Source organism: Blennius ocellaris (assembly GCF_963422515.1).
Source record: "Blennius ocellaris genome assembly, chromosome: 21".
Taxonomy (NCBI): domain Eukaryota; kingdom Metazoa; phylum Chordata; class Actinopteri; order Blenniiformes; family Blenniidae; genus Blennius; species Blennius ocellaris.
Window position 1 is genome coordinate 16,051,359 of NC_137670.1, and position 57,610 is coordinate 16,108,968.

Here is a 57,610-nt window from a genome sequence, read left to right on the forward strand (position 1 = left end):
CACTGTTGCTCTGCAATCAAAAAACTCCCAATTATGTTTTCTTAAAGAGGTCCTATTATATAACTTTTTAACAATTTTCACATGGTCTCGTTGGTCCAGAAACGTTGTAATTCAAAGTATTTTGTGCCAAATCCAGTTTTTCCTTTGTTTTCCTCCATTTGAATATTGGATCATAGGAGCTACATTCAGAATCTGCTGTGTCTGTGGAGCTGGACTAGCTCCACCCACACATGCCCATCTTGGGAAGAGGAGGAAGTACTTCCTCTCATGGTGCCTAATTGTGGGAGGAGTCAAAGGGGAGGAGCCTACCTTGATTGTGTTTGGCGAAACCCCCAATGACACTATATAGGGTTTGATTTCTGATTGGCTGGTTGGAGCAACACACTTTTTAGATATGGAGATGATTATTCCTGTTGGAAAACCATTAGAAAGTAAATTTAGCACAATATGACTCCTTTAGTATTTGCAAATTTTAATTTTGAAAACCTTAAAGCCAGCTCAGCTTTATACGACGATGTGTAGCTGCATGTTTCAAACCACCCTTTATGTTTATTGGGAAAGAACATTGAGCTTAAACATGCAATAATAATTCTTGAAAATTGACCAAATCCCAGCAATGACATCTGGTTGATAACCTGATTCTTCATATGTTATATAGAAATGTTTTTTATTTGAGAATGGTCATACAGATTGTGAATAATAGGCGTGTTTTTATTTTTACGTTTTATTCCAAAACGTAAAAATAAACCAAACTAAATTACTTCATCAATGCGATAGTGCAGAATGTACGGTCATATAATACTGGAATGATTAATAATCAAGACTATTGTGAGCAATTGAATGCAGCCTCTTGTTGTTACACAAGACTGCTTGTTAGTTGCTACCGCCTTCAGCGGGTTCTGGTTGGTTTTGGTCTAATCGTCAATCATATTTCTCTTCACCAAACCGCATTTTTGGCTTAAACTATCACAAAATCAAGATACACACCCACACGAAGCCAGACTCTCCGAAGTGCAGCTGTAAAATGCATCTTGTTATGATCAGTGCTGTGAAGAGGTTTGGGTGCAGCGGCGACACGTTCCCTGACACTCATGTCAGTCATTATAAAATGATATATCCTCTCAAACAAACAAACAAACACACCCACTGTCAACTATCTTTGACTGAAGAGCCATGATGTTGACTGACACTTATTTTTCAAAGGCTTACACAAACTTTAAGAAAATCCCTATTTGGCTGAAGCTGAACTGTAACGTTGACTCAATCTTAAATTCTCTGTCTTCTACGGTGAAACTGAAGCTTCTTCTCATTGTGTGACTGTGCAAGAGACAGATTCAGGACCTCACAGCATTATTAACTGGACCCTCCTCATACACACGCTAATTATTGAGTCACCCAGACACCAGTTTCCTGCAAAATGGAAGAAAAAAAAACAAACAAAAACCCGACACCCCCACAAACAGTGTTAAATGTCCACCATGTACAGCCCCAATTGTAATCTGCCAGCCAGTTGCTAGGCAACACTGGAACCTGTTATAGCAGTCGGGTATCATGGCCCGCTGCGTATGGGGTGGTGCCGAGGGTGTGGACAGCGGGGTGAGGAGGTTGCAAGGGTTTTTCTTTCTTCTTTTTTTTTTTTTTTCTTCCAGTGGGAGCGAGTGAGGGAGGGGAAAGGCGACGGTCGATCCAACCGAAGCGGAGACTTGTTAGCTCCTCCTGCGACAACTCAACCATCTCATGAAGCGTCAGGGGACCCGGCAGCCTGCATTAATGCAATTTCTGACAAGAGCAGGTCGACGGGAAGGGTTACAGTGTGAGCAGGAGGGCGACGCAGTGGGGAGCGCTTCCCTTTCCATTCTCGTATGCTGACAGTCGCGTGGACGGGCGGAAAGGAAGGAGTTTCCCCCGGAGCGTCATCTACAAACTGATGTGCGCCAAGATTCCATCTCCCATGTCAACGTTTACTTTCCCATAATCGAAGTGTCCGGCTTCCTGTTTATCGTTTAATAATTTATTGAAATATCACTTCACAAAGTCATTATCAATATTTCAGTACTCTGAAGTCTAAAGCAGGGAAATGTATACGATATGCAGAAAGGCATCATGCACATCAACAGGTTGAGTTCAGAAAGTCTCGAGATTGGATTGAATACATGGGACTTTCGTTTAATACGATGTACCTGCACTGTGACTCACTAAAAGCTTTGAATATATTGCATTTGAAAGCTTGCACTAGTTTCATTTGGTGAATCACACCAGTAACTACTTCCAGCTTAATGTTTAGCATAATGATTTGATCATGTACAACAATGAAATGGAACATGTTACATTATGCAGTTTTTTTTAGATATATATTTGAGTGGAAATGGACAAAATGTAGAAGTTACTAGCTATTGTTAAGCACCTGATGATATACACAGAATAGAAGCTTTGACATAATTCATTACAAACTTACTTGAAATGAATGGAAAAGATCTACAGGAAAACAAACATGTTGGTGCTCTCATGGCCAAGGGATTTATTTAAATGCATTGCTTGTTCTCTTGCTACATCTTCAGGTTTTTTTTTTCTTTTTCGTACTCTGGTTTCCTTGATTGTGTCTAAATTATCCCAACCAATGTTGTAAATGTCTTTGAAAGTCTTCAACCGTAAACTAATGTGACTTTTCCTGTGACAACAGCCTGAAATCCTCATTTGGCAAGTCAATGAAATAAGACTTTCAAGCAGTTTTACTTAAAATGCTTGCAGCCAAAGTTTCATCTTGAAGATGAAAATGGAGTTGGACTTGGCTGCAAACCTGAATGTCCCATCCTTTTCCTCTTCTTCTTCTTCTTTTTTTTTCCGCCCACGGAGCCCATGAAGTCAACACTTCAGTCCAACACCAGCGCGTTCACTCCGTCTCTTCACTCCATCCATCATCCCTAAGAGGCGGCCTGGGAGCCGGCTTGTCGAGCTCAGTCAAGCTGACTGTCGCCGAGCAGAACCCGGCTCGCCGCCCCAGTGGGGACGCGGCGCTGCTCACTGGAGCTCAACGGCGCCAAAGGGGGCAATTTAAAAAACATTATAATCACACGAGGAAGAAATGTCTTTGGCTCGATAATTAGCAGTGGCGAGTGGGGGAGATCTTGATGCTTTTTGGGTTTGGCTGCAGCGCCGCAGCATTAATGGGTTTCTTCATTATCTCGTGCCCAGCTGTCGCCCTGCCGCTCTCAACGCTACGCAAATACATACATCCATAAATTTTACTTTAATGGTCTGTTGCTGGTGCGTAACCACAAGCTCCGCGATTCATCACTTTGAAATTAATAAAAAAGAGCGCATGTAAGAAAATTACTTTTTTTTCTTCTTCTATTTACTTGAAGACATTGGAGTGAGGAAAATCAAACACGATTTCCTATTTGGTCGGTAAGTATGAAACCACAGCCGCCAGCGTGTGTCGGCGCAATATCCTGGACGACTCGGCTGGAGAACAGCTGGTTCGGTTGCCTTCCGGTCCCCCTGAAACTAATGAAGACAGCCATTATATGTTTGTTTAGTTGGTACAAAAGTGTAAAACCAACAAGTCCATCGTGTGCCAAACCATTTCTTGGCGAGGAGCAGTGATTTCATCCTGTTATTTTTTTTTTTATTGTTGTCTTTTTTTTCTTTCCTGTTTACCAAGTCACCATGCTGGCAAAGTATTAAAACCCACTGTCAATGAAGCGACCAGTTTTACAGAACTGATTAAACCAAGGGCTGTGTACTTTAGGATTCAGGGATTCATGTGAAGTCAAACAAACAAATAAAAATGTTTAAAGATAGAATAAACTGTTCTGGTATCAATACATGACTTGGGGATTTTTTCCCCCCATCAAAATAAATGCTGAGGCATTGTGGGGAAGTCATTGGTGTGAAAGACCTGCAGGGTCGGTGTGACCAGTGAGGAGGGTTCTCTGTCATCTGTCCACCATTTATCAGTGATCTGTCCACCATAGAGTCGATAACGCAGAGTTGGACAGTGTAAAGTGCACTGATCTAATAAATCCTTTGTGCCTGCAGCAGCTGGTATTTTCAACAGCAGCATGAAATAAGAGAAGGGTTTAACCCCCCCCCCCCCCTCAACTGCATCGTTGCCATAGCCGATTATTTACTTAGGATTTGCTTTATGATCCGTGTATTTAGTTAGTTTTGTAGAGACTTAATATTTCGCAGTGAGCTGTCAGGTATTTTCGACATTACAGGCTTCCTTAAACACACACACACACACACACACACACACACACACACACACACACACACACACACACACACACACACACACACACCGCGGCCCACAACAGCTGTGATAAAGTATAGGCGCCGTCACCCTCCATGCATATCTGCACATGGGTCATCTGCTGTTATTTTCCCACCGTGACTCTCCGTGGCTGTGCTCGCCGGAGTCCTTTATAGCTTGTGACAATCCATGTGACAAATCGCCCGCAGGCCTTTCTCCCTCCCGATACCTGCAGTCTTCAGCGCACACTCTGCTCTGGACGGTAATCGTCTCTGGCCGTGTGCAGCAGCCACGGGGAATCACCGTCCAAACGCGGGGATCCACCAGCTGCCAGTGTCAATCCACACATCTGTTTATAGGCCCGGGCGTCGCGGTGGTGAAACCACGCCACCGTGTGGCGGGAGGGGCTGCAGAGCCGACACGAGCTGTCCAACCCTGGAGCTGGATTTATTCACAAGAAACCTAATGGCGCTGTAAGATTTGAGTAATGGCTGGAGGCTGCAGGTCGGACACAACACGACGCCGCTCGACTAGGAGACCTGGAGCAAGATGCATGGCAGTCTGTGGTGCAGCAGGTACAATTTATGCTACATGAATGCAGATTTGAGCTAAATACGTCTATAAATGATCGAAGTGATATAACAAGTGTGTCATGTCTGGGGGATTTTTGGGGGTTTGCATGATTCTTTACATTCTTAGGTTGGGTTTTTTTTTCAGCTCAAAAACATTTGATTTAAACTAGTGACACAAAAAACTGCCTTTAAGTGAGAATGTGTATTATGTTAGCTGGTGGCGTGCTGGAATGAAAGGTTTGGTATCGATCCGATACCAAGTAAATACAGAACCAGTATCGCTGATGCCGATACTTCCTAATATTCAATGTTAAAGCATCATGAAATTGCGAAAGCCAGATGAATTTTCATCACTTTTTAGAGGGTTTTTTTTTGCCATAGTTTTCCTTTGGTTTATTAATTTGTTAAACCGAGAAAAGAATTTGGGAAAAGTTCATCGGCAAACAAAAATACACGTCATTACCATATTAAAAAAATTGGTTCAAACAGTAAGAAATCTGTTTTTGCCATACATTGTGATGTCTGGAGTTTGTTCCTAAACAAACTGTACAAAACTGTCACTCCAGAACAAATTTGAAATTTCAATTTGTATCGGTCTCATTGCACTGGTATCATTTCGATATCAACACCAACGTCGGTATCGATATTATCGATGTTTGCGCTGGCAACGTCTCCAGAGGGCTGCTTTCACCTTTACTTAGCTGGGATTGTCGTGTTTATCCCTGCAACCAACTAACAATCCATCAATCCTTCCATCCATCCATCCATCTGTCAGAATCCCACGCACAAACAAGGAGAACATGCAAACTCCACCAGTAACAAAGATATCGCTGTAATATAAGATATCTCATTTCATTTTCCATCTAAAAGAGGCACAAAAAATGTGCTAGGTTTCTGGTCAGCATATAGAAAAAAGCTCAAATGTGACATGTGAGTCTATTTTTCTTTCTCCCCCAACATCCATCTAATGCTCTGTGGGGGTTTTTTGTTGTTGTTTTTGTTAAACATTTGTTAATGTAAGCGCTGGTGAACTGGGCTGAACTCTCTCCACACACCCCGTCTGTCTAAATGTTTGGTGTGCAGGACCTTATTGAACTCACTGAAATTAATAACCTCTTTTTCCCTGCTGGAGAACCAGTGGGTCAATCAATACATGTAACCATGACTGACCTTCCCATTGAGGGGACTTTTTCTTTTTTTTTTACATCCGTCCTAATCATAATCCTTAGAAGCAGATATATGGGCTGAAATTATAAAGGTGTTTCACATAAATGTGTATGTTAACACTTGTTAATTCAGTATTTGAAAAGGTGGCCAGACTTACACTTGAATATAGATGTTTTATGAATGAGTTTATTCTTTTCCACTCGCAATTGACAAACCAGCATGTTGAGTGTGTCTGTTGAGGTGGTTGTGTGTCTGTCCATGTCAGTCCTGTGATGCACTGACGAACACCACCTTTCAGCCTCCGTCAGTCGATGTAAAACACCAGAGTATTGGGGCTCTTGTCAGGATGATAATCAGGAAGGCAAATCACCTTTTTAAAAATAAATAAATAAAACAAATAATAAACACTTGAAATGATTAAAGCACTTCCAGATGGCAAAAGGTAAAAAAAAAAAAAAAACCCACTTGTAAACAATTATGGGGTTTAATTTGTACCTCTTCAATCTGCTTTTCATATTCATGAGGAAATTCACCAAAAAAACAGATAAACTGTATGAAAGGATGATTTATTCAAAACTGTGAGGAAATAGTTTACAAATGATCAATTAATCCATCACGGGTTAAGTTTAGAGTTATTTTTTGAGTTGCTGAGTGAAATAATAAGCAATAAGCACAAGCTGGAAGTCAATAGAGATCACTAGGACTGGTTGAGGGTTCAATAGCCAATGGGGAATTGGCATGTGCATGAGTTTCTCCCTCTATATGTGTGATTTGTGATGGTGAGTGTCCCGGATCAGAATAAAACTACGAGAGACGCTCCTGCGATCATAACTACACAGTTTAACTATCCACCCATGAGTTGTACATTTCATTTAAGGATTGATTTCAGTGCTTTATAGGGTGGGTTTAATGTTGCACGTGTCTGCCAGTGCTCTGTTCATCTTTTTTTATTATTACTTTTAATTCTAAGCTTTTTTTTTAGGAGGTTTCAAAATGTGCAGGACTCACCACCAAGCAGCACTCTGGTGAACACAGACACGCATGTGTTGCACTTTAAAAAACGCAGAGGGAGTCTGGAGTGTTGTTGTCCAGAGACTTTGGCCTCTCGTGTTGCTGCGGCGCGTCCATCTGTCCGTCTGGAGCCTCGTCCTGCAGCTGCGGCTGTTTTTTTTTTTAGGCCGCACGTGTGAAGAGGAATCCGAAAGAAGCGCTGAATAACTCTGCCGAACGCAGTGTGCGGGTCTTTCTTTCTTTTTTCCCCCCGGATCTGCTTGAGCGCAGAGACCCGCGCGCCCGGCAGCACCGGTGTGACGTGCACGTGTCTGACCGCCTCGCGACGCCTGATTCCCGGCCAGCCACGCCGCCATGTCTCGGTGAGGCTGCAGCAGCATGGGGGAAGAATTAACAACTCGTTTGTTCACCGGATCGTTCATATCTGTTGAGTTTGACGTGTATCATTTCCTTCCAGAGTAAAATGCTAAACGCCTGTTTGGTTGATCTGCGTGAAATAATACAAAAACACTGTATTTTATTGACAAAACATTAAATATCAACACAGAAAACCAATTTGTACTTATAGGTTTATATACGTTGTATAAGTGCAAACACAGTGCATGCGTCTGTTTAAAGAATTCATTCAAGTAAAGAAGGCAAATCCAGTGAAATGCTTTAAGATTAGGTTTGACCTTTTTCCAATACTTCTTGTCCTCCATCTAATTGAGAAGACATTTGTTTTTGCTCCTTTTTTTTTTTAAATCAATTATATGATTACTTCAAGTGATGTAAGGTCTCAATAGACAAATCATGCATAAAGCCCTCAGGCTATAGCAAACAACAATAATAAAGTTCTCTCTATACATTTCGAAGGTACATTTGTGTGAGAATACATACGTTTCCTTGTAAGTGTCTAACAAACACAGTTTAATCCATATAACAAGGCCACATATACAGAAGTACAACCAACCAGAACCTGCTGCCTCCAGCTCACAGAGGCTGTGAGGTTGAAGCCGGTCTGACAAGTGTAGTTTGTTTTTGTTCTTTCAATGCAGTTTACACAGTTTTGGATACTGAGCAGTGGAGCAGAGTGCCAACACTGTTTATCCCTGCAGATCTGCTACACTGGAGCACTACAAGGCCGCCATGTTGCTGAGTGGTGTTGGAGACGCTCTGGGCTACAGGAACCAGCTCTGGGAGTACAACCAATCAGGACCAACTATCCACAAGGTCAGTGGGAGATTTAAAAAACAAAAAACAAATACCGAGTGAAGTGATGCCACAATATCACAAGGAGTTGGAATTACAAATTCGACTCTGGAGTTCCTGACAGTGTCCATCTCCGTCCTTCCTGTCCTTGCAGGAGCTGCAGGAGCTGGGCGGTCTGACAAACATCAAGGCCGAACTCCCCGACTGGCCCGTGAGCGACGACACCGTTCTGCATCTGGCAACCGCTGAAGGACTGGCAACCGGTGAGGTCCAAACCACAATCAACCCGTCTGCTCTCGGGTCCCTGCCTCAAACGAGGAGCTGATTGAATCGATCTGTTCGTCATTGTTGGTTTTTTTTTTTTTTTCTCGTACCCTCCCTCTTTAAGAGTCCCGACGAAAGGTCAGATCTAATTTCCACTCATCGCCTTGATTTGCTGCTCCATTACAGCTCTACAGGAGGACGAGCAGAACCGGCAGAAATTCAGCGTGACCTTTTTAGCGTGACGAGGCAGATAACCCGCCTCGTTCGCAGATTAGTTGCGTCTTTTAACATCTGCAGTTCAAACCAAGTCGTTCCTCGTGCGCAGGGAAGGGCGGCGAGGAGCTGCTGCACGAGGTGGCTGCTCGCTACGTGGAGGGGATGAAGGACATGGAGGGGAGGAAACCAGGGCCATCGAGCATCCTGGGTAAAACAAAGTGTTCATTTCTGTTTCTTTTTAAAAATTGCTTTTATGCACACAGGAAATACAACACACACAAAACAAAGCCCTCCACACCAACCCATCAGTTATACATTCAAACAAGACGAAATGCAAACTGTAATCCAATTAACCAGAGTAGTAATATAACAAAATAACAAAAAGTACTGTATGAGTTCTACTATTTTCATTATTTTTATTAAACGTAGAGAGATTAAGTTAAAAAAAAAAAAAACTAGATTAATAAAAGTAGATTGAGTGACATAAAAATATAAAGGATAACAAAAATAACCGTTGTAATTTGTCTCCAATCATAAGTACAGAGGAAAGGTGTCCAAACTATTACAAATAACTGACCTTTACTTTTTATCGCAGCTTGTCGCCTTTCATGAGGATATTAAACATCTCGGTAAACCAGAGAGTGACACTCTGTGGCGGCGTTTTGACCCACTTATTGCAGTATTACACTTCTGGACAACGAGTAGGGAGTTTTTCAAACGGCCTCTAATGTGATGTTGCAGAGATGTACGTCTCTGGGCAGAAGGTGTAGGAGGAAAAAACCCCACAGGGTCTTTATTAATTTTATTTTAAAATATCCCCCCCTGGCTTCATTTGAATCTCTTACTGAATTTTCATTCCCAGAAGTAGTGGAAAAGCGCTCATGTGTAAGTCTTAATCACGTAGTTTGGTAGCGAGACGTGACGCGTAGATGTCGTTCGACCTTTTCAGGAGTTTCCCAACTGAGGCCTGGAGAGGACGGGGGCTTCAGAGTGCCGTACAACCCCGAGGGGACTGGCTGTGGTGCAGCCATGAGGTCCATGTGCATTGGCCTGAGGTGAGAGAAACCACGAAACATGTCGGTGAGGAACTTCGTATATGTTCTTCTCTTTGCTTGAACCTGCAGTGGGATCATTTGTGACACCATTATATAATAACACGTGTTAGAGGGGGTTTTTCTGAGGATTTTCACCTTCTTTTCTCAGGGTTCATATAACATGTTGGCTTCGAAAAAACAGAAAAGTAGTGAAATTAAGTTTTTGTGTTGATAAACCTCTTCAATAAAAAAAATTAAACAACATAGCGCGTATAAAATGGACAGAATAAAATGATTAAGAGAGAATAGGATTCCTTAAAAGAGATTCCTCTACTCAGAATAAATTCACCATAACATGTGACATTTGTAACTTGCACATTGAAAACTCACTGTAATATTGAATAACTTTTTAATCCGACTCCTCAAGTACTCAAGCATCTTTATCAATATGTTTTTCTTAATTTAGCATCAGCTATTGAACCATGCACAACAGTATTTACTGTGAATGCCACTACATTCATGCAAACGGACATCAATAATTCTACAATCTTCTACAGTTGGTAAAGTATATTCATCAATTTAACATTATCCACAAAACTAACAAGCCCCCAGTCATTATCAAGTATCAAGTATATCTGTTTTTAAACTGAATTACATTTGGATTTTTGCTTTATCTACAAACACAATGTGTTCCACAGTTTTACGCCAGATAATAGTTTGCACTTCATGAATCTTCACATTTAACTTTCCGCCAAAATCATATGCTCTCTCTTTCACAAAGCATTTTCTGAATATCACCTGGCAATAACTTCTTTGCTTTATACGTTAACATGAATAGTTTTGAACTTAAGGTCAATTGATTTTAAAGCTTCAGATCCAAGAAAAACTACCTTGTGAACCAGAAACACCATTAATGTGAACCTTAATGCTCTTTTTTGCAGAATATAAAGTATATATATACATACTGCACCTTCTCAGCGTTTAATGAAAACAATGTGGATTTGATGTATTTTACTGCTTTGTCCTGTTTTCATAAAGGAGGGAAACAACCTCAACAACGATTGTCAGACCTGAAGGGAAAACATAATGTACGACTGTGACTGAATGTAAATATAACATTTGTTAGAAAGAAAACTCAGCAGAGCTGCTTTAAGGTCAGAGTCTAAAATAGCTCCTGACATATTCGCTGTAGGTCAGAGCCTCTATATGTGATGTCGGCGTTACGTTCAGTTTGTTGTTGCTCACAACAGAAAAGGCTGCAACTTATGATTTTAATAGCGTCAGTTGCTGTTTAGATTGATCTGGCGTCAGGCCAGAATGGAAAAAGGAGTGAGATGATTCTACAACTTGAAAATGTCATTAATTTTCCTCCTTTTTTTTTTTTTTGTGGATTTTAAAAAACTTTTGTGACAGCTTACAAATGGATGAATCACATAATTAGTTCATTTGTCAACAGGCTGTATTTAGTTGAAGAGTTTGGTTCGTCTGTGCTCATCCACCGTCTTTGCTCTTTTTAAATCATGTGAAGCACTTTTCCGCAAATTGTTTTTGTTTGAAATGTGCTTCATGGGTCTGATTGAATAATTCATCACGAAACCGTTTAATGGCATAAATCAGTCAAAGTGTTTCCGTCCTTGTTGGTACTAAAGATATTTTGTAGATGTCGGTTCGCTCAGCCAAAGAAATAATGTGACGGCAAACATTCCTCTATTTTATTTTATTTTTTGCCGATTTCATCCTGAATAATTTTAAAAGAAATTGAAGGAGACATTCTTTGATCACTGAGCAGAAAGTAACTGAATAGCCAAGGTGCAGGATTGAACCATCACCGGGTAGGAACATGATGCAGAGTCCATTAAAGCTTAAAAAGAAGTAATTACGGAGGGTAAATTGTGTGCAAAACACAAAAAATATGTCCAGACATCTCCATTCAGCTGTCAAACCTCTTTCCCTTTGTGAACGAGAGCACGAATCCACATTGAACTGTTGATAAGAAGTGTCGCGTTTTCGTCTCCACCAGGTATCCTAAACCAGACCAGCTGCTGTCGCTGGTGGCGGTCGCCATAGAGACGGGCAGGATGACCCACCCTCACCCCACGGGCTTCCTGGGCGCCGTGGCGTCGGCCCTCTTCACGGCGTACGCCGTCCAGCGCCGGCCGATCACCACCTGGGGCATGGGCCTGCTCAACGAGGCCTGCCCCATCGCCAGGAGCTTCGTCCGGGGTCGGGACTTCGCCGTGGAGGAGACGGAGAGGGACTGGGGCTACTTCTGCGACAAGTGGCAGTGGTACGAGCGGCCGGAGGCGGGTCTTGTCGGCTCAGATTCACATGACCGACGTCGGCAGCCTCCATTAACCTATTTCAGTGCGGAGGTTAACGCGTCGTGACGTGAAAGCGCACGGAAAATGTCACGGCCCGGAATGACTTGACCTTCATTTACAGAAGAAAGAACAACTCCTGAGATATAGAGGACACTTGTTTTTTTTCTAGACAAACCTTATCGCCTCACCTCTGTCCGCAGGTACCTGGATTACAGGGGCATCTCTAACGGCGTGGGCCCGGTAATCTGGCCGGAGTCCTACGGCCCCGCGGAGAGAGACGAAGCCTACAAGGGCTTCAGTCTGTCGGGCTGGGCCGGACGCAGCGGACACGACGCCCCCATGATAGCGCTGGACGCCCTGCTGGCCGCAGGCTCCGACTGGGAGGAGCTGATGAGCAGAGCCGGCTTCCACGGAGGTGAGACTTGCGAATGGACGGGGGGAATAGACGGACAAAAAGCGAAAGAAAAACAGTATTTTCATCTCTATTCATTCAGACTTCAAACAGATAATGTTGGTGGTAGTTGTGCTACATCTTCACTTCATTTGTCAACACCCAAACCAGATAAATCAACAATTTTGACTACGTACGATCCACAAACTTCCATTTTCATGCAAAACTAAAGGTTGATCACTCAAATGCAGAAACATCTGCATATATTGGTTGGTCAAACACTGACTATTGTATTTAGCTACTCCTGGTTTATCCAAGTTGAATAATCCAACAGTTGTACCTTATCCAGCTCTGAGCCTCATCTCACCTTTCTGGAACTCAAGCAGCCACTTTGCAGCACAAATAAAGTATTAAGAGAATACTTTTTTTCCTCACACTGTTCAGTGAACAGCTTTTAAGTGAGTGTGCTCACGTTGAAACAAAGGCAGAATTAAGGTCAATACATCATCACAAGTGTGACTCAGCTCCGGCGCGTCAAGTGGAAATGCATCATCCTGTGATCACACTTCCAAGTGTAAAAGTTGGGTTTTGATGAACCCTTCAACGGAGGTGTGATAAACGACACTGAAGTGTTGCCGACACGATGGAAAGAAAGTCCAGGCTTTTAGCATTTTATAGCCGACAAAGTGTTCCGGTGTCTCGTTGAAAGCTTCCGGTGGAAATTCACCGGAGTGGCTTTTGAATTATTAAAAAGGCTTTTTAAGTCATTATATCTCCAGACTTTGCACTTTGTGCTTCATGTAAATACAGAATATCCACCCGAGTATTGAATCAAACTCGTGTCTCGTGCCTCTCAGGTGACAGCGACAGCACCGCCGTGATCGCCTGCTGCTGCTGGGGTCTCCTCTACGGCACCCAGGGGGTCCCCGAGGGCAACTACTCCAACCTGGAGTACCGGGACCGGCTGGAGCGTAGCGCCGAGCAGCTCTACGCCCTGTCGCACTAAGATGGCCGCTGCACTGACCCGAGGAGCCCCGGCACACTACAGGGAGGGGGGGGGGGGAACGAGGCCACGCGCTGAGGCACATTGACGTAGAAGTCGCTGGCGTGCTCGGTAGTACATCGATCTGGAGAACCGCCACCGAGCTATAGTGCCGTGTCACACCTGCCTGAGGGGGAATCCGAGTGTCCCACTAACCTAAAGAGCCACATCTGCCACAAACACCGAGCCTCACTTGCTGCCGCCGCCGTATAGAGGGCGCCCCCTAGTGACGGCTGCAAATTAACATGCAGCTCCACCTGGCAGAACCAATCCGACCTAATGAGAAGCAAAAGAAATGTCCCCCAGGAGGTAATTACTTTGTTTTGTCAACCTGACATAATAGCAATTGCTCAGCGAGCTTCAAATTAAAAGCTCTGCCGCTACTGTGCAATGAAAAAAAATAAATTCCTGTGTCTCATTAAAGCCATTATCTTCATGCGGCGGGGGAGCGAGGCAATCGGACAATAAATTAATCCAACAAGGCTTTTGTGGTTGAGTTGAAAACTTTATTTTTTGGTCATTGTTTTTTAAAATTTTTTTTGTCTTGTCCATTTTTTTTATTATTAATTTTATTCTTCTACAGGAGGGGGAGAGAAAAAAAAGGGGCAGAGGGGCCGTTTAAACTACTGGATCAAGTTAAAAAAAAAAAAAAAAAAAGGCTAAAAATCTTCCTCGCATCTTCAAATCCCTCCATTCATGCCGTATTCAAGAGAAGAATCCTGCGACAAGTCCGCGTTTCCCCGTTTGTGTCACAAAAAACCCCCCACAAGGCTAAAAACCACATTGCTGGAAGAATGAGTCTGCTGCTGCTGTTCCATCTGGTTTCCCCCTCTCCGACTGGTCCGCCCAGCAAGGTGCCTCGTGTCTCTAAAACAAGGGGGGGTGGTGGGGGAGGGGAGGGGGGAGGAGAGAGAAAGTGGACAGCAGCAGGGGTCGGACTCTGCTGCCTTTTTCCTTCAGCTTCGATTAAAAAAAAGCGGTCCTCCTGGTTCGGGGCCGACGCCGAGGTGTGTACTGATGGAAACTTTACAGCAGAAGAATAAGGTGCTGGGAGACGTTTTGTCTTCTCTGCTGCGGGATCCTTATAGTTTAACGAGTCGTATTCATCCTGGGAGGAGGAACGGGGGGAGGGAGGGTGGGGCATCTTGGGAAGGTCGGCGGGCGGTTTCAGTTTCCAGGCGGATGGAAGGACGCAGGGTGCGTCTGTACCTGCATCGCTGTGGGTGACGGAGAGAGAGTCGTTAGAAGCCACACTTGAAAACGGGCGAGTGGAGCCGGGGCGGCTGCTTCTCTTACCGTGTTGTCCTATGTAAAAGTGTTGGTGTGCTCCTTGCTGGGGGCCATGTTGGGGGTGCTGCGGCACGGCGCCGGGGCCTTGCTGGGGAGGCTGCAGCATCACCAGCTGGGGCTGACCGTGGCTCCCCGTGTGGTGGGGGCCAGACATGGCTCCCTGCACGTGGGCCTGCGGGTGAACGGCATGTGGCTCCAGTTACTTCCTACCTATACATGAACAGTTTGATCAAACTGAGAACGGTGCAACCATACCTGTGCAAGCTGTCCCAGCGGGTAGCTGGGGGGGATGCCCTGGTGGCTGTGGATGCTGTAACCCTGGATGGGGTAAGAACCCTGTGGAGATGTGTGGCCCGGGGGCATGTTGGGTGGGGTGGGTGCCGACAAGGGACCCGAGTGGTACAAGGACTGGGGCTGCGGACCCGACTGAGCGTTCTGCAGAGAGACCGCAAACTATTTAAATCACCGCTTAAAGTGCAATACGGTTATAGAAGCCAGATGACGGTGCAAATCCTTCCTCCAGGGGCCTCTTACCTGCCCGGGACTGGGGGCGGCGTGCTGTTGTGGGGGCTGGTTGCCTGTTGGGGTACTGGAAGGTTGAGGCTGATGAACTGCGCCCGTGTGATGAGAGAACGACGGCGGAGCTGCACGGGGCGGATACCAGTGACGTCAGCGTCGACACGCAGGTCAACTCTCCCCCCATATCGAGCGGATGTTAATCCAAACTCACCATAGATGCCCTGTTGCGGTCCTTGGGGTCCCTCACCTTGTGTTTGGAACTGGCCTCCCGGGGGACCGAGGGCTTGTGGGTGGGGGCCTCCACCTTGCCCTATCATCCTGGCTCCGCCCTGCAGCATCGAGTACATGGGCTGGGAAAGGAAAGAAATTGGAATGAATAGTGTGAAGGGACAAAAGGCCACGGCGGAATCCTCCAGAAAGATGGTTGTACCTGTCCAGGGTACGAGGCCATGGCCTGGATGACCTGCTGCTGGCTGTACTGCTGCGGGTTGTACTGCAGGTAGGACTGAGGGTAGGGGGAGGCCACCAGCGGCGCTCCAGCTGCTGAGGCTGCAGCCTGCAAGAGGGGAGGAGCTGAAGTCCCGTGGTCAGAGCGCTGAGCCACGACCGAACCTGAGGAGACGGGGAAAGGACAAGCGATTACAAGAAATCTGGAACACACACACAAGGATCGGGCGTCTCAGAGGCCTGCGGGAAATACGACGACAGGTTGGACTTTGCTCATCTTGTCAACACGCCTGTGAGCACATTTGGTGAAAATCGCACAAAACGCAGGGGGCGGAGAAACTAAACTTAGTGCCAGGTATTGATGTAACAAGATCACATTTAAAAAAATAAAAAAATGTCAGTCTCCTGCTAAAATGGAGACTTCTGACACTTTTTAAAAATCAATCTAGCTGCCTTAAGGCCTCATACTACAGATATGATGCCAGCAATCACAAAGAGTTAGTGTTGCATCAATAATCTGACATATCCAACATAGAAACACCGAGTCAGGAGAATTTATTTACCTTTTGTCCGGGGGTACTTTCCTTGGCTGACTGTGGACATGGTGTACTGGTACATCTGAGGCTGCTGAAACACAAGCAGGAGAAACTATAAAATATATACAGGTACGAAAAACGACAGGGAATTTGTAACTCTAAATAAGCATATTTGCATCTATAAACAATTCTCATTGAAAATAATGATAGATGCTGCACAGAATTTCTCTCATGGTTAAATCATAGCACAACACGGGCGATCGGGCCAGTTGTATCTTTAATGTTTTATGATTTGTTATTTTTCAAACCAAGGCAAATGTTTCCGTCACAGTTCCACAGTGAAAGAACAATGTTGGTACCTGCACAGGGTGGATCTGTGAGACGTAGGAGAGGTAGGGGGTATTGTAGAGCGGTCCTTGTCCACCTGGGTGCTGCAGGACCACTGGGCTCGGGGGAGTTGGCCGAGGTGGGGTGGGGGCTGTGTTGGGTTTTGTCTGCATATTGACACAGGCATAAATAAATCAAGCCCTGAGCAAAACGATATACGTTGCGTTCAGGGGAGAAACGCCGTCTCACCATAGTCATTTGAGGTTTGATGGGGTTGAACTCTTTAGCGTTGGGGTTTAAGGTGGATTTCTTCACTTGGCTAGGGGGGCGAGAGAAATTGTATAAATAGAAGAAAGTTAAGGTCAAGAGTTCACAGATCAGTTTGGCTCTAAAGACTGACTCTGCGACGCCATCTGTCAGCTCAGTCCCATCAGACCTGGCTTCATCACTTCCAGGGGTCCTGGCCGGCTGCGGGACGGCCGGCGACTGCCTGTCTGAGAGGGGAGCCGCGGCGCCGACCGATGCTGCGGCACCCGCTGTGGCCACGTTGTCCTTGGTGGGGTCCTCGGCGGGGGCCGGTGAGGGCTGCGGCTGGGGCTGAGACGGGCTGGGAGCTTGAGGCTGGGATTTGGGCTCGGCGTCCGACTGAGAGGCCTTGGCTGCGGTGGCCTGAGGAACGTCGCTCACAGCCGGAGGCGTCGCTGCTGCAGGAGAGCTGGGAGAGCTGGAGCCGCCTCCACTCGGCTGGAGCTGAAGGGAGGAGGACATGAAGGTGAAAGACGTGAATATATATCTATGCAACAAACAATCCACCATTTCCTTCAACAAATACAATGATTATTTGGGGCTTTTCTACCTTTGATTTTATAGTAAACAATTAAATAAAGCTTCAAGGAATCAACAGCAAAGCATGAGCACTGAGTTCTACTGGGCTGGATAAGCTGAATTTAAATAAGTGTGATCATCTCAATCAAATACATTTTTTAGAGCTAAATAAACCTTGTTTTTTCAGTAGGAAAACTCAAGACAAATCTACAGACAGCCCTTGGTAGCAGCATTCAGTACAAAATAGATAAAAGTATGTGTTTTGGCAAAAAGGGACATCAATTTAAAATTTTACTTTACATCAAGAAAAGGCAGATGGTCTTACAAGAAATGCTTTGAATACATCCCGTTTTAGACTTAATGACAAACCAAAAATATTAAGGTGCGTTTTCTATGTTTAGCGCATTTTCTTATTTGCAGTCTTGCTGTATTAGAGAAAGAAACGCATTCAAACATTACAGTAAAGAACCACATGTACATGCAGTCGATCATCAGTGCCACGTGATAAACCGTAGTGTGTAGTTGTGATGAGAAGCCTGACAGCAGTGGACAACTGAGACGACAGCCTCGCAGATTCTCTCATCTCACACTTCGCTGCTCCACGGCTGAACTCTTACCCTGAATTCCTTGCCAAATTTCCGCAGCTCCTCAATCTGTGATCTCTGCTGAACTGAAGGAGCTGGAGGAGAGAAGGGAGGCAACAGATATTAGAAGTTGTGCAGGCTGTCAGAGAACCAAAGACACAAGTGAGCACCAGTTGGGTTAGGTACACTTTGTGTTTGGTTAAAAATTATTTCTGGCATCGACTCGGCACCAACACTGAGTGATCGCACCTTTACTGCTCTTGTTTTCCTCTGTGCTGCACGGGCTCTCGGCAGAGCGCTCTTTAGCAGCGGCACCAAGGATTTCATTCACTAGAAAGTAGATACAAGTAATGAGTTGTCGCCGCTAATACATTAGGAGTTGGTATTTTATTTTAAATCAGGACTAGAAAAGAAGGAGCAGGCAGGATGAGACGTACCATCTACAGGGAAGAGAGGAGCAGGTCCTGATGTCTTCTGAGCAGGCAGAGAGACGGATGACGTGTCCAAATAAGGTGTGTCCTGGGAAGAGCCTGATTTAGGGGAGCGAGCTGCCGCCAAGACGAGAAGAAACAATTGCATTTAACATTTAAAGCAACATTCACCAGGGATTTAGGATCATGTGAAATAAAACGGTGCATCATGACTGTACCTGTGGACTGATTGTGCGAGTTTGGACCGCGGCCTGTCCTGCTTGACTGTGGGGGTCTTTGGGCTTTTGGAGATGTTCTGGCAGAAACTGGGGGAGAAGAAGGGGAGGGAGGGGGGGGGGGGTTAACATTTTTAACTGTTACAGCTGCAAAAACAACGTCTGCAGAAACGCTTACCTCCATTAACAGGCCTGCCAACGTCAGACAGTGAGTGTGGAAGGGAGTGGGAATGAGGAACTGCGTGTCCGTGCGGTGCAGGAGGGCTGGCCGGGGATGGAGCGGTTGAAGCAGAAGACGGGGTGGAGGCCGGCCCACCGGGAGAGGCAGGTGTGTATGGGCTGGCAGGACCAGAGCCTGGACCGGGACTGGGGCTGCCCTGCGGGTGGTGAGGAGCGTAGGCCCCGCCTCGAGCCGACAGGGGGCTGTTTCTTTCCGAGGGGGAGACTCCGGGCTGTGGTCCAGCAGCAGATGGCAGAGGGGGTCTGGGAGACGAGGATGAGGACGGAGGAGTGGAGCGGTAGCCCCCGCTCAGGCGGTTGTGTGGCGGAGGACCACCGGAGCCTCTCTCTGCACGCTCCCGCTCGCGGTTCATCTCTCTCTGTCGCTGAGGTAATGGAATGTATTTTCCCTCCCTGAGAGAGACGAACATCAGCACGAGATCGACATAGAAATCGATTCCCACAAAATCTGATCAGTTTAGATTCTATGGCGCGATTAAACTGCAGAGTTGAACACAACGTCTTGATGATCCCTGCAGTAAAGTTACCTTCTCTTTCTGAAGCCACAAAACTTCAGGGAAACAACCAAAAGTTGTTTTCTTCAGTTTCAAGCCCCCCCCCCCCCACCCCCCCCCCCCCTTTCAAAGGTTCCCTGCTCACCTGTTGTTGGCTCCAGGACTGTCCCGGCCCCTCTCGCGCTCTCTGTCACGGGGGCTCTCTCGACCCCTCTCTCGGTCGTTGCCGTCGCGCACCACGGAGCTGAACTTGTCCTCCTCGCTTTTGCCCTCGTCATTCTCCAGATTGACCCGGTGACGATACTGGGGGCTCGCCTCAATCTCGTTGGCCAAGCGAGCGGCGCGCGCTTCCCTTTGCCTGAACACCTCAGAGTTGCCCCTCTCTAAAGGTACGCTGGACGGTGAGAGAGAGAAGGAAAATACATCAAATAAAACTGCTAATGGTTTTATGTAGTTGTGCAAGCAGCACCATGAAAACACATTCCACTTTAGAGCAGCAATCGTCCTATTGAGTGCAGTCGTCTTTCAATAGTGCTTGATACCAAGCACCAATAGCATGTTGGTTTGCGCTTGTATTCACACATCAGCTGCCTGCTGGAGGCTTTACAAGGATATGCCTCTTCATGAAAAAATGTAATCTATGAACACTTTAAGCAGGCTTTTAGTCTAGTACCCCTGCTCCATATAAAAAAACAACCTGTGAAGAGTAAGCCATATTTAATTTTCTCCCACAGTCTGTCTTTTGATGTATTATTAAATTAGCAAACAAATAAAATCATGCAAATCACTTTACGTTGCACCTTTCCAGATATTTTTTGTATTTAGTTGAAGCCATGTGTTAACTTACGTGTACATGGACAGGCTGGCATCGTATGTAGATGTGACTCCATATTTCACTTCATTGTAACGAAACATCTCGTTTGCATCCCAGCCGTTGGACTGTGAAATGGAAGAAGATGAGTGAGAATCACGGTTCAAACGGCGTATTGCAAAGGTGCAGAGTTGACATTTCTCGTCTTTAAATACAAAGAGAAACCCACTGCATCATTTTCCAGGTCGTAACTCTCTCCATTGCTGTCTCCTCCTTCCCATCTCTGCAGAACTTTTTCTTTGTGTTCTCCATTGATGCGGGTGGAACTGATGGCCGAGTCTGTGAAGGTGTCTAACAATCATATGAAAGACGTCAGGATAATACCAAGTTATTCCTTCTTGCAGGTTTGTGCAAAACACACTTGAATCCAACTCAAACTATCAAATGATGCAATATTACATAAGCCTAATTTCTTTTGAAGATGCTGCAGAGAAATAGGAGCTTGTTCAGACAATATCTTTACCCCTGAGACACCAAGAGCAATTACAAAAGTCATGCTTAAAGCAACCTAGTCAAAGGTTTTGGTTTTTTTTTTTGAGATTGCGACAAGCTAAAATAAGAAACACTTCAACAATGATTACGCATTACTTCTGAAACAAACGTCTATTTATGCATCTCCACTTTAAATGCATCATAAAACTGGAATAAATGTAAACTCCGGCACCCCGACATGATTGGCTTTGTACCTCTAGTGGCAAAGTTGAGGTCAACATCCCTGCAGATCATCGTCACCAAGTCTGAGGGGCTGAAGATCATGGTGTCTGTAATGTCCTCTCTCCGTGGAGGAGGTGATGAGCTGTCCTCCCCACTGTGTTTGTGCACAGCGTCCACAGCCAGCTCGCACTAAGAGTGGAGACAGAGAATGCAGCTGAAATTTGAACTCTGTAGTGGCTTTAACAACATAAATTAGACAACTTAGGAGAAAGCCACATTTTTGCTTAATGGGAATCGACTTTCACACGGGGGATTGTTTGCTTCACAGCGCGACGTGAGCTTCTTACCCGAGAACTGAGAGTCTTAAATATGCCTTCAAAGACACTGCCGTTCTTCACTCGTATGTCACAAGTGGACCCCTGAAAGAGAGTATTCTTTTAAGAGAAATGGCCATTCAAATAATGTTTATACAAATATACACAGCTGCAGCTATGAAATGGGATGTACAGTAACCATTTTGCAGTCTGACATGATTAAACACAAAATTAAAAGCCAACATTGTAGCCGTAGTTTTTTTTTAATCCAATAAGAAAGGGTCAAAGGATATTTTTCTGAAATGATCACGGTTTATAATAAAAATAAGGCAAATAACTCACCACAACAGCTGTGAGGAAATGAAGCATTCTTGCATTGTTGTACACACCCTCGAACACCTATAGATAGAGAAAAGCGCTTCAACGTCTTATCAAGAAAGGTTAAATGAGGGCATGGGCGGGACGACATTAATATGTACCAGAGCCTTGTCTGGTTCAGAAACCGAATGTGAAACTGAATTATATATTAACCTCAAAGGTGATGGAAGGTGAGTGAAGTTGCACAGATTTGTGAAGGTTTATTTTATTTTATTTGCTCAAACAATTTTTTTTTTTTTATCGTAGAATGGTCATCAAAAAGTTAAGATCAAGTAAAAAAAAAAAAAAAAAAAGTCCTTTTCGGTTGGCTGATTTTTTTCATTTATGCATTCAATTGTGGAGAGTACACAAATTAACTAATGAAAAACATATTGTACTTTTAAACTGCATAATCTTTTTCACCTTTGAGAAATTGTCAACTTTCAGTATTTTTTTTTATTCGAGATCAAGACTGATAAACCTAAATGTATGAAACAAGATATTATGTTGCAGGTTCACCTGTGGATTTTATGTACAAGAGGAAAACAATGTAACCCAGATGAAGGGGAAAGAGTGCATTATTTAACTACAAAATGAAGTCAGACATGGCTGAAGGACTAATACCGAAAAGAAACACACCCTCTATCCATGGTTTTATTCAAGAGAAACATCTGAGCTGCCGACTCAAAAGAACAAAAATAGCCTTAAAGCTTCTTCAACAGCCAACCTTCTACTTTGAAAACACTACAGACACAATTTTTTTAATCATTTATATCTGTATAAATAAAAAGCAGCCCAAGTATTTGCAGCTAGAATCTGCAATTCCATTTAAGACAGTGTTTTTCACACATCCATTATCATTTAACAAAAGACTGGATTGTGCATTTCCTCTCAGACATTACTACAATAGTGCATTCTATGCTCCTATTTTAAGGTTTTGTTGACAAACTGTGGCATGCTACTTACAGGGGATGACTGGAATGATGGCTTCGCAGAAGCTCGATTCCTGTGAAAAACAAGAACACAACTATTTTCAAAGCCTGTTGGATCGGTGTCACTTTCCACATGGACGAAATAATCTGTGCCAATATTTGAGAGGTTGACCTGCTTACTTCAGTAGCAAGTCGCTAATATCCTCGAGAAATCTCGACTGAGAATTTAGTGTAGTGGCTACGATTATTTGGCTTTGGACCAAAAAAACGTGGCATCGAGACGGTGTCAAATGAGGTGAAGAATGGCCTTTTCTGTTCCAACAACCCCTCAACAATATGTGTCAGGCTGATTATTGCCGGCAAAATGGTTGACAAAGGATGTGAAAACACGACGTAAACATCAAATAATGACAACGTCAACGCTTACATCGCGTTATCATCCACTCCCAAACGTGAGGCAACAATTTACACCGACGAGGACACGGAAAAAATAATCTATATCGTCAAGACAACCCACGTGACGGTGTGTTATTGCCAGTTACAAAACAAAGACGAAGCCGACGAGACTTGAGTAAACACAATCGCTCATCTCCGATTTCGGCACACATGGGTCCACATCGGGGCGATTAAATCAACACAAGCCCCCTATGTCGTTTTCTTTTAGCATCGACCAATAGCAAACACGTCATTTTGTGGATTTGATTATTTTTTCGCTAAACGTTCACTCTCTCTCTCCAGCTCTCACGGGCCAGATAAACTTTGCATCGCCTCCATGCTGATTTGCGCCCAGCAACCTCGTCTCACCTAACCCTCTCCACTGGAACCCCCTTCACAAAATATGATTGGTCCGCGACATCTGCCACTCAAAAAAGAAGCCATCTCATTGGCTGGCGGAGCGTTCCATTTACCCAGTTCCGCCTTCTCGGCGTACAGCGCTTTAACCGGTAGGCCTTGGGAGTCACAGAACAATCCCCGGACTGTCCTGAGCGAACGCCCCAACATGCTTACCTCCCAGCTGGTGTCCTGTTGCCGCTGTTGATGCCGCTGACTGGTGAAGACATACCAGCGGGGCCCGATGTTCCGTTGGACGCCTTTCTCCCGCCTGAGCCGGGCTGCTGTTGTTTCAGCATTGCGAAGCACAAGGCTTAGAAAGTACCAAGTGTAAAACGAACTTATAAACACTGATGCCTCCCGATGTCAAGTTGCTTTGAAAAGCGAACTACGATTGGCAATATCCCCCGTCCCGAGGAGCGCAGAGCCGGTGTAACCTCAATAAGACCGGCCACTCGTGCTAATCTTGCTAAAGTGAATGCCAGGCGCTTGTGGCCTACAATGCAAAGGCAAAAACACCACAATAATTAAATTAAATGTAACACATAACTTAACAGATTCCTCCAGGCTATCAACTTAGTAACCACATTGGCTGCGCCGAAGCAAGCGACAAGACAAATTACACCAGTTTCCGTGTAATTGTTTGAGCAGCGGGCTGGCTAAGTTAGCATTAGCTCTGATCCTCAAGCTCACTTCGGTCGCTTTCCCTCCGGGATTTATTTCTCCTCCCTCGGTCGCGTCGCCTGCACTCCGCCACCGCCGACCCTTCCGTTAAAAATAAGGACCTGGCGTCGCTGTCAGATGTCTTAACGAGTCGAAAATGTTCAGGCTTCTTGATGAAAACCTGCAGCGGTCGGTCAACACCACCTTTCGGTAGCCTCACTTGACTGAATCCGCGCGCGGCTGACTAACAACCGGCCTGAAGGGGGAGGGGGCGTTTACGTGCGCGGGCACGTTTTGACCTACTACTAAGCGCGCGTACGTGGACCAATGATTCAATCAATGCCGGATCGATGCCGGTTGCTGGTCCCTCCCTTGTAAACCACAATGAAAGGGTTCGGCTGCACACGTGGCAGTAACCGCACACACCAGGAGGAGGATTGTTTGTTTACAAAGTTCCTCCTCGATCATTTTTAATCCGATCGTCTCCCAGACTTTACCCGGATCACTTTTCAAACAAGTTGTTTGAAAAAACAAAACTCAATTGAGCAAGAAATTAGTGACGGAAAGGAGATTCATCAAGTTTATTGCAAAATGTCGGATTAATAATATTTCAATTGGAACCAGATGCAAATTTTTAGGGAAAAAAAGAAAAGAAAAACGAAAGAAAAATAAAAAGCATTGTACCAATATTAAAGTCATTATAAAGTCAAAATATTGTGCTCCAATTTGCAGCGTCTCATCAAAAAAGCAAATTGATTCAATGTATCTATTTCCATTTAACACAGTAAAAACACATTTATAACTGTTCCAATGTGTGAACATTTTTTGGGTGTAAACATGCAATAAGCCTTCAATGGAACTCTCTTGGACCTGGAACATACCTGGAAAACTGCCCCTTCTTTGTATTTTCAAAATGTTTCTCCTTTTTTATGTTGGTGGGAGACTCCACCAGCAAATCATGGGCCTGAGAGGAGGGGCTCAGGTGTTCAGCTCCAGGTATAAGGAAAGTTGAGGAATACTGTCCTGGATGTTGAAATCCTCAAATGATTTGCTATTTTGCAGTGATCTACAGTATGTCCTCCCCCTTTTTATATCAACACATGTCTTTCTCAATGTGGGAAATCTTTACAGGTGAAACTTTGGATGGATTTGGCCACTTGGATGCTCTGTCATACCTATACCCAGATTAACTTCCATCTATCCATCTTTTATTTATCCCTTTGCCACTTTATCCACTAAGCGTTCAGTCAGAAGCAAACGTGCAGCGACTTTTAGTTCCTACGCTCCTCACCTGTGGACTGTTGACACAATCACTTCTTTTAAATCAGATCTTAAAACAATATTATGCTTTCCATTAAACAATCGATTTTAATTGTTTCATTTTCTCATCAGATAGGGTTTTATGTATTCTCATTTTTCTTAATGTATTTCTTAATTGCCTTGTGTCTGAATGGTGCTATATGAATAAATACACTTTGCTTTTATTGAATTAGGGTCAGAGGTCACTGGAGGATAGGGTAGTTATTTACTTAATAACTTAGAAAAACAGCTAAACTGGTAGAATTCTAATCAAACTGTGCCAAGAGGAGGTCGGAGGTAAAAGTTCAGCCAACTTTTACAAAGTTACAATAATCTCTTGTCATGAACATAAAAAGACAGCGTTAAAAACAGAGTTTGTCGTTGCGCCTTTACTCCAGTTATTACGGCTCCGGTCTCTCCATGCAGCATGGCAGCTTCCGTGAAGATCGTCTGTGTGACATAACTTCAGCTTTGTATTTCTCTATAACATCTTTTATCCTCCCTCGAGTCTCACGTTCTGCTGTCATCAACCCGAAAATCGAAACAATACGTCCTTCAGTGAATGCGAGAGAAACTATAAAGTGATCTGTAGGCGTGGACCTGCACGTAAGTACAAATAATGTAAACTGGTGTTGTGTTATGACATTATTGTCTTTTACTCATGGAATATATATCACTCTTGGATTGATGAATGTGGTGTAAACATCATCGCCCTTTTGATGCAAGAAAACTGCCACACAAAAGCAACATTTACAATCGCAACTCGGAACAATCTGTCCACGATTTGAACGAGTATTTAAGCTTTTTTATCTGCATGTTTATAGTCAATAACTTCCTTTTCCTAACAGACGAAAAACTACATTTTATGTCTGCATTTCTCAACCATTATGTCATTTTGTATAGACTTAATACTATAAGTAGCTTTTATATCCTAAAGAGTACATTTTACTTTTAGTAAAACTGCTCTTTCATCTTGAATTCAATACAATCTAATCAATATACAAATGATTGTACTTTTAATTCACTGCTTTTTCCACCTGCAGTCATGTCTCATGTGATAAAATCGGATTTCACTTGTAGCTGATCATCAGAGTATCAACTACTACTTTTACAACTACTACTATTCGTAATAATGATAATGCATTTTATTTGAATTGCACCTTACGTTTGTGAATTTTAAAGTGCTAAAACCAACAATATAGGCTAAACGCAGCAATTTAAAACATTTAAGAAACAGCAGTAAAAACAACAACCACACAGAAACAGACTCCCACACACCAAAAAAACTTTGTGGACTAAACGCAGTGATTTAAAACATTTAAGAAACAGCAGTAAAAACAACAACCACACAGAAACAGACTCCCACACACCAAAAAAACAAAAACCTGACTTCTCCTCCGACAGGTGTGCATTTCACATGTTGACAAAGAAGCTCCGTCGCCTGCAGAGCTTCTTGTCGGTGGTATCCAGACCCGCCAGTCACCGCGCCAAACAGCAGTATGACGTTGTCGTGGTGGGCGGGGGTCACGCGGGGACCGAGGCGGCGGCGGCAGCAGCCAGAGTGGGAGCAGAAACACTCTTGGTCACACAGAAAATACACACAGTTGGTGAGAGAAAAGGCTCTTTTGTTGGCAAAGTCCGTCCAAAGACACTAAAAGTCATTATAACGTAATGCATCTATTCTGTTGTCAATGCAATCCAAGGAATTAAAGACATGAATGTGACTCTCTTGAAGGCGCTCTGTCCTGTAACCCGTCCCTCGGAGGAGTGGGGAAGGGCCATCTTGTCAAGGAGGTCGATGCTCTGGATGGATTGTGTGGCCGAGCAGCGGACCGGGCTGGGATTCACTTCTCCATTCTGAATCGCAGGAAGGGGCCGGCGGTGTGGGGTCCCAGAGCCCAGCTGGACCGCCAACGCTACCGGGATTTCATTCAGGTGTCACACACACACACACACACACACACACACACACACACACACACACACACACACACACACACACACACACACACACACAAGTGAAAGAATTTCTCTCTGCCACGGAACTCGAATGACTTTATTTGTGTGCGTTTCCACAGTCTGAGCTGCTTTCCACTCCCAGACTGACGGTGGTGGAGGGGTCGGTGGAGGAGCTGCTCGTGGCAGAACCAAACCCGCAGAAACCTGGACAGCACAGGGTCACTGGGATACGTTTGGGTGAGCAGGGTGTCACGCACAGCCAATTCCTTTTAAATGGTAACCAGTGTGTGTTCACCTCTTTATTGCACTTCAGAAGGCAAATCTGTGATAAAATGAGCCGCTTTAGATATCGGTGGATGGTTGCATGCAATTGTTAGATGATTAAAATAGTTTTACACAAAAAACGTGCTTGTCAATGTGTCCGTGTGGCCTTTTCTTGTCTCTCAACATCAGAAAACGGCGACCAGCAGATCTCAGCCAGCGCCGTCATCCTCACGACCGGCACCTTCCTGTCTGGCTCTCTGTTTGTGGGCCAGACGTCGTCCCCCGGGGGTCGGATTGGAGACGCCCCATCGAGCGCCGGCCTGTCCCACACTCTGAGGGAGAGGCTGGGGCTGAGGACGGGCAGGCTGAGGACCGGCACGCCTCCGAGGATCGTGAAGGAGTCCGTAGACTTTTGTTTGGCGAAGCTTCACCCTGCGGACAGCCACCCGACGCCCTTCAGCTTCCTTAACACCCACACACACTGCAAGGTCAATTTCACGCAGTATTGCAATCGTTTCTTACAGCGTTGGTCCAAATTTAAGAGAGGAAAAACTGAGGACACCATAGACTGGATTTAAATCCGCATGTAACCAGGAAGCATCTAAAAATTAGCATTATTAAATCCACTCCTGTGTCCCAGTAAGCGAAAAGCAGGGTTCTCTTCTAATCAGGGTCGTCCAACACGTTATTACAAGCACTTGCAACCAGTTTCCAGTGGATAATGTCATTTATTTTCACACTAAACAGCCAGACGAGCAGCTGCCTTGTTACCTGACTTTAACTACTCCCGGTGTGGAGCGAGTGGTGAGAGAAAGCCTTCATCTCAACTGTCACATACAGCAAGACGCCAAAGGTCCCAGGTACACGTGCCCGTCTTACACAGAAGGTAGAACTCGTACTCTGTTGTCTGGCGATCACGAGCAAGAGCTCCGGTTCTCGTCTCTCGCAGGTATTGCCCCTCCATTGAGTCACGAGTGCTCCGCTTCCCAGGGCGACAGCACCAGGTGTGGCTGGAGCCGGAGGGGGTGACCTCCGACCTCCTGTACCCACAGGGCCTGTCCATGACCATGCCCCCAGACACGCAGCTACGCCTCATCAGAGAAATCCCTCCGCTGCACAGAGCTGAGATCCACACGCCAGGTTCGCTCCCCGAATCCAGTTTTGGTCCACGTCGGAAAAAAAACAAGAGCGATTTCGTCTTATTCGTTTGTGTGTTCAGGTTACGGCGTCCAGTACGACTTCGTGTGTCCGACTCAGCTGAGCCCGGCACTTCAGGTGAAAAGCACCCAAGGTCTGTTTCTGGCCGGTCAGATCAACGGGACGACTGGGTACGAAGAGGCCGCGGCTCAGGTAGTTGCTTCCTCCTCATACATCACCTGTAGAGCCCTGACACGCACAACGCATCATCACAACTCGACATTATATCTAAATGAGCAAAAGTTTGGCCTGCAGGTTACAAATATATCATTTGTTCAGTGATGCAGTCACGTCGGACGACGTGATCAACGCTGGCTGTTTTAATTGGACAGAAAGAGAAGCCATCAGAGTTCATCAGACATAATTGGTGCGACGCTGGAGAAATGAATAGAGTGAGACGAAAAGCTAGTTTAGTACATGCTATATAAGTGAAAATCCATTCATCCATAATTATCAGGCTCAGCAGGTGACGATTATTCCCAGGGCCATTTCATTTTGTTTCTTGCAGCGTTTTTTGCTTTGGCTTAACGCAGGGTTTTTTTTTCTTCAATATGTTATGGTAATTTATTGGTCATCTCATTCCAAAAATGCAGATTTTACTGGGCAGAATGCTGCAAATCTTGTTTATAATTGAACTTTTCTGAGCCCTCGTTAGAATATCGTCTGTCAGCTGCGGGTCGGTGTTTTAGTGGTCGAATACTTGAAAGTTTGTAACTCAACTCGTCACCGTGTGATTTTACAGAGCAGGACTGCAGTGGTCTTATCTTTGCCCAGTATGAATTCCCTTCATAGACACCAGAGCTGTATGCTTGGCAGGGCTTGTGGGCGGGGGTAAACGCCGCCCGCTCGGCGCTCTCCATGCCCGCGGCGGCGCTGTCTCGGACGGAGAGCTACATCGGGGTCCTGATCGACGACCTGTCGAGCCGAGGCGTGACCGAGCCTTACCGCATGTTCACCAGCCGGGCCGAGTTTCGAACTTCCCTCCGACCGGATAACGCCGACCTCCGCCTCACCCTGAAGGGTCGGCACAGCGTCTCCAAACGTCTTTTTGTCTAAAATGCCGTCGCCGAGGATTGAATTCACGTATTTCTCTGCCGTCTCAGGGTTCGAGGAAGTGGGGTGTGTGTCGTCTCTGCGCTACAAAGAGGCCATAAGAGTGAGGGACACCATCCAGGACGCCATCGCAGCCCTTCAGGCCGTCTCTCTGCCGACCTCCACCTGGAGGAGAAGGTTTCCTGCCTGTAACATCAGTGAGAACAAGGCCAGCGTCCTGACGTGAGTTATCCAACCATGAAGCCTCTTTAAGCCTGAACACGTGTCACTTTCCAGTGACGAAGAATCAAAGAATATTCCTGCTTGAACGTTTGACCCCGGCTCCTTCTCAGTGCCATGGATCTCCTGCTGTACAGCGACATGTCCTTTGACATGTTGGCGTCCGAATGGCCGGAGCGTTTGTCGCCGTACGCCGAGTTCTCTCAAAGACTCAAGATTGAGGGTAAGAACTCATCTTTAAGCCTTCGGAGGTCGTTCGTTCGCTCTTGGCGAATAACTCTGTGCCGTCTGTGGTGCAGCTGTCTACAGGCCGCACTGTGACAAACAGAAGAAGGAGATCGAGAGGATTCAGCGGGAGGAGAGCATGGTGTTGCCGGACGACATGGACTATTGGTCTCTGCCGGTATCGCTGTCTCGGGAGGCCAGAGAGACTCTGGACCGGGTTCGACCGAGCACAGTGAGTCGGCGCACTCGCACTCTGGAACATAAAAACGTAACGGGGGGCCGTCTAATTTATACTTGTGGCTTCTTCTCCAGCTGGGGGCTGCCACTCGTCTGGAAGGTATAACTCCAGCGGCGATCGTCACTCTCCTGAACTACGTGCGATTCAAAGAGAGAAATGAGACGAAAGCCCAAAGACATAAATCAAACCGAAAAGGGGAGCGAGAGGAGGATCTATTTGCAACAAATGCATCTTTACAACACTGATATGAAAACAGTTCTGTAAGCAAACAATACATTAAAAGTTATTAACCTAAAAAAAAAGAGTTTTTCTTTGTATAAAAAAACACAAACAAGCCATAAAAATCCTGTAAGTTTCACTTAAAAGAGTCACAATCCCGTGAGCAACATGACGGTGAGCAGCGCTAAACTCCACGTGACGCTCCGAGTGTCGCCGCGGCTCAGAACGGGACCGTCCAGCTCGGCGTAGCCTCTGGTGAAGAAACCGAACGGAAACTTCCAGTGAGGCTGAGGCCGGCCCCGGGGGGGTTCTGGGTAAACGGTGGCGTCCGCAAATGTCACTTTGGTGGTCAGGGTGAGGGGCGACGATCTCGGACACTGAGGAATAACAGACGGGGGAGGGAGGGGGGGTTATTTCAACGTTTTTCCTGGAGGTGAAGTAAAGAACACGAGAGCCGATGAAAGCGTTGGTGTGAAAGGACGTCTACCTTCACTTTCTGACAGTGGAAAAGATACTTGGCGCCCAGGATGTAGTTCTGTGGGAGATCAACGAGACCTCGACGGGCCCACAGGACCTGGACGGAGAGCGACAGGGGGACGGTGCAGCCCGTTTCACACGTTTCCTGGAAAAAGAACGAAAGAATCCCGGCGTTTCAATAATGACTAGAACAACCAGAGCGATCAGTTTTGTTCCGCGAGCTTCACCTCTTGGTCGACTGGACAGTCCCGGGTGACGACTCTGGTCCAGTCCGGTTGAGAGCCTGAATTCATGGCAATCACATCGGGGGTCGCGGGCCCCTGCAGGACCCCGGAGATTTCTGAAAGCAGCTGCGAGCAGTCGCTCGCCGAGGAGCTGGACGAATCAGACGGAGAGAAAATGACGACGAGGCTCACGTATGACAATTCCAAAGCTTCGCTTCGTGCTCGTCACCGTAGCTAAAGGCTCCGGACGGCGCAGTGTCACCTGAACGTGCAGCCGGTGATGGCGTTGTGCGTAAAGAGGACGGGTCCTCGTCCGCTGGGGTCTGAGGAACACTCCCCGCCCCGCGACACCCCCAGAGACGTCAGCTGACTCACTGTCAAGGACTGGTAGCGACTCCAAGCTCATTCAAAATAAACTGGCCGCGCTCGGCGGGGACGTTTGTGGATACGGGCTTCACTTCTTGGTCAAAGCGACCGACGACGGGCGATCCCGGCAGGAGTCCGACGGCAGAGATCGGGCCCGGGGTGGGACGGGGCGTGGCCATCTGCAGCGCGCAACACGCACTTATATTAGTCGCGTGAATTCAGCGTTTAAAAAATTAGTGCTTTTAACGGTTTATTACCTGGAACTGCGTGGAGTGTGTCTGCGACAGCAACTGATTGAAGTCCACGTCTGCTAAGACGATGTTGACTGTTGCGTGAACGAGTTCACCTCCGCCTGTGTAGCTGATGACAAACTCCACCTGCAGGAGGGGAAAAAAACCCACGTGGCTGAGGTTTTATTATGCAGATAAATACTGTGGTTTAAATGACACCAGTGTGGTCGTTCACCTTTGTCACTACGTTAATACAGGAGTCGTTTTGTCGGGTTGGCGTCGGCCAGTCAGCCAGCGGAGTAACAGGAACCTGAAGCCGCAATTATTACATTTATCACTGTTTGTATCACATCTATTTAAAGGAAATAGACAAAAAAATAAGGGCCAATACTTAAATGCACTTCATGGTTTTATCATGTTTATACTGTACAGTATAGCTTTTCGAGCTATTTGACTTTAGATATGCAATCACCTAAAACCTAAACTGCTCGGGTTGTTTGTAAGAACAAAGAAGGTGCAGCAGGTGGATGCAAGTCGATCGCTGCATCATTGATTAGTTGCAACTTACAAGAAAGTCTGACACCGGTTCCCTCTCACCTCTTGGAATCTGCAATAAGGAGTTGTGCGTTAGACGGCCTGCTGGCACGGAAAGTGACAGGTGTAAAAGCAGTGAATGCACGTGGACTCCCAGACCTGAACCAGACTCATGTGGGAGGAGTAGGACGGAGCGCTGAGCGCCGGATCGGTGGTGCACGACGCCGAGGTCAACATGCGGGTGCAGGACAGAGACGCTGACCTCAGGAACTCTACAGGCAGGGAAAGAACATTACACACATTTGATATACATTTAATTATTCCAGCTCCTGCAAGTGACTGCGTATATTTTAAACATATGCTTAATAAGTCATATTTAATGTTCTTAAAAGAAACAGTTGTGCTGAATAATATATGGGCAAACACACATTTTGATTAGTTTCTTTTAACTAGAAATGGTGAATTATGTGTGATTCTGATCCCTTTTATACTGTTTAAACCTTTATAGCTTCTTTAAAGTATTGAAATATAGAAATGTCCTTTAACAATACCTTAAAATGAACATTTTCCATTGACACATGTTTCAGTTCAGGCCTTTTTAATGGGTTATATAATGTTGCCGTTTCAAAAGTCCGATGGGAGGAAGTTTCTCATGCAGCATGAAGGGGCTCTTGCACAAAATTAGGCTGAGACGAGAAACATTTAAAATAGTTTGTGGAAACTTTACTCAGCTCTGACGGTCCCTCGGTCAAATATTTACTCCTGGAAACAGTGGGAACTCACTGGCAGGGTTGCGGTTCATGCAGGACGAGGCCACAGGCCCCGGCGACGGCTGACGGAGGAGACCCCGCACAGAGGAGTTGGAGAAATACGTCTGGATGACGTCATCTGCCTACAGAGATGGATCCACACTTTACTATATCATATCGTCACTTGAAGACCCCCCGAGAACATCTTTTGGTCATGTGAATCTTTTTTTTTTTTTTTACCCTGTAGAAGTTGTAGCGGTGGCTGGTGCTCGCTGGTCCTGGTGGGGAGAAATGGTAAGAGTTTCCTAAAGATGGATGCTGAGATCCGGCCGGGGCAGACTGGACAGCATCCTCTGCTGGAAAGTGACAAAGCGCACATTCATGGTTGGACTGCGTGTGGTTGTGAAATAACTGGAAGCGAACTGTATTTCTTGATGAATGCAGTGTTTTGTTTAGATTTTTTTTTTACTTATTTACCTTCAGCCTGGACACAAAATAAGGAATCAGTCACAGTGACGAGAGATGAGTCCACGTTGGCCGTAAACATGAGCCACTTCTCAATACAAACTCCGGATCTGCAAGAATGCAAAGATTCAAACTGTTTTAAAGAGTCTGCGGACCACAGATGTACGAGCAAGGCAAGGAAACCCACATGACTCTCTGTGGACAGCCAGTGAACACTGTGCTCAAGTTGGCAACGCCGCAATCCGTCGTGTCGCAGCAGCAGCCGATGTCACAAAAATCAGGCGTCAAATCACAGGAACAGCCTGGAGAATAAGAGAATACGTGAGTGTCAACTGCGAAGAAGGGAAAGCCACGCAAATGTTTGTAACCCAACACAAAAACCTAAATAGATGGAGAAGAAGGGTTCAGAACAAGAAAGCTTTGCTTCTTCTTACTTTACAGGGTTTATATATCCCATAGCTGCAGAGGTACATTTACATAATACATGGAGTCTCTTCATACATATTGTATGCAAACATAAAAGTGTATGATTTCTATGTCTGAAATAAAAATGTCCATGATCAAAACTTATCACGGATGGATGGATGGATTCATAGATAGATAGATAGATAGATAGATAGGTAGACGAGAGTTGGACAAAAGGTTTGATAATAGATAGAAAGTAAGATCGATAGAGATTTGCAAGTACAACTCGTTGGATTCATAAAACCACAATAAAACCAGTTCTATCAATAAGTGTAAAGGCTTGTATGAAGACAGTTGCAGTGTGCTTCTTCACCTTGTGGAGTCACTCCGGGCAGCGCGGTGGTGGCAGACGGAGCCTCGGTGTCCACGGTGGGGGAAATCGTACCGTTCACCGTGAAGTTCAGGCCCACATCGGGAGGGACCTCCTCCGTGGGGGTGACTCCTGCGGGGTCCACGGTTTGAGCCGTGCCGCCCGGAGCAGGAGTGGCCGAGCTGAGAGCTGCTTCGGTGGAGTTTATCCCGGCTGTATCTGTGGCTGCATGCGTGAGACCCCCAGAGACGATCAACACGAGAACTAAAGGACGCAACAGGCCGGAATTCATCTCGTCAACGGGAACATGACGGTCATAATACTAACGTAACAGCGAGAATCTCAAAAGTTAATGCCTATTCTCTATATTGTGATTAGTAAATATGTGTCGGCGACATGCTAAATACAAACTTCCTCGAGACCTGCTGGTTGTTAAGGAAGTCGTCATCAGAACTTCCGGTGGTGGTGGGACATTACCGTAAAATACAGACAACGACTTATGCAGTTTTTTTGCAAACTTCTTCGTTAGATCTGCTTTCACTATCATTTTGTTGGGCTTTTGCGTCAAATAAACATTACTTCAACAACATCCTGAGTTTGTAAGATTGGAAATTTCCCCAAGAGGATTCTTCTTCTTCTTCTTCTTCTTCTTCTTCTTCTTCTTCTTCTTCTTCTTCTTCTTCTTCTTCTTCTTCTTCTTCTTCTTCTTCTTCTTCTTCTTCTTCTTCTTCAGGCTGTCTCACATATTATTACGAATTGTGGTGGTCTGATATTTATTTATTCATCTATTTGTTTGTTTGTTTGTTCATTCATTCATTCAATTGGATATCGAGTTGTACTGCGTTCAACAGTTATCTTTATTTCTATACTTGCACAAAAACAGAATATATTACAGAATTATAAGGAATCAAATCTGACAAAGAATCAGGGAACAACAAGAAAAATTTTACCAAGAAGTTCACAAAAAGCCGTTGCTTAAACCACACAGCACATCAACCACAACCAGTGGGATACTATTCAGACAGGATGTAATTAATTAATTTAGTCTCAAAAAGGGTAAAAGAAGAAAGCAATTCAACTGATTTGTCCATACAGTTCTAGAGTTTTGGGTGCGCAAAATGTGATGGAAAGTTGATGTTTGGAGGTGCGCTGAAGTGTTAAATGAAAGTCTTTTGGGTTCCTCCTCTTGGGTAAACTTAACCTCATCTGAATGTTTCTTTATGTTTTTTTCTTTTAAACTCTAAACACCAGGTAGTATTGCTGGCTTCTAGAGACTATATCACTTTCTGAGATGTAGACAAAACTGCTCCAAAACTTCAAAAATCATTACACAGCTGGTAATATCGGTTATTTATGATGAATAAATGATAAATAAGCCCTTTTAAAAATAATTCATTTTCTTGGAGTAACTAATGCAACTGTCACCCACGACCAACAAGCCACATACAAACTATACATATAAACAATGGAGGATGTGCATATCTTTAAATTACTATTGTGTTGAATGCAAGAAATAAATAAATCATGAAATTGGTCATTGTCTAACCTTAAGAACTATTGCATAAATGAAGAGCTGAGTGTGTGCATATGGACAAATCACACAAATGTGGCACAATTTAAGGGAAGTAATCAGCCTTCTTCAATTACATTTATTACCGATCAGTAGTGTTACCAGGATCTACAGTATTCAGAGATAACATAAAATCTGCACAGACACAGAATGTGAGAATAATAAGCAGCCCATATTCCAACCGTGAATGGAAAAACAAAGTACGGTCCAGGTGTATTCAGTATAATTCTTAAATCTTTAATGAATCCATGCCGTTGTTTTATTAATGGGACTCAGTCGACTGTTGGTTCCTTTCCAGAAATACACGCCTGTCCTGGTGGGGCTTCACAGCGACAAGCCAACAGAAATGTAGCGGAGATCTCCCAGATGTTAACATGTGGCCCTGCACAGATTTATATAGGTCAATGTAGGAGGAAGAATGCATCACTTATTCATCCCACAGCTGCAGTCAACCCCATAAACATATGGGGAAACATTTCATGTACTTACAAAACAATCTGTGGCGTCGCACACGGAGGAATACTTACTGACGTTTCTTTGAATGAGAAGTGCATTCTGATGTCAAGGGTGTTTTACAAGAGGTGCTGAATGTGCTCTTTGGGAACAATGTCTGCTTTTCATTGTCTTATCGGTTCTCTGCTTTGGTCCCATTTCTGTTTTTTTGTAGTTTTATGACGTTATTCAGTATTTTATCTTGTATTTGGGGGTGCTAAAACACAGGGTTGTGAGAGAAAGATGTGGATTTCTGTGAAGGAGGAATAGTTACTGGAATTCTGCAACTTAACCAGTGAGACTGGCTGAGTTTGAGTTATGTCATGTTCTTCAGAGTCAGGTCAAATGTTGACTATTTTGCCATCGTCTATGCTTCTTTAATCGAACTCAGGGTTGTGAGGAAATGCAAGAAACGTTCTGGACAGGTCGCCAGTCCATCACAGGGAAAACCCAGAGAATAGGAACTCCTCGAGACAACTTGATTTAGTGCGTGAAGAAAAGGGAGGACCTGCATAGAACCTGGACTCAAAGCACTCCAGAATGTGCTTCGTGGGACATTGGTTGATAATTCCACCATGGTCAAACTGCACATTTTGCTATTCTTACAAAAGAAAAAGCAAAAAAAGCATGTGCTTCTCTCATTTCGCATTTCGATGACCTCCTTGGGGTCCTGGGTTTGTTGTTTGGCCATCAGGGAATTTGCAAAAAAAAAAAAAAAACACCAGAAAGACCCAGTCATTCTTTGGTTGGCCACGTTTATCCAGAGGAGTGAAACATTGAGAAACCCTCGGGCTTTACGGTTCCTGGAAGACAAGCAGTGGATGATCTGGTTTCTTTGAAGTTGAATAAACCAGCTCCTTCCAGGAAGTTTCTTTGTGGAGACTGAGGAGGCTGTTATCTGAATCACAGCAACAGAAATGTTGACACAACATAAGAGCCCAGATTATATGGGGTTCTTTTTTGTTTTGTTTTTCCTCTGCTAGTCCTGAATAGATTTAAATTAAAGCATCAAAAGTCAATAATTAATGTGCACATTGCTTCATTTCTCCTACACTGACAATGACAGGCTTATAACAGTCTTGACTTCTAGAGCGAACTCGATGTCCTTTGTTGAATATTTCAGGCCCCTGTTGAGCTCGGAGTATTTTCAGTGAAAATATTGCTCACGGCACTGACAGGATATTGAGTGTGGAAATCCTGGAATGTACAGTCTAAACAGTCACTTAGGGGTGGGAAAAAAAAAACTTTCAGACATGTCTAACTAACTGTTCAACTGGTGCGACGTCGACATGGGAAACCTGTCTTTGCAAGTTGATGAAAAACTGGAACGAATCGTTCAGACATCAGTCAAGCAACACAAAGCAAGTCAGCAGGGTTAAAAGAGGTCAAAGGTCCAAAAGGGAATCTGAACGGGAGCCTTCTCTCTCCCTCTCGCACACCACCAAAGTGCTCAGGCTGGTTTTTCCCCATCCATGGATTCACAAAGAAAACAAAACAAAAACAAACAAAAAAAAGGCAAGTCTGGACCTGGATCATTTGTTTTTGTTTGGTGAAAGTGAGAAGCAGATGTGGAACGAGCACAGGGTTAAACTTTCTGAGCTTGTCATGTTTAATCCTTTCAGTGTGAGTACGCCTCACCTCTCAGTGGGCTGCAGAGATCATGAGACCCTCCCTACTCCCTTCTCCAAATTATGGGGGAACACAGGATAGTCCTGTGAGCATACGTGACTGGGAACGTTACATAACGGCACTTCAGTGTATCTGCCGGTGCAAGTTCCAGTGATCGCAGGCAGATAAGAAACCAGGACGAGCACTCAGACAGCCGGGCGGCAAAGACAGAAAGAGCGAGAAAGAAAGACATTTCAGGGAGACTTGAGCACTTAAGGCTTCAGCTGGGACTTTGGTGCACACCGTCTTCGGGAGGTGTCTCCCCAGAGATTCTGGCCATCCAGGGTTTTTGGAGAGGAAAAGCCACTAAACAGCATTCAAGCGGCACAGTGGAAGGATGATTGCAGTGTGGGCTGAGCCATCGAGCAGGAAGTCATTTGTGCACCCTCAAGGAAAATCAACAGTTTGACAGAGGAGCTGCTGAAGACGAGGAGCGCTGGCCCGGCGGTCGTCTCGCGGGAGGATTTAGATTTCTCTGGAGTCACTCTTGGACGGTATCCGTCATGTCGGGGGAAGAAGATCTCACCTACCACGAGGCCATCGAGAAAGCCGGCTCCTCTTTGTTCCGCTTCCCCCTCGTCAAAGTCAAAGGGGTTCCTCTCATGAGCCTCATCGCCAAGGAGTGGGACTCCATCTGGGCTTTCAACCCTCACCCCTCTGACCTGCTCATCACCACCTACCCTAAAGCAGGTACTCACACAGCTGCACGCTTCTTATGAATACTCTTGAGGTTGTTTTTTTTTGTTGAAAACTTCTTTTACAGCCTGCGAGTTTATTCATGAACGTAGACAAAGTAACGGCTCTGATATTTACATTTTCTGCAATTCCCACACATTTGTGTATTCACGAAATCTGTGGTACCTTTCATGATTTCAGATACAAAGATAGAAATGTGATAATTACAATCAAAAAAAGTTGTTAGTTTAGAAAGTTGTCAAACTTAGACAAACTGTTATGCTGATATGTTACTACAGTACTTTCATGTTGTTCATGTGATTAAATTATTTTTACATTAGTTCAAAGCATATTTTCCCATTTTAGAGATTTTTAATGAATAACAAATAAATATCATTGGATCAATTAGCATTTTATTTTCCCCAACGTAAACAGAATACAGATTACTTTTGTCACTAAACAAATGTTGTTTTTGCTGTTTTGTTTCCCACAATTCTGTCCCAGCAGTCCGGTGCTGTAATGTCCTTAAAATAATTCTGACTCAAACTGGGACATTTCTGTAGAACTGTTAAAAAGTATAATTAAAAAGACGTGATTTAATTTTTTCTTTTACAATGTGTTTTCCACTCTGCAGGGGGAGGTAGGAGAAAACCGAAGAAATCACACACATTTATTGTGTCCATTTATTTATTTATTTCATTTGCGCCTTGTTTACATCAGGGACGACGTGGACTCAGGAAATAGTTGATCTGCTTCTTCACAATGGAGATGCTGAGGCGTGCAAGCGGGCCCCCACACCCGTCCGCAGCCCCTTCCTGGAGATTATCCCTCCACCCCCCATCCCGAAAGGTCTGCACGACTTCTGGTGATCGGTCCTCGTCGGTAACTTTGGTTTTTGCAGGCGGAGCCGTTTTCCTCTTCTCTCCATAGCGTGACGTTCTCAAAACGTGCGACTCCCTCAAACCAAATGCACCCTTTAATTATGCCTTGTTGTCCAAATCCACAAATCCAATTCTTGGAGGAATGTTCTCCTGAGAGCACATTTCTTCTCGTGTAAGGTCAATTAAGTATTAACCCTGAGACATTTCCTGCAGGCAGCAGCCAAATACCAAAGTTGGTCTCAGTGACTCTTACATGTAAAGAACCGACTGTTGGAGTCCAGATAAATAAACACAGTGGTTGAGGAAGCAGGCTTCTATAATGGGGGCGTCGCCACGTTAACGTTCTCTCATGCACGCCTGGATAACATTACGCTCTCATATACTGGATTAAAAAATGGAAACATGGTGTCATTTCAATCTGAATTAAATTAAAAACAGCTTAACATGGACCTGCTATTTGTATTTGAAACCCCTTTTTTAAAAATTAAATGGTAAAATATTATATTCTAAAATATTTAGTTTGTGAATTAAAGGAAAAAGGATAAGTAAGCAAGTTAATTTTAGTTTTCTTTTCTTTCAATCCTTCCTGTTTTTCTCATTTCAGTGTAATACGAGACTCACTGCTATTCAGTTAAGACAGCGGGAATAAATGTGTTTAATTTCTCTCATCTTAATCTCTGAATTTGTGCACCAGGCCTCGACCTCCTGAAGAAAATGGACCCACCGAGAACTATCAAGACGCATCTTCCCATTCAGCTGGTGCCTCCTGGATTCTGGGAAAACAAATGCAAGGTCAGAGTCACAACTATACCAAAACAACCTGCCTTTATAGGTGTTTTTAATTGGATTCATGATTGTAAAGGTCAAAGAATTACTGTACATGGGGAGAGAGTTCAAAGTTACATCACAATAAAAGTAGTGCCGACCCTGAAAACAGTTGAATGAAATCCGCTTTAGTTAGTTTTTAACTTGGGAAGCAGCTATAAAGTCACACCGGCGAAACTTCCCTCTGTTTAATTTGTTGTAAGCAAATCAAACATGGTGAATTAAAATATTCTGACACATTATTGATATTTCATAAACACTTTTAAATCTTTCAAATCATCAAAATAAAATAATTTTCAATAAAAAGTGTGTGCTATTCTAACAAACGTCTCTTCATCTGGATATTATAGAAAAACAACCTGACAAATCTTAAGAACTTAATGTTTGAAAAGCATTTCATCTTTTTGCCAGGACGACATATCATGTTTAGTTTTGTTTAAACGTTTGCAGCAATAAGCATTTTCACTTGCTATAATTTCAAATAACCTTTTTTTTTTTTATTAAATTTTTTAAGAGTATTTAAACCTGAATGTGAGTAGAACTTTGGAAATGTCGAACGTTGAAGACAGATTTCTACCCGTCACTTTTAACTTTCAGTTGTTCCTTCATGTAAACAACCTGCCGTCTGTGTTGTAAACGTCTTTTTATGTTCCTTCGACTGGTCCAGGTCATCTACGTGTCACGCAACGCTAAAGACAACCTGGTGAGCTACTACTACTTTGATCTCATGAACCAGACCCAGCCTGAACCGGGGCCCTTTGATGGCTACGTACACAAGTTCATGCGAGGAGATTGTAAGTCGATTAGATTACATTCCTCTTTGTCCTCCCAACACCTTCAAGCCATGAACATATTGTTCACTAAATCAGGCCCTTTGAGTGCACGAGGAATTTTTTTTTTCTTTTGTGTTTTCGCACGCACTTCTTGGATCGTAACCTGCAGGTTTCATCCTGCAGGATTCTTTGTGTGTGTGTGTGTGTTTTTCCTGTGAGAAACTTCTCTGGCTATGATGAGATTAGCAGGTTTCTGTGTGGCTGCAAAGTGAAAAAGAATCTCATTCGAGCCACGAAACTTCGGCTTTTGTTCCCTTTATGCCTCCAGATACTCACTGTTGTCCATCGAAAAAGCAGTTTCTACTTTGCCACACTCACGAATTGCATTTTTCTCGGTAGTTTGCATGTTCTCTCTGTGCCTGCATGGGGGTTTATGAACACTTTACCTTCCTCCGGCAGTCCAAAGACAAGCCTTGGCCTTTTTAGGTTAATTGGTGACTTTAAATGGAACCTTGTTTTGTCAGCAAAGACCCCTGACATGGAGAAATAGCTGCAGAAAATTAATAGATAAATAACGTACTCGCCTGTTTTTTGAATCGTCAATAATCCAATACGCCTATTTGCTTTAATGCTCATAGGTTAATGTTTGCAAGCAACTAATAAGTGGTAAACTAGAAGTTTCTACATCAGTCCTAAGAAATTAAAGGAACAGACAGAGATTCGTGGAAACACATATTAAGTCTTATTCTTGCATTTTTATTCTAATATTGGATCATACATACATTTACATACATGTATTCATATGTATTGCGAAATTTATACTCACTGAAGAATGGTCAATAAACTCCCCTTTCGTGTTCAAATCTGTTATTTTTTTCATTTTATGATGAGGGTTTTCTTATGAGCAGTAGGTGGATATTTAAAGCTGAGAAGAAATCAAACTTCAAAGAGTTGAACACTCCATTTTAGTGCCGTTGCTCCGTGTGTCCGGTTACACCAAACTCTAAACTCTAAAGGACTGCATACCATTTGTTTGCATTATTATTCATTGTTCATATGTCATTGGCTCTCGTTCTACTAATTCTCCAATTAATAATAGTAATAAAGGTCAAAAAATGAGAACAGAGAGCAAAGATTATCATGTGTTCAATAATATTTCTGCGGTCCTGACCCAAACTGAACCTCTCAGTCATAAAAAAACAACAACAAAACAACAGAAGAATAAAAGATTAGAGCAAAGGCTGGAGGAAGACGAACATGAACTGAAGAGGATTTTATAACTCAGCAATTAAACTTTAATAACTTTGGGCATGTAGATAAAAAGTATCTCTGCAATCCAGCGTCGATACATCAGGATTTATGGTCGTTGCGTCGAACCCTGACCCGGAGAAGCTGTGCACATTTGATGAGAGCGTCATGACTGAGTGGACTGTGCTCTGTTGCTGCAGTGGCCTGGGGCTCCTGGTACGACCACGTGAAAGGCTACTGGGAGGCAAGAGAGAAGAGGAACATCCTCTACCTCTTCTACGAGGATATGAAAGAGGTAAAGGCGAACGAGTCGGAAACCATTCAGTTTCATTTGCCACAAAAAAACTCTGAAGGTCTCTCTTTACATGTGAAAATAAAAAAAACTTTTTAAATGATGTTTGTCCATCATGGTCATCCTCCCAGAACCCCCGGCGTGAAGTGGTGCGCATCATGAAGTATCTGGACCTGTCGGTCTCAGAGGAAGTCATCGACCGAATTGTAGAGCTCACATCCTTTAAGAACATGAAGGAGAACCCGATGGCAAACTACTCCTGCATCCCCAAACCTGTTTTTGATCAATCCATCTCTCCATTCATGAGAAAAGGTGAGTCGTCAGTGTGTGTGTGTGTGTGTGGGGGGGGGATTTTATATATATATATATATATATATATATATATATATATATATATATATATATATATATATATATATATATATATATATATATTCTACACACACACACACACACACACACACACACACACACACACACACACACACACGCACACACACACACACACACACTATGTGGTCGCATCCACCGATTGATTATTCAAAAGAAACTAAACAGCACCAGAACATGACATCGCGGTGTCGCCCCCTGGAGGATCCAGGATATTATAACTCTTAAAGGATTCAACAACATAATCGCTTTAAAATAGTGCAGTCAAAACATTCATATTTAATTAATCCATCTCTTAAGAATTTCCACCATATTGTTTTCATCTAAATAAAAATCTGATCACTATTTTTTTTACTGAACTAACTTCATCTAATGGGAACATTTCACCTTGAGTATATTTTAATCCTGGAAAAGCATCTAAATGAGCGAGATTCACTTTCATAATTGTATAGATTTTTGCATTTATAGATCAATGCTGAGGTTTGGGGGTTACACAAATAAATATAGTACACCTTCCATCAAACAATACATTTTAAATATTCTATCACTTTTATGTGAATAAAGATTTTTCCTTATTTATTGAGCTTTTATGCCTTTCATAATGTCTTTGTTTTAATGTTTTGCCTTGCATTTCAGTGATTCTATAGAAAGAAATTTGCCATGCCTTGACTTCTGTTAGTAACTAATAACTATGTAATCATGTTACAGTTTCTATAATATTGCAGCGCTGCTGTCTCTGTCTCCAACATCAGTCCGGCTCCACAGGGATGCAGATGTGTTTGCAAACCCTCAGATAAACATCGTCTTGCCTTCATAAGAGTTGTCTGCTGCTGTGTGCATGTTGGTAGTTTATCTCAGCTGTTTTGTTTCTGCTTCTTCTTAACTTTTTTAATAAGAGGTGTTATGTTAATTTGATTAAAAATCCTGCCCCCCCCCTCCCAGTTGGAATGGCTGGGCTTACCAATGTAACTTCAGGTTAATCTAATTAGCACAACCAGCTTATATTTAACAGCAGTACAACGACTAATAGCACACTAATACATCATCCCATATAAGAGAGGCAATAGTTACTTTTCTGTGTAACTCAGGTAATTTCACATAGTGACTTAAGTCAACATTCCTTGCAATACATTTTTTCTCTGTATTTTTGACCCTGTGGTGTTTTCTTCTGCTCTTTCCTGTTTCACAGGAGTCGTTGGCGATTGGAAGAACCACTTCTCCGATGAGCAGTCGAAGATGTTTGATGAAGATTATGAGAAGCAAATGAAGGGCGCCAACATACCATTCAGGACCCTCATCTGAGGGATTTTTTGTTGTTGTTTTTACAAAATCACTCTGCAAACCAAAGACTGGCGAAGTGACACTATGCAGTAATCGAGCAGTAGAGACACTGTCCCGAAAATTGGGCATGAACTTAAAGCCAAAACAGAATGAATTAATCATTAGCCTAGTTTTGCTCACTTTTTATGTCTGGATGTTAAACCGTCCAATTACTGTGCCTCGTGATCTGTCTGTGCCGGGGAAGCTATCCCAAGGTATGTGCACAACATATGAATAAAAATGTGCTCCACAGTACAAGTACAGGAGTTTTTAATCATCATTTTATTTCAGCTTAATCACGTAAACAATATATAAGACCAAAAGTGTTGTGACTGAGTGGACATGCCCATTTTATTGTCTCGAGACCTCCAACAGAGTCTGCTGACTGCACGGCACCTATAGAGAGCGCTGGCAGCTGAAGGCATGTGGCGCTTTTATTTATTTTTTCTGCCCATATGAAGTCATTTTGCAACCCTACACCACACTGTACAGAGCCCGGCGAAAGCAGGGAGGCCGCAGGAGACACCAGCAACAAAGACTAGATAACGGTACTGAGCTGGAAAGTCAATCATGTGAAAATGGACAGAGGACACAAAAAACACAACAGCTGAGAAATATCCAAGGTTAACAAAAAACATCACCTTTAATACATTTAATACTTTAAATATTTTATTACTTTAGGGATACTTCCCTTCATTTTGAATTCAATCTCCTTCCGTATATAGAGGCTATTTTCATGTGGATTTTTTTCATTTTTGACAGGTTTTATTGATTTTTTTTGTTTTGTTTGTTTTGTTTTCCCATGTTTTCTCATCTCTCCTCTATTGGCTGGTTCACTATGGTTCCCCTCTGTGGTTGTGATCTTTCTTCTTCTCTGTCTCTTCTCCTCGTCAGCCCTTAGGATCCTCTTCTTCTACATCTCTATTTAATTTCTACACCTGCTAAAAAGGGAGAATAGAAAAATCAAAGCCAGTAGGGATTTAAAGAAAAACAAAAACAACTAAACAAAACATAATGCGTCAAGCAATGGACACAAACACAGAGACGTTTGTCAACACATTTGTCAAAAGCTAATCTTTGACAAATGGGAACTTTCCTGAATCGACGAGTTTCAAAACACAGAAAGAAACAGCCTGTAGGAAACAACTTACAAACATCAAATCCAATTCAAACTGAACCGTTGAATCGTTTTGCAAATCTGATCACATAAGAACCCCCCCAAGGAAAAAAACTATTGTTGCATCAACCGAAATACATTTTGAAGAGAAAGTAAGAAAAATGCCATGTTTTGTAAATCTTACTTGTGGACCTGAAGAGAATAAAAATCAAATCAAAATCTAAATACCTAACATATTAATCATATCTCAACAAGTTAGGCTGCCTATAATTAATTAGAATATTTAGATACTGTGACTTAACATGTACTTATTACTATGAAGTATTCCTTTGGCCATTAAAATTGTACAGATACTTGCATTCATTTAGCCAGGCCCTATTTATAATAAGTCTAGCACTTTAAAGTGGGTGATTTCACCATTATTCTATGTCTAAAACGCTTTTGCGTGTGCATCGTTTTCTCATTAAATTGCAGGATTTTCCTCACGTATGATATTTTAGATAACTTGGAATGGATGATCGAGGCTTTGATTGGAAGGTCAAGATGGGAACGGATGAACTTTTTTTCCCAGACACGAACAACCAAACAGACACACTGACAGAGGCAACTCGCAGACGATCTCCTCATGCCACAAAGGAAGCTGACACTAAACGGACGTCTCAGTGGAGGACGTCACATTCAGAGCGCAGCACTCTGGGATCTCCCCGTACGGATGTTAACATGCCACCTGCTCAACTTGTGAACAGCTTCACATTTGTTTTCAAATCATGTCGCAAGGAGACCCCAGAGCCCCACCCCTACATGATAACAGAGAGGCAGCAGTGTCTATCTCTATAAGAGCCAGGATGTACTGAACAAGACCAGCAACAAGGGAAAAAAAAAAAAAAAGGCTGCAAACATGAATACAAACATCAGATACGCAGCGATGAGCCCTGACAGCAAGAGCTGTAAAATACCTTGCAATAGTTACAGGCTAATGGTGGTGGGTCGATTGAATTTAGTCTGTAAATCAACAAAGAGGGTTAAGGTAAGTTAATGATGAATGGAGATGAATGACAGTAACAGCACACATATGGCAGATGTAAATTAATCAAATAGAGATCAAATAGAATGAATTGTTAAATAGAGATGAAGATGAAATGACAAAAAAAATGAATTAAGAAGAAAACATTAATATAGTTTTAAAAGGATGAATAAATGAATGAATGAATGAATGAATTAGTTGTGGGAATACAGTTGTCAAGCTACTTACTCTCAACGTAGTTGCGGGCCGCGAACTTCAGCACCTCATCAATGGCGATGACGGGGAAGGAAAGTTTCAAGACCATCAACCACTGCTCAACGTTCAGATGGGTGAGCTTGAAGATCATCTGGGGGGGGAGGGGGGGGAGCAGAAATCAGAATGGGCTCCAATTCAAATAGTCTTAACCACATCAAAGCATTGCACCTAATAGGACTATAATCATAAAATATAATTCCTATTACTGTGAGGACAAACTGCCTCTGGCCTCTAGTTCAAGCTGCAGAGAAGCAGGCATGTCTGACTCACGGGCAGAGGGTCAACATAGATGATCATGAAGTGAAGGGACATGGACAGGGTCATGGCGGACAGCAGCCAGAAGTTGCTCCATGGGGGCATGCGCAGCAGAGACTGGTTCTCAGACAGGCTGAACAGAGGAAAAGAAATCGTCAGTATAAATCAAGGCCCGTCACAGGTTAGACTAACCACTCAGTGTACGTACCTGTTGAGAGCGTTGCACATCTCAATGGTGACCAGGACGGACAGGGCCATGGTCATGGGAGGAGCTGCCTCAAAAATCTCGCATTCAACATTGGCGAAGTCCTCGTTCTCATCGTGGCACTGCATGAAGTGGGACTGCGCGGGGGGAGAGTTTAGGTTATTCGGCGTCTGGATGTGATTGCTTTCAGAAGGGAGAATGGAGAAGGTCATTTACCAGCTGGTAGTAGGTGACACCGGGGCCAGTTTGGTCATAAAGGAACCACCAGGCAGCACCACCAACAGTGGCAGCACCGACATATCCTGTTGGGAGGGGGGGGGCATCATCATCACTGTATGTATGTTTTTCATTTATATTTGAAAATAATCAAATCTGTAGTTGGTGCAGACTCGCTTACCACCAATAGCCATGTATCTGAAGAACAGCCAGCCAGAGATCAGGGGCTCCTTGGGGGAACGTGGGGGCTTGCCCATGATGTCCAGATCTGGGGGGTTGAAGCCCAGGGCAGTGGCGGGCAGACCGTCAGTCACCAGGTTGACCCACAGCAGCTGGACGGGGATCAGAGCCTCAGGCAGACCCAGAGCAGCAGTCAGGAAGATACTGATATATATATATATATAGAGAGAGAGAGAGCGAGAGCGAGAGAGAGGTTAATTTCTCAATTGATTTCTAGATTAACCAAAACACAGTCACAAATGACAGATTCATCATGAGTTTGTGTTCGCGGGGCGGCTCACCAGACGACCTCACCAACGTTGGAGGAGATGAGGTAGCGGATGAACTGTTTCATGTTGTTGTAGATGGCTCTGCCCTCCTCAACAGCAGACACAATGGAAGAGAAGTTGTCGTCAGCCAGGACCATCTCAGAGGCAGACTTGGCAACGGCAGTGCCAGAGCCCATGGCGATGCCGATCTCGGCCTTCTTCAGGGCAGGGGCATCGTTCACACCATCACCAGTCTATGGTTGGAAAGACAAATCAGACCATCAGGCCATCATCAAACTACATGTAACATAAGTGAATCAAATACCGTGGTGCAGCTGAGCGCTTACCATGGCAGTAATGTCATCAAAGCCCTGGAGGAACTCAACAATCTTGGACTTGTGGGCCGGCTCAACACGGGCAAAGCAGCAGGCTCTACGCACAGCCGCGGGCTGGTCGCTGGAGGGCAGGTCGTCAAACTCACGTCCAGTGTAGGCCTTGCCTTCAACATCCTGGTCCTCGGTGAAGATGCCAATACGACGGCAGATAGCGATAGCAGTTCCCTTGTTGTCACCTGAAATGGGTAAACAGAAGTTCGTAAATGTCATGTAAACATTAAAAACCAGACAGAGATTCAATTAAGATCTCCAAATGGCCCAAGGTATCCGTGTTACTAACCAGTGATCATGATGACACGGATTCCAGCAGCTCTGCACAGCTCAATGGAGCCAGTGACCTCCTTACGGGGGGGATCCAGCATGCCCACGCAGCCAACGAAGGTCAGGTCCATCTGAGGCGAGAATCACAAGTGGGGCCAGTTCATATCCACGTTTTCACATGTGCTGGCATCCAAATCAAACCACTCAAGGACAGAATATTTCACCTCGTAATTGGCAAACTTGGTTGAGTCCTCGAGGTTCATCTCCTCCCGCTTCAGTGGGGAGTCACAGGTGGCCAGGGCCAGGCAACGCAGGGTGTCGCGGCCAGTACCCCAGTCTCTGATCACAGCCATGATCTTCTCCTTGATGGCGTTGGTCAGAGGCACACGGGTGGTGCCGACACGCACATATGTGCACCTGTCGATCACACCCTCGGGGGCACCCTGCAGAAAAGATCACACAAGCGTTTTGTGTTCCGCAGAAAGCGTCACGGTCAAAGTGAAGGTCGGAGAGGAGCAGGAAAGGAGGGAACTGACCTTCACGAACATCTTGGGGCTGCCATCACCCTTGGCGGGAGTGCAGTACACGGACATGGACTTCCTGTCACGGGAGAACTCCAGAGTGAAGTTCTTCTTCATGAGCTGCTTGACAACCTGTTGGAAGAAACACAGGGAAAAGTGCTTAGCAGATAGGAAATCACTCAAAGACACATACTGTACTTGTTAAACCAGTCAAATGAAAACGTGAAATGAAGGTGAGAAGGAGTAAACTTACACTGCAGCAGGCATTGGCTCTCTCAATCTTGGACAGGTTCTTGACGTTGCTGTTGAACACGTTCATCTTCTCAACCAGGCAGCACAGGGCGGTCTCAGTAGCCTCACCGACCTTCTCATAGATCTTCTTGGACTAGAAATTGGATGACAGAGAAGACTTGTTGTACCGTGGAAGTTCATTTCATACATTAAAAAAATGTAATTAGATTTTTTGATTTTACCTCATTGTAGTCCAGAGAAGAGTCGTTGCACAGGGCGCAGATGGTAGACAGCTCAACAAGTCCGTCATATGCACTGCAGTTGGTCTTGGCACCGCCCTGGGAACTAACAGAGGAGTGGCAAATCACTAACAAATTCCAAATGCTGTGTGTAGATACGTGTGATGTCTGCCGTTGGCTTTATGTCAGTGAGTGCTAACTTACACCTCTCCCTCAGGGGTGTACTTGGAGCCGGAGATATCGAAGGCATCAAGGTCAACATGGTCGCCATCAACAGTCTTGACAACAAACATCTGCGGGAAAGATGTCAAAGACAATGTATATATATATATATTTTTTTTGTTTGTTTGTTTTTGTAGAGAACTATGCGCCACATATTTTTTTATTAATCTCGTGCAAATGCTCATTTCCCACCTTGGTCACACACATCTGGTTGGTGGTGAGGGTGCCAGTCTTGTCGGAGCAGATGACAGAGGTGCAGCCCAGGGTCTCCACAGAGGGCAGGCTTCTGACAATGGCGTTCTTCTTGGCCATACGGCGGGTACCAAGGGCCAGGCAAGTGGTGATGACAGCGGGCAGACCTGAGAAACATTAATGAGAAGCATGAGCGTGACCAACAGGCAATGAAAGAAAACAAAAACAAAAACAAAAACAAAAACAAACCAATGTGGGGTTATGTTTTTTCTTTCTCACCCTCGGGGATGGCGGCCACAGCCAGGGCAACGGCGATCTTGAAGTAGTAGACAGCACCGCGGATCCAGGAGCCTCCGTGGACGGGATCGTTGAAGTGACCAATGTTGATGGCCCAGACAGCAACGCAGATCAGAGAGATAACCTTGGACAGCTGCTCGCCGAACTCATCAAGCTTGGCCTGCAGAGGGGTCTTCTCCTGCTCGGTGGCAGCCATCTGGTCACGGATCTTGCCGATCTCAGTGGACACACCAGTGGCAACAACCACACCGACGGCTTTGCCAGCAGCGATGTTGGTACCCTACAGAGAGGGGAGGAGGAGATTTTAAGAAAAACGAAGTCAAATAGAGCACCAGAAAAAAACAAAACAATAATAAATTGCGGTCAATGGCGGGACGCTCACAGAGAAAAGCATGTTCTTCTTGTCCTGGTTGACAGCTCTGAGGTCGGGGACAGAGTCGGTGTGCTTGATCACACTGACTGACTCACCTGAGAGCAGAAAAGAGCAGAAGATTACATCAAACCTGTTAGTGCAGATAGGACACAAGAACTACATGAAGTATTGGGTGATTTTCTTAAGAACTTGCCGGTAAGGATGGACTGGTCAACACGCAGGGTGGTGGACTTGATGGTAACGAGCCTGATGTCAGCAGGGACTTTGTCACCGACTGTTGGGATCCAAGACAAAACCTCATCAACATGCCTTCCTTTGTCATATCATGCTTTAACATTTTCACGAAGTTCTGACATTTACACATTTATTTTATAACATAATTTTGGTCACACCACAATAGACCTGTACACCTGCAAGTAATATGTATGACTTAAATATGCAGCAGACTTGCTATATTTCTGTTAAGAATCTTCAAGATCTCAAAATGGTGCTGAGGGGAGACAAATATTTTCTCGAGCGAGAGTGAAGCCGACTTTGTTGGAGGGAGGGGAAAGTGAGCCACAGCAACAACAGGTGGACACACTGACAAACAGAAGCAGGCAGAGGCGGGGGGGGGGGGGGGGGGTGGCGTGGGGGCTGGGGGGTGGCAGGTGCTGGTGAGGGTATTTATACTTGTGATTTGGTTTTCATTCAGTCAGCATGTTTTCATAGCAGCACTACTCTGCAATGCTTCGCTCGCACCGCATTAAGAAGATACTCTGCTTTGACACGAGCTAAAACAAAAACGCCCCCCCCCCCCCTCCCCCAAACAGAAATGTAAGTTGGATGTCTTTGGCTGGTCGGTGCTGCATCGTAATCCTGCAGAACAGACAGACCAGGCATCAACACAAGACATAGAATCTCTGCATTCCTTACCAGACACCTCAACAATGTCTCCAGGGACGATTTCTCTGGCCTTGATCATCTGCACGCTCTTTCTGTCAGAACGGTACACTTTGCCCATCTCAGGCTCGTACTCCTTGAGAGCCTCGATGGCGCTTTCAGCGTTACGCTCCTGTGGCGAGACACAGACAAGAAACAGCAGTTTATGAAAGTGATGAAATACACAAGTGAAATATTGTCACATTTGATTTGTGGAAAGGACTCATGACACATGAGCGCTGATACAACAGGCCTATTACTCGAATGTAAACTATACTCTTTTTGTCCTTGCTACGACACTGGCAATGTCCTCTAAGAGGCTTTGAGTCATTACTCACGGCAATTACAGTGATACACAAGTGACTGATGATACACGAGTAGGTCACATCTGTTATCCGACGTGCACTCTTCCAATTTTAGTCCCTGGTATATTTTGATGTTGGGTTTCTTTCTTTCTCAAATAAAGTCAAATTTATGTGCGGGATCGGTGCATTAGGTGTTTCATATGAACGCCTCTGGAAGGAACAGGTATTTGGAGGTGGGAGAAGATGATCTGGGCCATGATGTGCACATATTCTGATCAAAAGTTGTTTAAGTTGGCACTATAAAGGAGAAAAACAAGTACGGAGCAACACGTTTTTGATAGCCATGATGTGATGACTGCAATGTTCCCTCACAGACTGAAACGAATGCAAGTTACTTGTTGGCAAACTGTCACAAACTCGCGAAGGGAATGACAGCCGCCTGTGGTTCGAGCATACCTGGGTTACTTTATCTGCATATCATATGATACTTTTGGAATGTTTGCATTGAAGTTCAGTTGAATAATATTGTTTGTGGTAGATTTGCTCAACACACAAACTATTTTTGTGCTTAGAAAGTTGTAAAAATGATCCGCTTGAGCAACCGTGTTCCCAAAGGAAACACCAGAGTAAATTGAACCTGTGCGCTCGCTGTCAGCGCCGCGATGAATCGGGTCGTTGCCCAACGTGCTGTTCCCCGCCACTGACCTGCCACACTCCAACAACGGCATTGGCGATGAGGATAAGAAGGATGACGAAGGGCTCAACGAAGGCGGTGACAGTCTCCTCACCTTCCTCGAACCAGGCCAGCACCTGAGGTCACAGTGGTTGAGAGGAAGTCAGTGTGATGGAGACAACAGGGACAGTGGACCATGACGTTACTGTGAAATGACGACAACCAGTGCATTCGACTGCATCTGAGTGAAAGGAGTCCTGACAGGGTTTTCATATTGCAATATTGTGCTGATGCCAGATTACAATTTGTAAAGATTGCAGAGGCTTCAGATGAGGAGTTCTATATGTGGAGAGATTTTAGAGTTCTGACATTTTTCTATAAAAGCCGAATGTTACTGACACAGGTCGTCAATCTATTTCTTATTTGTGTGAATTTTTCCCTGGTGTCTTTTAAAGTCTGTAATCTTCCTTCTATCCTGTTGACACCTGTCCTTTTAAATATTTCTGCATGTGGTAATAAGGTTACATAATTGTTTTTAATATGATCTCAGGTTCCCATTGCTTCTTGCTCCTTCTGATGTCAACTCTCTCTCTCTCTCTGTGGAGGCCCGTCGTTCCTTCCTTCAGGCGTGACCTTTCCCGAAGGATTCGGTTTCTCTCCTCAGCTTCGGGCCTTCTTAAAATAAACCCTTGCCCCCGAGCCCCCCTATACTTTTCTGACCTCCGTCTCTCACTTGCTCCTCAATATTCGCCTTCTAAGGCCATCGTGACAGCTGCCCGAAGGGGTGAAAACTGGGCATTGGAATTAATACACCTCCTACGAGCCGCCGCAGTTTGTCTCGCTCCTCTCAAGTTGTCGTCCTCAAAAATACATAGGAGGTGTGGAGGCACTTGAGGGGGCTCAACGTTGTCTTGATAACGTGGCTAAGTGTTAATGAGCGGCAATCAACTGTATTGATTTCAGTCAAATTCATGATCTGACTGAAGAGCAACAGTGGCAGAACAAGGAAAATAAATGAAAATACAACTACTACCCCGATGTGATCCACAGCAATTATTATTGTTTTTGAATCAGATTGTCAGTTCTATTGAGATATTGGATATTCGGCATGATTCTGCAGAATTAGTTGCTGCTATTCTGTCTGTCACGGGATCAACTACTGTCACTCGACACGATTAACCCCCATTACACCGTGACAAACGACTGTCATGATTAAAAAGTACTGCTAAAGACTTGTTGACTTACGAAAGAGATGCAGGCAGCCAGAAGCAGGATTCTGACAAGCAAGTCCTCAAACTGCTCAACGACCAGGTCCCAGATGCTCTTACCTGAGGAACACGAAGGCACGAACTTCGATCAACATTTGCATGAATCATTGTGTCGAATCAATCAAAAATCAAGCATCTCAGATTGTTTTCTAGTTGTGAATTTGTCATCTTTGTTGCCAAGTATGATGGCTAAACTGCACAGCATTACCAGGGATTGACTGACAATGCCTGTGGGCAAGTATGATGTCATAAACTTGTAGGGATTACACAATTCAAATGCTTCCTGCTTTGTTTCTATCCGGGGCCCGCTGTAGGCGAGCTCCAGCTCAGTAATGGTCACTGAAGTTAAGCCGACTGGGGTCCCAACAAAAGTCTGGTCATTTTTTGCTCAAATTCAAACATTGGTTTGGTTGGTGAGGACTTACCCTCCTCAGCTGGCAGCTCTGGGGTTCATCAGAAGAGTGAAGGAGGAAGGACAGTGCAGAGATGGAAAAACAAGAAATAAAACATGGTTAGAAAAACAGTCAAGAAGAAACAAGCTCAATGAACAATGAAATCTTTAAAAACTAAAGTTAAACAGATTGATGACAATCTAAAGTTTTGGGTTAGGGTTAGGGTTGCTATGATCTCATTTGGTTTCAACCTTTGTTCGATTTCCAACCTCAACAGAAAAAAACCTCAATGAAGTAGCGGCTCACCATGTTAATCTTCAATGACTGGACGAACATGCTCACAATGTTGTTCCGAAGCTACAGCTGCACGAAAAGCACCAATATCCTTTCTACAGTGACTGTGGAACCAAGTACCACAGCTTTCAAAGTGTAATCTGCCATTCCAGTAGTTATTGATTTGCAATCACACTATGGATCATCCAACTTTAAGCCATCTAAGGACCGCCCCATTTTACCCTGACTAAAATTATCTGCCTTTCTCGTTAATGCCCGCCCCATATATCACCCAGGAAGCTTCTTGAGCCATCACCTGTCTCTCTCGCTCTCCAGCCATCTTCTTTGGCTATCTTTAAATAGCTCCTCAAAGCCCTCAAAGTCTCTGCTTCTCAGTGTCTCCACATTTCTACCAGCTGTTGCAACTCCTCTCTACAAACAGCATCACATGCAGAATCTCATACGCCCCCAAATCGACAAAGTATTCCCCGGTAAAGTCCACTTGTGCTGGCTTAGGAAAAACATCTCGAGTAATGATCTGAGCAAAAGCTGGTGTGCTTTGTGGGATAGTTTGACACACTGAGATGTTTCTTTGACAGTCAAGTGAGAAGTCTCTCTACGTGGCCTCGCTGTTAAACAGTTACTGCGTAAGTCTTCCCTCTTTGAGTTAGGCCTCCAACCCCTCCCCGTCCGTAATCCCCACTCTCTCACCATTGTGGCCATACTTGTCCAGGTTCTTCTTGAACTGATCAGGAGTCAGACCAGTGACCTCGTTCACCCCGAAGTAAGACAGGCATTCTGCCGGGGTCTTTGCGTGGGAGTTCTCCATCCTTTCTGGAGACACAAGGGATTGGCCTAACCGTGCCTATCCGCGCTCTTTTGCTTCTTTGTTGTTCGCTGCAGGTTTCTACCCTTGGTCCACCACCCTCACCTAGAAGTGTGGCACCCTCCAATTCAGGAGTGCTGGATTGACAGAAAGAGCGAATAACCACATACATGCTCAGGGTTTTATACCACCAAAGTGCCTGGGATTGGTGGACGTCCCGCTCGCACACGCCTCCAAATTCTTACATGGGTGGACATGTTGGGGAGGGGGGGGGGGGGGGGGGTGTGAGGGTAGGGCTCGAGGTGGAGCAATAGCGAGGTGATTTGGTGGACTGGAACAGGAACTGAGGACAAGCCCAGGGTTTGGAAAGGAGGCAACACGAAGGATGGGGGTGGTGGTGGGGGTGGTGGTGGCGGGGGGGGGGGGGGGGGGGGTGCATGAGGGGAGCGGAGGTGGGGGTTGGTTGTAGATGAAAATGAGATCTGTTTTTGGAACATGCATGGTCAGTGGAATAAGACGAAGGGAGAAGGTGAGAGAGTGAGACAGGAGATCATCCAGAGGGGTGGAGGACAGTGCGGGGGGGGGGGGTTACATTGAGTGACAGCTCAACTGGTTTCTGCTGAGGAAAGTAGGGGAGCCAGAGAGCGAATTACACTGCAGAGTGAGACACTGAAGGAGGGAGATGGGAGACCAATAGGTTGGCCTGAGAATTAGCCGGCGTTTTTTCATGGAGAATGAGAGTTTGACACGTTGCCACATTGACACATTGACACATGAAATTCTCGCTCACTGGGGAAAAAAACCCACCAAAAGATCTTTGTGCACCAGAATACCATTATCTGTTATCACTATACATGTGAACCTGGATATAAAGTTATACCTACACTACAGATAATAACAGAGGTATCAGATAATAAGTGTAGGTTGGTGAGACATGGAGCTGATAGAGGAGAGAAGAAAGTGAGTGTGTAGAGGGGGAATGAGCACTGGGGGACAGGAATGCCAAGGGGACAGCCAGCATGTCATACTATCACATCACAGAGGAGAAGCCCCGCTGGACTGGAGATACTAAAGGATCAAATTTAATTTCTCTTTTTTATGAGGAAGGAAAGGCAGCAAGCAGATATGGAGTGGCTTAAGTGGATGCACGACAGGTGATCCCGCTCCAAACGGTTATTTGGTGAGACACAATGGCCTCTTGTGGCTGATTCAGAGCACTGGATTTGCTATTTACAAACAAGAATTCCCATCGCTTCATAGAGGAAAATAATACTTTCCAATAATATCCCTGAGTTTGTGCGTTTAAATCAGACGGTCACAATGAAAGAGCACAATGAAAGAGCACATATCGGTTGATTTACTGTCTGTTTGAAGAGCAGTAATGGACTGCTGGGCGAGATGTCTTAAAAGAGGAATTCAAGTTGCTTTTAGTTATCAATAAACTGTCGGGTGCTCGTGTCCGAGCAGCAGCAGTGGTCACCGCTCACTGCGTTTGACAGCTGCGGCGCAACACAGTTCGGCTGTAATGTATTTATTACAGCTGTTGTACAGCGTTGCGGAGTCAGCACCCATCAGAGATTGATCTGTTGTCAGTGTGAAATGCTAAAAACTGCAACGCAAATTCGCACGCTACACACTGACTGTCCAAAGTCTGCTTCACTGGATGCTTTGACTCCATTACTTGTTGTCTGTAGGCTTGTATGTAACAAAATCTGACCAGTGACTGGAACAAATTAAAATATATGAGGCTAAGAAAGGCAGGTCGGCCACGACCAGTGTCTTCATATACAGTGAAGGCTGCAGGACATATACACACACACACACACACAGTCCTGGTTTATCACAGGACTCTGTACTCTCATCATAGTTGTATAAGGTTGAAGCTTCTACTATGGGATTATATACATCTAAATCACCACATGGCCATTAAAGGCTGCGAATATGAAACAATACATATATGAATATATCATTTATTCAAGTTAGAGTTGCCGGAATGAAGCGTATCTCGCTGTCAAAGATGTTCTTTTTGTGTGTTTTCTA

At 44.5% G+C, this 57,610-nt stretch overlaps 6 protein-coding genes across 12 annotated transcripts; 3 read left to right on the forward strand and 3 right to left on the reverse strand.

The window, feature by feature from the left end:
- The first annotated feature begins 4,723 nt into the window (after nt 1–4,723).
- adprh (ADP-ribosylarginine hydrolase) lies at nt 4,724–13,918 on the forward strand. Its single transcript, XM_080517192.1, has 9 exons — nt 4,724–4,830; nt 6,977–7,367; nt 8,103–8,217; nt 8,351–8,459; nt 8,786–8,884; nt 9,626–9,731; nt 11,731–11,997; nt 12,232–12,446; nt 13,280–13,918. Exons 2-9 carry the CDS (start codon nt 7,360–7,362, stop codon nt 13,426–13,428), a joined length of 1,068 nt encoding a protein of 355 aa, XP_080373318.1. The 5' UTR covers nt 4,724–4,830; nt 6,977–7,359; the 3' UTR covers nt 13,429–13,918.
- Nucleotides 13,919–13,968: 50 nt separating this feature from the next.
- On the reverse strand, nt 13,969–24,209 carry atxn2l (ataxin 2-like). 6 transcript variants are annotated; one of them, XM_080517817.1, is made up of 22 exons: nt 23,509–24,209; nt 22,535–22,574; nt 21,554–21,610; nt 21,245–21,316; nt 20,930–21,086; nt 20,413–20,534; nt 20,220–20,311; nt 19,518–19,766; nt 18,817–19,271; nt 18,642–18,728; nt 18,430–18,540; nt 18,242–18,322; nt 18,026–18,087; nt 16,833–17,333; nt 16,616–16,750; nt 16,284–16,344; nt 15,704–15,885; nt 15,485–15,623; nt 15,289–15,398; nt 15,010–15,189; nt 14,761–14,926; nt 13,969–14,681 (listed from the first exon to the last, which is right to left on the reverse strand). In XM_080517817.1, the coding sequence occupies exons 1-22, from the start codon at nt 23,628–23,630 to the stop codon at nt 14,632–14,634; spliced, it is 3,231 nt and encodes a 1,076-aa protein (XP_080373943.1). In that variant the 5' UTR covers nt 23,631–24,209; the 3' UTR covers nt 13,969–14,631. The 6 variants fall into 6 exon arrangements, with proteins under 6 accessions (XP_080373943.1, XP_080373941.1, XP_080373945.1 ...); XM_080517815.1 differs by having other exon boundaries at nt 15,010–15,207; XM_080517819.1 differs by having other exon boundaries at nt 15,521–15,623; nt 16,284–16,347.
- Nucleotides 24,210–25,796: 1,587 nt separating this feature from the next.
- On the forward strand, nt 25,797–30,807 carry mto1 (mitochondrial tRNA translation optimization 1). Its single transcript, XM_080517642.1, has 13 exons — nt 25,797–25,899; nt 26,698–26,900; nt 27,029–27,228; nt 27,372–27,489; nt 27,706–28,004; nt 28,264–28,376; nt 28,466–28,656; nt 28,736–28,866; nt 29,530–29,734; nt 29,817–29,988; nt 30,099–30,208; nt 30,285–30,442; nt 30,523–30,807. Exons 2-13 carry the CDS (start codon nt 26,711–26,713, stop codon nt 30,691–30,693), a joined length of 2,058 nt encoding a protein of 685 aa, XP_080373768.1. The 5' UTR covers nt 25,797–25,899; nt 26,698–26,710; the 3' UTR covers nt 30,694–30,807.
- LOC308146017 (tectonic-3-like) lies at nt 30,712–34,895 on the reverse strand. 2 transcript variants are annotated; one of them, XM_080517644.1, is made up of 14 exons: nt 34,491–34,895; nt 33,900–34,014; nt 33,725–33,822; nt 33,488–33,600; nt 33,282–33,390; nt 32,658–32,770; nt 32,533–32,571; nt 32,200–32,274; nt 31,992–32,111; nt 31,818–31,913; nt 31,631–31,734; nt 31,372–31,519; nt 31,155–31,289; nt 30,712–31,044 (listed from the first exon to the last, which is right to left on the reverse strand). In XM_080517644.1, exons 1-14 carry the CDS (start codon nt 34,777–34,779, stop codon nt 30,817–30,819), a joined length of 1,782 nt encoding a protein of 593 aa, XP_080373770.1. In that variant the 5' UTR covers nt 34,780–34,895; the 3' UTR covers nt 30,712–30,816. The 2 variants fall into 2 exon arrangements, with proteins under 2 accessions (XP_080373770.1, XP_080373769.1); XM_080517643.1 differs by having other exon boundaries at nt 33,488–33,603.
- A 3,429-nt stretch (nt 34,896–38,324) lies between these two features.
- sult1st6 (sulfotransferase family 1, cytosolic sulfotransferase 6) lies at nt 38,325–44,864 on the forward strand. The gene is made up of 7 exons (XM_080517243.1): nt 38,325–38,907; nt 39,613–39,741; nt 40,468–40,565; nt 41,266–41,392; nt 42,820–42,914; nt 43,043–43,223; nt 44,491–44,864. Exons 1-7 carry the CDS (start codon nt 38,721–38,723, stop codon nt 44,601–44,603), a joined length of 930 nt encoding a protein of 309 aa, XP_080373369.1. The 5' UTR covers nt 38,325–38,720; the 3' UTR covers nt 44,604–44,864.
- A 376-nt stretch (nt 44,865–45,240) lies between these two features.
- Nucleotides 45,241–55,731, reverse strand: atp2a1l (ATPase sarcoplasmic/endoplasmic reticulum Ca2+ transporting 1, like). The gene is made up of 23 exons (XM_080517242.1): nt 55,456–55,731; nt 54,505–54,522; nt 54,057–54,139; nt 52,844–52,948; nt 51,828–51,966; nt 51,106–51,186; nt 50,922–51,007; nt 50,522–50,819; nt 50,243–50,409; nt 50,033–50,121; nt 49,832–49,934; nt 49,612–49,743; nt 49,374–49,490; nt 49,062–49,280; nt 48,857–48,968; nt 48,529–48,752; nt 48,215–48,435; nt 47,875–48,077; nt 47,694–47,779; nt 47,481–47,614; nt 47,288–47,405; nt 46,991–47,108; nt 45,241–45,562 (listed from the first exon to the last, which is right to left on the reverse strand). The coding sequence occupies exons 1-23, from the start codon at nt 55,571–55,573 to the stop codon at nt 45,543–45,545; spliced, it is 2,991 nt and encodes a 996-aa protein (XP_080373368.1). The 5' UTR covers nt 55,574–55,731; the 3' UTR covers nt 45,241–45,542.
- Between the last annotated feature and the right edge of the window lie 1,879 nt (nt 55,732–57,610).

What these genes read in the sequence shown, in the direction of transcription:
- adprh (XM_080517192.1), top strand. An exon ending in CGCTGAAGGACTGGCAACCG is followed by an intron (nt 8,460 to 8,785) that starts GTGAGGTCCAAA and finishes CCTCGTGCGCAG; the next exon opens with GGAAGGGCGGCGAGGAGCTG. An exon ending in TTCTGCGACAAGTGGCAGTG is followed by an intron (nt 11,998 to 12,231) that starts GTACGAGCGGCC and finishes CTCTGTCCGCAG; the next exon opens with GTACCTGGATTACAGGGGCA.
- atxn2l (XM_080517814.1), bottom strand. Translation starts at nt 23,630, where the DNA reads ATGCTGAAACAACAGCAGCCCGGCTCAGGCGGGAGAAAGGCGTCCAAC. An exon ending in TCCTCTCTTCCCTGTAGATG is followed by an intron (nt 18,323 to 18,429) that starts GTACGTCTCATC and finishes TCTACTTTCTAG; the next exon opens with TGAATGAAATCCTTGGTGCC. An exon ending in CACAGATCCACCCTGTGCAG is followed by an intron (nt 16,348 to 16,615) that starts GTACCAACATTG and finishes CTTGTGTTTCAG; the next exon opens with CAGCCTCAGATGTACCAGTA.
- mto1 (XM_080517642.1), top strand. Translation starts at nt 26,711, where the DNA reads ATGTTGACAAAGAAGCTCCGTCGCCTGCAGAGCTTCTTGTCGGTGGTA. An exon ending in GCTACCGGGATTTCATTCAG is followed by an intron (nt 27,229 to 27,371) that starts GTGTCACACACA and finishes GCGTTTCCACAG; the next exon opens with TCTGAGCTGCTTTCCACTCC. An exon ending in ACACCCACACACACTGCAAG is followed by an intron (nt 28,005 to 28,263) that starts GTCAATTTCACG and finishes CACACTAAACAG; the next exon opens with CCAGACGAGCAGCTGCCTTG.
- LOC308146017 (XM_080517643.1), bottom strand. Translation starts at nt 34,779, where the DNA reads ATGAATTCCGGCCTGTTGCGTCCTTTAGTTCTCGTGTTGATCGTCTCT. An exon ending in ATTTTGTGTCCAGGCTGAAG is followed by an intron (nt 33,604 to 33,724) that starts GTAAATAAGTAA and finishes GTCACTTTCCAG; the next exon opens with CAGAGGATGCTGTCCAGTCT. An exon ending in TTGACCAAGAAGTGAAGCCC is followed by an intron (nt 31,735 to 31,817) that starts GTATCCACAAAC and finishes ACAGTGAGTCAG; the next exon opens with CTGACGTCTCTGGGGGTGTC.
- sult1st6 (XM_080517243.1), top strand. Translation starts at nt 38,721, where the DNA reads ATGTCGGGGGAAGAAGATCTCACCTACCACGAGGCCATCGAGAAAGCC. An exon ending in TCTACGAGGATATGAAAGAG is followed by an intron (nt 42,915 to 43,042) that starts GTAAAGGCGAAC and finishes TCATCCTCCCAG; the next exon opens with AACCCCCGGCGTGAAGTGGT. An exon ending in CTCTCCATTCATGAGAAAAG is followed by an intron (nt 43,224 to 44,490) that starts GTGAGTCGTCAG and finishes CCTGTTTCACAG; the next exon opens with GAGTCGTTGGCGATTGGAAG.
- atp2a1l (XM_080517242.1), bottom strand. Translation starts at nt 55,573, where the DNA reads ATGGAGAACTCCCACGCAAAGACCCCGGCAGAATGCCTGTCTTACTTC. An exon ending in TGGCTGCCTGCATCTCTTTC is followed by an intron (nt 52,949 to 54,056) that starts GTAAGTCAACAA and finishes CTGTGACCTCAG; the next exon opens with GTGCTGGCCTGGTTCGAGGA. An exon ending in AGACATTGTTGAGGTGTCTG is followed by an intron (nt 51,187 to 51,827) that starts GTAAGGAATGCA and finishes GGATCCCAACAG; the next exon opens with TCGGTGACAAAGTCCCTGCT.